The sequence below is a fragment of the Orcinus orca genome, chromosome 1 (genome assembly GCF_937001465.1).
Source record: "Orcinus orca chromosome 1, mOrcOrc1.1, whole genome shotgun sequence".
Taxonomy (NCBI): Eukaryota; Metazoa; Chordata; class Mammalia; order Artiodactyla; family Delphinidae; genus Orcinus; species Orcinus orca.
Genome location: NC_064559.1, coordinates 108,218,839 through 108,290,927, shown reverse-complemented (window position 1 = coordinate 108,290,927; position 72,089 = coordinate 108,218,839). Strand labels below are relative to the sequence as shown.

Here is a 72,089-nt window from a genome sequence, read left to right as displayed (position 1 = left end):
ATGGGAAGGAGATTGGGCTGAGTGAACTTTAAGGTATTTTTGAATTTTTTTATTCCACAAATATAACAGACTTTCTTCATTAGAAGATGAATCGTTGTCGCTTTGAGATCATACAATAGCCTGAATTTGAACAAGCCTATGCACTTAGAAAGAAAGAGCTAGATGTGTTGGTCTCAGATAGGTCTTAAACTTTGAAAATATTTGTTTAACCATTTTCTGTTACCCAGTATACAACAAAAGCAGCCTTCTGTATTTGGCTAGATCTGAGAACACTCTTTGGTGTCTGGTCTGGCCTGACCAATTGATAAAAGGAGGAGGCAGTTTTTACTGCAGTGAAAGTTCCATGTTATTACTCATCTGTTTGATATGATCTGTTTGTGTCTGGGGAGCTCACAGGCGGAGTCATGAGCCTTCTCATAGATCACAGATTTGAGAATGGCTTTGTGATGAGCCTGTTTGTTGCTAAGACAGATGGGGCTATATTTTAAAATAAGATGGTTAACAGCTGCACTCTGAACTTGTTTCTTCTTGCTTATTGAGTTACTTCTTTTGATGGAATTTGGAAAAAGTTGAGGCTCTCTGAGCACAGGGAATACCTTGCCCTAGTCATGAGCAAGAGAAAAAATGTCTAGTTTGCCTCGTGTCTGGGGTTATCAGGCCTGAGTGACGAAACACTGATGTGAACCTGGGTCCAGGTGAACTTCTAAGACCTGCACATAGCCCTGGTGAAGCAAGAAATCTGGACCAGTGCCCCAGGCCTTTTTCTTCTCAAAGGCCTAAGCTCTTTCCTCTAGTGTAAAGCTTAGTATGACAAAAATTCCAGAATTGAAGATAAATTATAATTTCTAATTCATAAATTATATCACCTCTCTACAGATCCAGAGCCCAACATCTCCCATAATATAAATCAAAGGATGTTTTATCATCTCACTCAAAACAAAAGTACAACAAAATAAAAACACAGAGACATTTTATAATAGAATTTTACTTTATTATTCAATAAAATGAAGATCATAGGAGTATTTGGACTAAGACCTTGGGTTGAATCCTGGTTGTAACACTTGCTAGCTTTAAATCCAAGGGAAAGGCCTTAAACTGATTTCCTTTTCTATAAAATGGGTTTAAATGTGCTAACATTTATAATTATCCCCTGAATCATCTTACCCCGAATCACTCTAGCAATTTCATTGTACCTGAATCAGTGTCCTCGATGTACCATGTGTACCTCATTCATGTTTGCTTTCCTAAAGGTTTTTTTTTTTTTTTATGTGTATATTTTGATCCCCAAGCAGAGAGGCAACTCCATGGGATGGAGTACATATCCTCATTTTCCTTATTTCATTTCTTCACCTCCATCATCTCTAGTGTATATTTGCTTTGCACTGAATACTCAGTACATCAGGAGAGTTCTAACCTCAGGCAGTACTTCCATGGCAGAGACAAAATGCCTCAGTATCTCCATTTTTGGAGCATCTTGTTTGCTATGACTTCTTTATTCCATCCAGGTACATATTATGCTGCCTTTTTAAAGAAAATATTTAAAAAATAGGAAGTGGAAATAGAGTGGTGGAAGCAAGTAATTTTAAAATAATGATGGAGAAAGAGAGAGAAAGGTGTTGGGGTGGGGAACAGACCAATACTGAAATGTGTCTGCCAAGCAGAATCTGGCCCGAAAAAATTTTCAGAAAATGTACAAGTACTTTATTTAGGCATGTTAGGTATTTATGTATTTTCACATGAAAACCTCCAGTGTAGAACATAGTTTTTTAATGGAAAAGTTGCTAGTCAGGCCTGAAATATTGATTTATAGGACATTAATGACATACACTAAAAATTGATGATTTGCTTTTTGATGAGAAATCCTGAAAGCATTTCACTGTAAATAAAAGAGACTTGGGATATGATATATTTTAATGGTAATGTAAACCAATTTTTCTGATCATTTATTGGTTCATTCTTTTAACGAGCTTCCTCTACTTCTAAATATGCATACAAACAAAAATAACATGGGCAATGCATATGAGATCCTAATTTAAAGGCTGGAGGTGGATGATGGATACAAGGTAGCTAATGGCAACAGACAAGTGTGTTATATTGGAATGACCACCGGACTTCCCTTCAGGAGACACAGATATGCCCCCTATTCTGTCATTGACTGGCTTGCTAGCTAACTGTCAAATCTACCGTGTATGTCTCACATATAATACATAGGGAAATCAATACATAGGGAAATACATTGTTTTATTAGGCATTTTTATAGCATCCAGTTGTACTCTGTATTTCCCTCCCACATGTTCACATTCTTCTTGTTCACTTGTGAATAAAGTAACTATAGTTGAGTGACTTGTCCAAGTTGAGGTAAGCCAAGGGATAAGTCCATTTCTGGAATTGTTGGAAGACCTTGGTCCTAGTCCTGATTTTACCACTTATCATCTGGTAGGCTTTAGGTTATCTGAATTCATCTTTGTGAGCCTTAGCTTTTACATCTATAATATTACTATTATTAACAGAATAATAATGCATGACAGGTTGTAGATAGAATTGAGTTTATCAATTACCAAATGAGCACTGACTGCAACGATTAAAGAAGACATACATAATTAATTCTGACACAAGGAAGATGGTAAAAATGCTATAAAACCATGTGCTGTAGGATTATAAGAGTGTAAATAAAGAGATATGACTTCCTGCTGAGGTACTTGGGAAGGAATTCATGGAAGAGATGGGATTTCCATTGGGTCTTAAAAGATAAAAGTGCTCTGGTGGCAAGTAATGAATAGTGAATGGGTAAAGAAGGATCCAACAGAAGGAATAGTATCTTGTAGAATGACACAACTAGTGAAAACGTAGGTTTAATTCAGAGAATTGCAAGTATATGATCAGCCCTTTAAGAATTGGCACTATGTGTGTATCTTGTTCATTGTTTATCTCTGGGACCTAGCACAATATCTGACATAGTGATGGCTGAAGTTTACTTATAATTTGACAGTCACTTTACCTGTTTTGTTTTATAATCCTCATAACAATAATGTAAGGCAGAATTCTATTCTCCCCCATTATAGACAGGAAAACTGAAGCTTAGATCAATTAACTAACCCAATGTTGTGTAACCAGTAAGAGATAGAGCAGGGATTGTAATTTGGGCTTTTAACCTTTACACTCTACTGCCTCCTCAGGTAGTAGAGGAAGCTGTCTTTGCTTGCATTAATGCAAAAATGATACGTCTATGTACAGAATAAATGGGAAAGTGTTTTTGGAATATAACTAGAATGGGAAGCAAGCTGTGTAGGACTTTAAAACCTGCCTGCATAGAGCTAAAACCACTCTGAGGAAGAAACACTTCAGCACCGGATGGTAAGTGGACTTATAATGTCCTCTTTTTACTTATTTCTTTTAAAAAAGGCTAGTATAGAGCCATGAGACTTTCATCAGGACTGTGACACTTTACAAGTTATGTGACCTTGAGGAGACAACCTCTCTGGGCCTCAGTTTCCTCACTGGTGAAAATTAGGTGACTGGACTTAGTTATTTGAGGTCCCTTTCAGCTTTCTCATCCTGTGACTTTATGTTAGGACTTTATTCAGTTTCTGCCATGTGACCTGTCTACCCTTGAGGTAGTCCTGGCTGCATAATCCTTGGAGTTGCCTAATCTACCTTTCTGCCCTCTACCTGCCCAAATCTTCAAGTTTCAATATCAGATGTGAATAAGACTGAATTTTCTCACCTTTTTTCGATATACATAAAATATCTTAGAAAATGAATACCCACCAATATGGGAATGTATGTATATGCATATTATGGAATATTATGGAGCAGTTTATAATAATAAACTGGATATATGTATATATATGGGTTTTTAGGAACAAGAATCTGTTTTTTTCTTTATAAATTTCTGTACAGTTTGACTTTCTACCATAAACATTATTTCCTTTGTAATTAAAATAATGTGGAAAGGAAATAATCACCTTAGCTCCCAAGAAAATTTGCTTTTGTACCCTCTCCACAAAATACTGACCACTCTTCATCTTCCTCCTCTGATATTATGCCTCTTCCCCTCTCCTCACACAGTCTCTGTGTCCATATATTCTTCATCAGCTAAGCAGATTTTCATAGCAGTTTACTTAATATTAGCAAAACACAATGCTCCTTCTCCACACATTTTTCCAAATAGCACACTTTTATTGTGCTGTCGAATGTGCTTTTTCAAAAAACCCTCCTAGAGCCTGACTACCACTCCCTGTCCCCACGGAGAGCCCTCGTCAGTAGTGAACTCCCACTCCAGGAGAGCAATTTATGACATTTTATGTTGCTGGCAAGGTACCACTGGGATCATGTGTGTGTTCATATGTTTCAAAAGAAAATGTCTCTTTAACGTTTTTAGAAGAATGTTAAACTATCCGTTTTAATGTTTGACCCACAGAGAAAATCTGGGAATGTTATTGCTAATCCAAATCAAATCCTTTTGTGGCTCATAGAACAAAGGAGAGGGGGAAACATAACAAAAGAAAAGCAGCCCATCATATTTTTTTCAGTACCATTTGATATGTTAAAATCTTCAAGGAAATTAGGAGCAATTTGTTTATCAGAGTGTTAGGATGTCAAAGCTAGACGTGAACTTAGAAACCATTCAATCCAACCCTTAAATTTTACACACAAACTGAAGCCCAGAGAAGTGAGATTATTTGTACAAGATCACACAGCAAGGTGGTAATAGAGTTGGAATTTCACCTCGCAGAATAGAGGTGCAAATATGCAGAGCTCTGGATGCAGGTAGACCTGACTTGGGGTCTTGGATCCTCCGCTTAGTAATTGTGTGACATTTTGGTTCTTCATCTGTAAAAGGGGGAATACATTAACATCCACCTCATGGAGTTGTTGCAAAGATTAAATGAAATAGTGCATATGCAAGGCTTAGTACAATCCTTGGGGCACAGGAAGTGCTCATAAAACGTTAGGCTTAGTATCCATTCAGATGTTCTGTCCACTGTGTGTATTTTCTTTGCATTTCATCAATTACCTCTATTTCCAGAGCATTTTATCTTGTTCTTACATTCATGCGGCAAAACAAGGCCATCCAAAATCATCCTCTTACATCACTGTTCTTGTCTTCCCATGTTTTTCATGGCCCAGATGTTCTCAGACTTCATCTGATTACATCCTAATGTAAAGCTGCCAAGTCACTTCTGTCTTAGAAAAAATAAATATAACAAAGTCTTTGGAGCCTAGGCCATGATAGCAGGCTGTCTAGATAGTTTTCTTATCCAAATTATCTCTGAGCTGACACTTTTTAGCCTAGAAATGACTGTGCAAGGAAGGAAGTTTATAATTGTGTAGAACTTTGCTCTCCAGTGTGGTAGCCACTACCCATATGTGATTAAATTAATTAAAATCAAATAATATTAAAAATTAAGTTTCTCAGTCATACGAGTCACATTTCAAGTGCCCAATAGCTACACGTAGCTAATGGCTGTTATATTGAACAGTGCAGATTATAGAACATGTCCATCATTACAGAAAGTTGTATTGACCGTACAGTTATAGAACATAATTCTTAAATAAATGAATGATTGGAGGAAATGTAGTTATTAACTAGAGCCTGTAGATAAGGGTCACTATGATAAGTATAGAACAAGTCTTAAAGATAGGTGACCTTAGAGGTGCAAAATGATTAAGACCAAATCCATGTGACAGGAAAAGTATGATAAGCTTTGAAATCCAATATAAGGGACAATGAAAGGAATGATGGCTATCAGAAGATAGTGGGCATCAAACTCCTCAGAGCTTCAGTTGCTTCTTGGCCACATGAAGGTGTTTTCTGTAGTCTCTTCCTTGCCCAATATTCTAGGATTGTAATCTTCAAGGGGTATTCTTAGTAGATGACAAAGACTGCCAAGAAATAGAGGGTCTTGAGATGACCATCCTAGAAAACTGAAATGTCAGCATAGGAATTTCCTTTTGGGTGTGAGGGGGAGGGCTGGGAAGTGTTCTCTTGGGTGTGTTCTAAGAGCAGCCTAGAAGAGGGCTCAGTAAGCACTTTGGTATGCATACATTCAAAGCAGCAAATTCTTTTCTAAAATGATCTTAATAATTTTCTTTCTCTTGGAAAAGACTGAGATGGTGGAAAGATAGAAAGCAGACTTATCCCCTTCTACAAATCCAGATGGGAGCCAGTTGGATGTCAGTCAGCTCAGGTCTCCTTCACTGGTGTGGGATCCCTATTGTAACAAATTCCTTCTCCACTCAGCAGAGTATACAATCCAGGTTTTCATTACAGAGCTGCCTCAGAACTACAAACTCAGCATTGTCCATTGCTAATAATAGTTCATGCCTATTAGTCCATGACTGTAGTCTCTCCATCCTTAATTTGTGGAGTGACAGAATGCACTAAGCAACTGAACTAAACTCACTGTGCCCGGTGTTAAGTGTAAAACTGCAAATAGTATGAGATATTTTCCTACCTGAAAGCTAACAAGTCAGCCTGCATACTTATACAAACACACACACACACACACACACACACACACGCACACACACACACACACACACATTTCCAGAAACACCAAATCTGTGAATCAGGGAACTAACCTTTTATTTGCTCAAAGAACATCTTGCATCAGTTTCCCATGCCACAGTGTGTCGCATGGTGATGTATTGAGAGTCACATGTACTTGCATGTGCAGCAGGGTATGCACCACAGAAGAGGAACACAGAAATTATGAAACTTGGAGCTTATACTGGAGCTTCTACTACACATGACCCTCCTCCCCTCCAGAGAGAGACAGAGAGAGAAATTTGCTCTAAGCTCTAGAATATAAACAGATCTCCCCAAGGGAGAGGAAAGGAGGTCTCTACCTTCCCTTCACCACCCTGAGATGAAAATAACTGGCCCTAGGTAAGAAAAGACTTTAAATCCCTCTAAAACAATGTATACTTGCCAACTTCCAAGGGTTGTTTGGCATGCAATAATTCTTTAACCCATGTTTCCAGAAATGTCTTTTCAGTAGTAAGCCCTGACCATGCAGAAAGATGAAAATAATTTATGGAGAATTATTTTCTTTACAATTAAAAAATGGTATGTTTAATACAGGAATCCATGCTCCTTGTTAAAAAAAAAATCGAATAGTACAGAAGTATGTGGAACAAAAAATTAAAATTTTCTTTTTCACCCCCTCCATCCCCATTCCTCTCCTAGAGATAGCAATTATTAATAAATACTTGTTTATTATTTCAGAACTTTTTACTAACCATTGCATATATGTGGGTTTCTCATACACAAATGGAATCATATTAAATACATTTTTCTACAACTTGATTTTTGTAACCAAATGTTAGAATTTAGAATCTATGCCAGTTCATTTCATCTATCCCAATCTTTTCATTAGTACTCAGTAATGCAGTGTGTATATATCATATATTTATAATGTATTATAAGTGTATAATTATATAATAAAATTTATATAAATTTATATTTATAATACAATTTATAAATATATATTTAACCATCCCCCTATTGATTAACATTTAGATTTAGATTATTTCCAACTTGGCATTATTACAAACAATGCTGGCAGGGAACTTTCTTATATGTATAACTTCATGTGTGAGTATATATGCTTGTAAATATTTTCTATAGGACTAATTTCTAATAGTGGGATTTCTGGGTTCAGTGATAAGGAAATTCAACATATTCTGCTAAATTGACCCCTTAAAAGGGCAGTAGACGGAGGGAAAGATTCTGGGAAGATGGCTGAGGAAGCACCAGAAATCTGTCTCCACACCTAGACAATTGTACTGCCAGAATTTGTCTAATGTAACTATTTTGGAACTCTGAAGCCTATTGAAGGTTCCTAGTTTCCAGGGGAAGACTTGGACAGTAAATTGCAGTTAATTTCCATCAGTTTCAGCTCTTACCTCAGAAGAGGCTACCCATTCTGCCCACTCCCACCCTCCATCAGCCTCATGGCAGGCAGCTGTGTATGTGTACCTGTAGCAACTTGCAGGAACCAGGTTAGGTAATAAGGATCCTGTTATCCAAATATTGAAGATCTGTGTTCTGACTGCTGATTGCTGCTTCTGATCATAAAGGTACAGAGACAGACAACTATTTTGCACCCCCCCACCAATTGTTACAAGCCCCTCCCTCATCAGCTGAAGTTACTTACAGAGAATTTAAAGGGCTGGTACCTTTCTTCTGCCCTTCATTTTTTTTTTTTTTTGGAAGCCTAATATTAAAGACTAGGATATTCAAAAGCAACTGCATACACAGGAAAAATTAGAAAGTCACTGAACATGCTTAGGGAATGGTACAGGCTCAGAAAAGGCCTGGGAAAACTTACGTTTACATTTCAGGCTGGTCATCAGCATGGAGATAGTCTATAACAAACAATCATTTATAAATGATTAAATGAAAAAAAAAAACCAACCAGCAAACCATGGGAATGGAAAGAATCTGATTTCCAGAATTGCCATGTCGTTAGATTCAAATGTACAGTTTTCAACAAAAATTACAAGGCATACAAAAGAAACAGAAGAGTATGTCCCATTCAAAAGGAAAAAATAAAACAACAGAAATTGTTCCAGAGAAAGATCAGATGGAGGATCTAGTAGATAAAAGACTTAAAAATAACTGTCTTAAAGAACTCAAAGAACTAAAAGAAGACATCGGAAAAAGTCAGCAAAATGCTGTATGGACAGAATGGAAATATCCATAAAGAATATAAAACCTAAAAAGAAACCAGAAAGAAATTCTAAATCTAAAAAGTAAAATAATTGAAATGAAAAATTCACTAGAGAGATTCCAAGGTAGATTTGAGCAGGCAGAAGAAAGAATCAGTGAACTTGAAGATAGGATAATTGAAATGATCAAGCCTGGGGAATAAAAAGAAAACAGAATGAAGAAAAGTGAACAGAGCCTAAGGAAATTGTAGGATACCATCAACTGAATCAACATTTACACTGGGGAAGTTACAAGAGGAGAAGAGAAAAAGAGGCAGATTATTTGAAGAAATAATGGCCAAAATTTTCCCAAGTTTGATGAAAAACATGAGTATAAATATCCAACAATCTCAATGAACTCCAAAGAGGATGCATTCTAAGATACCCAGACCAGGACACATTATAATCAAACTGTCAATATCTAAAGACAAAGAGAATCTTGAAAGCAGCAAAAGAGAAGTGACTCCTAACATACAAGGGACCCTCAATAAGATTACCAACAAATTTCTCATCGGAAACTTTGGTAGCTAGAAGGCAGCAGGCCAATATATTCAAAGAGCTAAAAGGGAAAAAAAAAAACCAACAACTGTAAACCAGAAGTTATATATATGGCAAAACTGTCCTTCAAAAGTAAGGGACAGATTAAGATATTCCCAGGTAAATAAAAGATAAGATAGTTCGTTACCATTAGACTTGCCCTTCAAATAATGCTAAACAGAGTCCTGCAGGTTGAAGCGAAAGAACATTAGACAGTAACTCAAAGCCATATGAAGAAATAAAGATTTCAGTAAAGGTAAATACATAGGTAATTATAAAAGCTAGTATTATTGTAAAAATAGTTTGTAAATCCACATTCTGTTTTCAATATGATTTAAGAGACTAATACATTAAAAAGTATTAGTCTAAAAGCTACTATTGTAACTTTGGTTAGTAACACCACATTTTGTTACTACATGATTTGAGAGATTTAATGTGTTATAAAAAATGATTAAGCTTAGGTTTTTGGACACACAATGTATAAAGATGTTTTGTTACATCAATAACTGGAAGGGGTGAGGACAGAGTTTTACAGGAGCAGAGTTTATTTTTTAATTTAAGTATAGTTGACTTACAATGTTGCGTTAGTTTCAGCTATACAGCAAAGTGATTCAGTTACATACATTTATTCTTCTACAGAAAATTTTTCATTATAGGTTAATACAAGATATTGAATGTAGTTCCCTGTGCTATACAGTAGGTCCTTGTTGTTAATCTATTTTACACATAGCAGTGTATCTGTTATTCCCAAACTCCTAATTTATCCCTCCCCACCACCAACTTTCCCTTTGGTAACCATAAATTTGTTTTCTATGCCTCTGAGTCTATTTCTGTTTTGTAAATAAGTTCATTTGTGTCATTTTTTTACATTCCACATATAAGTGATGTCCTGTGATATTTGTCTTTCTTTGTCTGACTTATTTTACTTAGTATGATAATCTCTAGGTCCATCTATGCTGCTGCAAGTGGCATTATTTCATTCTTTTTTCTGGCTGAGTTAATATTCCATTGTGTGTGTGTGTGTGTGTGTGTGTGTATACACACACACACACACCCCACATCTTCTTTATCCATTCATCTGTTGATGGACATTTAGGTTGTTTCCATGTCTTGGCGATTTGTAAATAGTGCTGCTATGAACATTGGGGCTGCATGTATCTTTTTGAATTATAGTTTTCTTTGGATATATGCCCAGGAGTGGGAATGCTGGATCATATGGTAACTCCATTTTTAGGTTTTTCAGGAGCCTCCATACTGTTTTCCATAGTTCTGCATCAAATTACATTCCCACCAACAATGTAGGAGGGTTCTCTTTTCTCCACACCCTCTCCAGCATTTATTATTGTATTTGTAGACTTTGATGATGGCCATTCTGACTGGTATGAGGTAATACCTCATTGTAGTTTTGATTTGCATTTCTCTAATAGTTAGCAATATTGAGCATCTTTTCATGTGCCTGCTGGCCATCTATATGCCTTCTTTGGAGAAATGTTTATTTAGATCTTCTGCCCATTTTTTGATTGGGTTGTTTGGGTTTTTTTGATATTGAGCTGTATGAGCTGTTTGTATATTTTGGAAATTAATCCGTTGTCGTTTGCATCATTTGCAAATAGTTTCTCCCGTTCCATAGGTTTTCTTTTCATTATGTTTATGGTTTCTTTTGCCATGCAAAAGTTCTTAAGTTTAATTATGTCCCATGTGTTGATTTTTGCTTTTATTTCCATTACTCTAGGAGATGGATCAAAAAAAAATTGCTGTTATGTTGAATTAGAGTGGCAAGAGTGGGCATCCTTGTCTCGTTCCTGATCTTAGAAGGAATGCTTTGAGCTTTTCACCATTCGGTATGATGTTAGCTGTGTGTTTGTCATATATGGCCTTTATTCTGTTGAGGTGTGTTCTCTCTATGCCCACTTTCTGGAGAGTTTTTATCATAAATGATGTTGGATTTTATCAAAAGCTTTTTCTGGACCTATTGAGATGATCATATGGTTTTTATTCTTCAACTTGTTAATGTGGTGTATCACATTGATTGATTTGTAGATATTGAAAAAAATCGTTGCATTTCTGGGATAACTCCCACTTGAGCATAGTGTATGATCATTTTAATGTATTGTTGGATTCAGTTTGCTAGTATTTTGTTGAGTATCATGGTGTCTGTGTTTATCAGTGATATTGCCCTGTAACTGTCTTTTTTTTGTATCTTTGTCTGGTTTTCTTATCCCGGTAATGGTGGCCTCATAGAATGAGCTTGGGGGTGTTCCTTCCTCTGCAATTTTTTGAAAGAGTTTCAGAAGGATAGCTGTTATCTCTTCTCTAAATGTTTGGTAGAATTCGCCTGTGAAGCCATCTGGTCCTGGACTTTTGTTTGTTGGGAATTTTTAAATTACAGGCTCAATTTCAGTACGGGCAATTGGTCTGTTCGTATTTTCCATTTCTTCCTGGTTCAGTCTTGGGTGATTGTACCTTTCTTAATATTTGTACATTTCTTCTAGGTTGTCTGTTTTATTGGTGTACATTTGCTCACAGTAGTCTCTTATGATCCTTTGTATTTCTGTGGTGTTTGTTGTAACTTCTCCTTTTTCATTTCTAACGTTACTTATTTAGGCCCTTTACTTTTTGTCTTGAGGAGTCTGGCTAAAAGGTTTATTAATTTTGTTTATCTTTTCAAAGAACCAGCTTTTAGTTTCATTGATCTTTTCTATTGTTTTCTTCATGTCCATTTCATTTATTTCTGCTCTCATCTTTATGATTTACTTTCTTCTACTAACTTTGGGTTTTGTTTGTTCTTCTTTCTCTAGTTACTTTAGGTATGATGTTAGGTTTTTTTTGTTTTTTGGGGTTTTTTTGCGGTACGCGGGCCTCTCACTGTTGTGGCCTCTCCCATTGCGGAGCACAGGCTCTGGACGCGCAGGCTCAGCAGCCATGGCTCACAGGCCCAGCCGCTCCGCGGCATGTGGGATCTTCCCAGACCAGGGCATGAACCCGTGTCTCCTGCATTGGCAGGCAGACTCTCAACCACTGGGCCACCAGGGAAGCCCGAGGTTAGGTTTTTATTTGAGATTTCTCTTATTTCCTGAGGTAAGATTTATTGCTATAAACTACCTTCTTAGAACAGCTTTTGTTATGTCCCAAAAGTTTTGGAGCGTTGTGTTTTCATTTTCTTTTGTGTCTAGGTATTTTTTGATTTCCTCTTTGATTTCTTCAGTGATCCATTGGTTGTTTAGTAACATTATTTAGCCTCCATGTGTTTGTGTTTTTTAGAGTTTTTTTGTATTTTTTTGTATTTTTTTTTTTTTTTTTTGATTTCTAATCTCATAGCATTTTGGGCAGAAAAGATGCTTGATATGATTTCAATTTTCTTAAATTTACTGAGGCTTGATTTGTGGCCCAAGATGTGATCTATCCTGGAGAATGTTCCATGTGCACTTGAGAAGAAAGTGTATTCTGCTGCCTCTGGATGGAATGCCCTGTAAATATCAATTAAGTCCATCTGGTCTAATGTGTCATTTAAAGCCTTGGTTTCCTTATTTATTTTCTGTCTGGATGATCTGTCCATTGGTGAAAGTGGGTTGTTAAAGTCCCCCGCTATTATTCTGTTACTGTCGATTTCCCCTTTTATGGTTGTTAGCATTTGCCTTATGTATTGAAGTGCTCCTATTGTGTGCATATATATTTACAAATGTTATATCTTCTTCTTTGATTGATCCTTTTGATCATTTTGTAGTATCCTTCTTTGTCTCTTGTAACAGTCTTTATTTTAAAGTCTCTTTTTTTAATAAATTTATTTATTTATTTTTGGCTGCATTGGGTCTTTGTTGCTGTGCGTAAGCTTTCTCTCATTGTGGTGAGTGGAGGCTACTCTTTGTTGCAGTGCACGGGCTTTTCATTGTGGTGGCTTGTCCTGTTGCAGAGCATGGGCTCTAGGTGTGTGGGCTTCGGTAGTTGTGGCATGTGGGCTCACTAGTTGTGGCTTGTGGGCTCTAGAGCACAGACTCAGTAGTTGTGGCACACAGGCTTAGTTGCTCCATGGCATGTGGGATCTTCCTGACCAGGGCTCGAACCCATGTCCTCTGCATTGGCAGGTGGATTCTTAACCACTGTGCCACCAGGGAAGCCCTAAAGTCTCTTTTATCTGATGTGGGTATTGCTACTCCAGCTTTCTTTTGATTTCAATTTGCATGGAATACCTTTTTCCATCCCCTCACTTTCATTCTGTATGTATCCCTAGGTCTGAAGCGGTTCCCTTGTAGACAGCATATATATGGGCCTTTTTTTGTATCCATTCAGCCAGTTTATGCCTTTTGGTTGGAGCATTGAATCCACTTACATTTAAGGTCATTATTGATATGTATGTTCCTATTGCCATTTTCTTGTTTTGGATTTTTGTTGACCTTCTTTCTTCCTTTCTTCTGTTTTCTATTGTGGTTTGATGACTATCTTTAGTGTGGTGTTTGGGTTGCTTTTTCTTTTGTATGTGTGTGTCTATTGTAGTTTTTTGGTTTGTAGGTCACAGGAGGTTTCGATATAGCAGTCTATATATGTGCAAGGTGGTTTTATGTTGCTGGTCTCTTAGTTTCAAACGCAATTCCCATTTCCTGCATTTGTACTCTCCTCTTCTCATGGTTGCTGGTTTTAATATTATATTTGTGTGTGGATGATTTCCTACTGTTACTTTATGTTTTCCTTTACCAGTGAGATTTTCCACTTGTCATTTTCTTGTTTCTAGTTCTGCCCTCTTCCCCCCATCCCCAGAGAAGTTCCTTTAGCATTTGTTGTAAGGCTAGTTTGGTGGTACTGAATTCTCTTAGCTTTTGCTTGTCTGTAAAGCTTTGATTTCTCTGTCAAATCTGAATGAGAGCTTTGGTGGGTAGAGTATTCTTGGTTGTAGTTTTTCCCTTTCATCACTTTAAGTATATCCTGCCACTCCCTCTGGCCTGAAGAGTTTCTGCTGAAAAATCAGCTGATAACCTTATGGGGATTATCTTGTATGTTATTTGTTGCTTTTCCCTTGTTGCTTTTAATATTTTTTCTTTGTATTTAATTTTTGTCAGTTTGATTAATATGTGTGTTCCTCCTTGGGTTTATCCTATATGGGACTCTGCATTTCCTGGACTTGGGTGACTTTCCTTTTCCATGTTAGGTAAGTTTTGGCTATAATTTCTTAAAATATTTTCTCAGGTTCTTTCCCTTTCTCTTTTTCTTCTGGGACCCCTATAATGCGAATGTTGGTGTGTTTAATGTTGTCCCAGAGGTCTCTGAGACTGTCCTCTTTTCTTTTCATTCTGTTTTCTTTATTCTGTTTTGTGGCAGTGATTTTCACCACTCTGTCTTCAAGCTCACTTATTCATTCTTCTGCCTCAGTTATTCTGTGATTGATTCCTTCTAGTGTGTTTTTCACTTCAGTTATTGTGTTGTTCATCTGGGTGTTTTATAAGTGTTTTACATCTATGTTAAACATTTCTTGTATCTTTTGGGTCTGTGCCTCCATTCTTTTTCCAAGATCTTGAATCACCTTTACTACCATTACTCTGTGAATCCTTTTTCAGGTAGATTGCCTATCTCCTCTTCATTTAGTTGTTCTTGTGTGTTTTTTTCTTGTTCCTTCATCTGCAACATATTTCTCTGTTGTTTCATTTTGTCTTTCTGTGTTTGTGGTATCCTTTCTGCAGGCTGCAGGATCATAGTCCCACTTGCTTCTACTGTCTGTCCCCTGCTGAGTAAGGTTAGTCCAGGGTCTTGTGTAAGGGTCCTGGTGGGAGGGACTGGTGCCTGCCCTCTGGTAGGTGGAGCTTGGCTTTGTCCCTCTGGTTGGCTGGGCTGTGTTTATAGATGACTTTAAGTTCAGTGTGGCTTTCAGCACCCTGTCTGCTAATGGGTGGGTCTGTGCTCCTATCCTGCTGGTTGTTTGACCTAAGGCCTTCCAGCATTGGATCCTGCAGGTTGTTGGGTGGGGCCAGGTCTTGCTGCCAAAGTGCAGAGCTCCAGTAATCAATATTCCCTGGGGCTTCTGCTACCCTTTTCCTTTCCCCCACAGTGATCTACAGCTGACCTTCGCCTCCACAGCGGACCTTCCAAGATCCCTAGCTAGATCTAGCCCAGGTTCCTGTGGAGGTACTGCTTTGTGCTTGGTGCCAGTGCACATGAGGCCTTGTGTGCCCCACCCAAGAGTGGAGTCTCTGTTTCCCCAAGCCCTGTGGAGCTCCTGCACTGAAGCCTAGCTGGACTTCAAGGCTAAATGCTCTGGGAGTTCTTCATCCTGATGCCAGACCCTCAGACTGTCTTGGAGGGCTATTTTTATTTGGGAACATTACTCTGTAGGCTGTGGGGGTTTAATACTTTTGGTGTGAGGGCTGTTCTTAGTATAGATGTATGCCACCTTTTTTTTTTTTTTTTTTTTTGCGGTATGCGGGCCTCTCACCGTTGTGGCCTCTCCCGTTGTGGAGCACAGTCTCCAGACGCGCAGGCTCAGCGGCCGTGGCTCACGGGCCTAGCCGCTCCGCGGCATGTGGGATCTTCCCGGACCGGGGCACAAACCCGCGTCCTCTGCATCAGCAGGCAGATTCTCAACCACTGTGCCACCAGGGAAGCCCTATGCCACCTTTTCCCACAGTATATATGCTGGCTGTTATCCCCTTGATAGGAGGGGTGACTTATGTTGTGGCGTCCAGAGCCTGTGCTGGATATTCAGCAGGGGCTCCCTTTGTCACTGCACTGTAAGGGGTGGGGTCTGCTCCCTAATTGTTGGAATAGATGCGCCCAGGTCTGTTTCTTAGCTGTGTTTTTGATCTTTGGTGTGAGCACTCCCAGGATTGGAGCACTCCCACTGGAGAGAAGCCACAGATTATTCTTCCTCTGGAGCCATTCACCTGTGGGTGTGCTCTGCTGTGTCACCTTTCACCCGTTGTTCAAGCTCTCAGATTACACTGCTGTAGACACTGCTCTCAGAACCACCTTAACCATGGGTATGCTGGCAGTTGGCCTTGGTGCCTCTCAGGTTTTGTTTTTTCCAGACCACCAGCATAGATCCACTGAAGTCTGGTCCCAGGATTGCAATAATCATGGATCTGCACCCACTGTGGTTGCTGCTGGGGCAGCTCAGACTGACCGGGCCCAACCCCCTAGGGTATAGGCCCACAAATTCCACAGTTGCTAAAGCTAGACCCACCTTGGCTGCAGGAGCACTCGTTGTCAGTTCAGATGTTCTGCAGGTGATAAGTTTACAAAGCTGTTCGCAGTGGTGTAAATCTGCGGTTTGTGCAGCTGTGAAGAGAGATTTCAGCTCTTCTTCCTTAGTTGCACAGCCCCTGGGGCTCAGCTGTGGTTTCAGCCCCACCTCTGTGTGTGTTCCAGCCACAAGCGTCTGCTCCCGAGACTGCCCTGGATCACCCTAGCCCACCCCAGCAAGGACAGGGTGGGGAGGAAGAGTGGGCAGCCAGGGATGCGAGGGCCCTCCCTGGCAGGAGCCCTTCCAGTACCTGCAGAGGTAGGGGCCAGCACGTGAAGAGAGAGGCTGCAATGGCAGCCCCACCCTTTACACATCATTCAACAATAGTGCTTCGCTTCTATGGTGGTCTAGGCTTCCTCCATGAGCATTCCCAGTTGTGAAGCTCATCACTCCCATCCCCTCAGGCTGTCTCCTTGCAGCCAACAGCAGTCCCCTCCCCAGGTCTACTCTCCAAACCCCGCGTTCCAAACACTCAGCCTCTGCCCACACTAGTGGACATGTCTCAGGGTGGGGTGTGCAGGGCTGTGGCACAATAATCTGTGTAGGTCTCACTCTGTCCTGCTTGTCACAAACCAGTTGCTGCACTCTCCTCTGAGCCCCTGAAGCTCCCCTTCTGTCCCAGTTAATCTCCCTGCCATTGAGGATCTTCCCCAGGTGTGGGAACCTCTCCTGTCCTTCAGATACCCACAGGGCTGCAGCTCCCATCTTGCTTCCTCTCCTCTTCCTTTTCCTTTCTTCTTTCTTTCATCCTACCCGGTTACACAGGGATCTTTCTTGTCCTTTAAGGGGTTTGAGGTCCTCTGCTAGTGTTCAGCAGGTGCTCTGTGTGTATTGTTCCATCGTAGATATATTCTTTTTTTTTAATATTTATTTTTTTAAGTTGGAGTATAATTGCTTTACAATGTTGTGTTGGTTTCTAAATCAGCCATCTGTATACATATATTTGCTCACTCTTGGACCTCCCACCCATCCCACCCATCTAGGTCATCACAGAGCACCAAGCTGAGCTTCCTGTGCTGTACAGCAGGTCCAACTATCTATTTTACACATTGTAGTGTATTTATGTGAAACCTAATGTCCCAAATCATCCCACCCTCCCCTGCCCTCCAGGTGCTGACACATCCATTCTCTATGTCTGTGTTTTTATTCCTGCCCTACAAACAGGTTCATCTGTACCATTATTCTAGATTCCACATATATGCGTTAATATACGATATTTGTTTTTCTTACTTCACTTTGTATGACAGACTTTAAGTCCATCCACATCTATACAAATGACCCAGTTTAATTTCTTTTTATGGCTGAGTGATATTGCATTATATATATGTACCACATTTTCTTTATTCATCTGTCGATGTAGATTCAGGTTGATTCAGTATCCTGGCTATTCTAAATAGTGCAGCAATGAACATTGGGGTACGTGTGTAATTTTGAATTACGGTTTTCTCAGGGTATATGTTCAGTAGTGGGATTGCTGTGTCATATGCTAGTTCTTTTTAGTTTTTTAATGAACCTCCATACTGTTCTCCACAGTGGCTGTATCAATTTGCATCCCCACCAACAGTGCAATAGGTTTCCCTTTTTCTCCGCACCCTGTCCAATATTTATTGCTTGTAGATTCTTTGATGGTGGCCATTCTGACTGGGGTGAGGTGATAACTCATTGTAGGTTTGATTTGCATTTCTCTAATAATTAGTGACGTTAAGCGTCTTTTCATGTGGCTCTTGGCCAGCTGTATATCTTCTTTGGTGAAATGTCTATTTAGGATTCCCTCCCATTTTTTAATTGGGTTGTTTGTTTTCCTGATATTGAGCTGCATAAGCTCTTTGTATATTTTGGAGATTAATCCTTTGTCCATTGCTTCATTTACAAATATTTTCTCCAATTCTGTGGGTTGTCTTCATCTTGCTTATGGTTTCCTTTGCTGTGCAAAAGCTTTAAACTTTCATTGGGTCCCATTCACTTATTTTTCTTTTTATTTTCATTATGCTAGGAGGTGGATCATAAAAGATCTTGCTGTGTTTTATGTCAAAGAGGGTTTTTCCTATGTTTTCCTCTAAGAGTTTTATAGTATCTGATCTTTTATTTTTAACTTTTTTTAAACATCTTTATTGGAGTATAATTACTTTACAATGGTGTTTTAGTTTCTGGTTTATAACAAAGTGAATCAGTTATACATATGTCCCGATATCTCCTCCCCCTTGCCTCTCCCTCCCTCCCATCCTCCCTATCCCACCCCTCTAGGTGGTCACAAAGCACCGAGCTGATCTCCCTGTGCTATGTGGCTGCTTCCCACTAGCTATCTATTTTACATTTGATAGTGAATATATGTCCATGCCACTCTCTCACTTTGTCCCAGCTTACCCTTCCCCCTACCCGTATCCTCAAGTCCATTCTCTGGTAGATCTGCGCCTTATTCCCATCTTACCCATAGTTTCTTCATGACCTTTTTTTAAAAAAATTCCATATATATGTGTTAGCATATGGTAATTGTTTTTCTCTTTCTGACTTACTTCACTCTGTATGACAGACTCTAGGTCCATCCACCTCACTACAAATAACTCAATTTCATTTCTTTTTATACTGCATTGTATATATGTGCCACATCTTCTTTATTCATTCATCTGTTGATGGACACTTAGGTTGCTTCCATGTCCTGGCTATTGTAAATAGCACTGCAGTGAACATTTTCGTACATCACTCTTGTTGAATTCTGGTTTACTCGGGGTATATGCCCAGTAGTGGGATTGCTGGGTTGTATGGTAGTTCTATTTTCAGTTTTTTAAGGAACCTCCATACTGATCTCCATAATGGCTGTATCAATTTACATTCCCACCAACAGTGCAAGAGGGTTGCCTTTTCTCCACACCCTCTCCAACATTTATTGTTTGTAGATTTTTTGATGATGGCCATTCTGACTGGTATAAGGTGATACCTCATTGTAGTTTTGATTTGCATTTCTCTAATGATTAATGATGTTGAGCATCCTTTCATGTGTTTGTTGGCAATCTGTATATCTTCTTTGGAGAAATGTCTATTTAGGTCTTCTGCCCATTTTTGTTGTTATTTTTTAATTCTTTTTAAATTTATTTTTGGCTGCATTGGGTCTTCATTGCTGCACGTGGGCTTTCTCTGTTTGCAGCAAGCGGGGGCTGCTCTTCGTTGCAGTGTGCAGGCTTCTCATTGCAGTGGCTTCTCTTGTTGCAAAGCACAGGCTCTAGGCGCGCAGGCTTCAGTAGTTGTGGCACGTTGGCTCAGTAGTTGTGACTCACAGGCTCTAGAGCGCAGGCTCAGTAGTCGTGGCACACGGGCTTAGTTGCTCCGTGGCATGTGCGATCTTCCCAGACCAGGGCTCGAACCTGTGTCCCCTGCATTGGCAGGCGAGTTCCTAACTACTGAGCCACCAGGGAAGTCCCTTCTGCCCATTTTTGGATTGGGTTGTTTGTTTTTTTGATATTGAGCTACATGAGCTGCTTATAAATTTTGGAGATTAATCCTTTGTCAGTTGTTTCATTTGCAAATACTTTCTCCCATTCTGAGGGTTGTCTTTTCATCTTGTGTTTGGTTTCCTTTGCTGTGCAAAAGCTTTTAAGTTTCCTTAGGTCCCATTTGTTTATTGTTGTTTTTATTTCCATTTCTCTAAGACGTGGATCAAAAGGGATCGGGCTGTGATTTATGTCATAGAGCATTCTGCCTGTGTTTTCCTCTAAGAGTTTGATAGTGTCTGGCCTTACATTTAGGTTTTTAATCCATTTTGAGTTTATTTTTGTGTATGGTGTTAGGGAGTGTTCTAGTTGCATTCTTTTACATGTAGCCGTCCAGTTTTCCCAGCACAGTTTATTGAAGAGGCTGTCTTGTCTCCATTGTGTATTCTTGCCTCCTTTGTCATAGCTTAGGTGACCATAGGTGTATGGGTTTGTCTCTGGGATTTCTATTGTGTACCATTGACCCATATTTCTGATTTTGTGCCAGTACCATACTGTGTTGATTACTGTAGCTTTGTATTATAGTATGAAGTCGGGAAGCCTGATTCCTCCAGCTTTGATTTTCTTCCTCAAGATTGCTTTGGCTATTCGGGGTCTTCTGTGTTTCCATAAAAATTCTGTAATTTTTTTGTCTAATTCTGTGAAAAATGCCATTGGTAATTTGATAGGGATTGCATTGAACCTGTAGGTTGGTTTGGGTAGTATAGTCATTTTCAAAATATTGATTCTTCCAATCCAGGAGCATGGTATATCTCTCTATCTGTTTGTGTAATCTTTGACTTTTTTTAACGTCTTTATTGGAGTATAATTGCTTTACAGTGTTGTGTTAGTTTCTGCTGTGTAGCAAAGTGAATCAGCTATACATATACATGTAACACCATGTGCCCTCCCTCTTGCATCTCCCTCCCACCCTCCTTATCCCAACCCTCTAGTTTGTCACAAAGCATCAAGCATAACTCCCTGTGCTATGCAGCTGCTTCCCAATAACTATTTTACATTTGGTAGTGTATATATGTCAATGCCACTCTGTCACTTTGTCACAGCTTACCCTTCCCCCTCACCATGTCCTCAAGTCCATTGTCTACATCTGTCTCTTTACTGCTGTCCTGCCCCTAGGTTCTTCAGAACCATTTCCTTTTTTAGACTCCATATATATGTGTTAGTATACAATATCTGTTTTTCTCTTTCTGACTTAACTTCACTCAGTATGACAGACTCTAGGTCCACGCACCTCACTACAAATAACTCAATTTCATTTCTTTTTATGTCTGAGTAATATTCCATTGTATATATGCCACATCTTCTTTATCCATTCATCTGTTGATGGACACTTAGGTTGCTCCCATGTCCTGGCTATTCTAAATAGAGCTGCAATAAACAATTTGGTACATGACTCCTTTTGAATTATGGTTTTCTCAGGGTATATGCCCAGTAGTGGGATTGCTGGGTCATATGATAGTTCTATTTTTAGTTTTTTACAGAACCTCCATACTGTTCTCCGTAGTGGCTGTATCAGTTTACATTCTCACCAACAATGCAAGAAGGTTCCCTTTTCTACACACCCTCTCCAGCAGTTATTGTTTGTAAATTTTTTGATGATAGCCATTCTGACTGGTGTGAGGTGATACCACATTGTAGTTTTGATTTGCATGTCTCTAATGATTAGTGATGTTGAGCATTCTTTCATGTGTTTATTGGCAATCTGTATATCTTCTTTGGAGAAATGTCTATTTAGGTCTTCTGCCCATTTTTGGATTGGGTTGTTTGTTTTTTTGTTATTGAGCTGCATGAGCTGCTTGTATATCTTGGAGATGAATCCTTTGTCAGTTGCTTCATTTGCAAATATTTTCTCCCATTCTGAGGGCTGTCTTTTCATCTTGTTTATGGTTTCCTTTGCTGTGCAAAAGCTTTTAAGTTTCATTACGTCCCATTTGTTTATTTTTGTGTTTATTTCCATTTCTCTAGGAGGTGGGTCAAAAAGGATCTTCCTCTGATTTATGTCATAGAATGTTCTGCCTATGTTTTCCTCTAAGAGTTTTTTAGTGTCTAGCCTTACATTAAGGTCTTTAACCCATTTTGAGTTTTTTTTGTGTGTGGTGTTATGGAGTGTTCTAATTTCATTCTTTTACATGTAGCTATCCAGTTTTCCCAGCACTACTTGTTGAAGAGGCTGTCTTTTCTCCATTGCATATTCTTGCCTCCTTTATGAAGGATAAGGTGACCATATGTGTATGGGTTTATTTCTGGGCTATCTATCCTGTTACATTAATCTATATTTCTGTTTTTGTGCCAGTACGATACTGTCTTGATTACTGTAGTTTTGTAGTATAGTCTGAAGTCTGGGAGCCTGATTCCTTCAGCTCTGTTTTCTTTCTCAGGATTGCTTTGGCTATTTTGGGTGTTTTGTGTTTCCTTACACATTGTGAAATTTTTTGTTCCACTTCTGTGAAAAGTGCCTTTGGTAGTTTGATAGGGATTGCATTGAACCTGTAGATTGCTTTGGGTAGTATAGTCATTTTCACAGCATTGATTCTTGCAATCCAAGAAGGTGGTATATCTCTCCATCTGTTTGTATCATTTTAATTAATTTCATCAGTGTCTTATAGTTTCCTGCGTACAGGTTTTGTCTGCTTAGGTAGGTTTTTGTCTGCTTAGGTAGGTTTATTACTAGGTAGTTTATTCCTTTTGTTATTGTGGTAAATGGGAGTGTTTCCTTAATTTCTCTTTAAGATTTTTCATCATTAGTGTATGGGAATGCAAGAGATTTCTGTGCAGTAATTTTGTATCCTGCTAGTTTACCAAATTCATTGATTAGCTCTAGTACTTTTCTGATAGCAGCTTTAGGATTCTCTATGTATAGTATCATGTCATCTGCAAACAGTGACAGTTTTATTTCTTCTTTTCCGTTTTGGATTCATTTTATTTCTTTTTCTTCTTTGATTGTTGTGGCTAAAACATCCAATACTATGTTGAATAATAGCAGTGAAAGTGGGCAGCCTTGTCTTGCTCCTGACCTTAGTGTTTTAGTTTTTCACCATTGAGGGCGATGTTTGCTGTCAGTTTGTCATATATGGCCTGTATTATGTTGAGGTAGGTCCCCTCTGTGCATACTTTATGGTGGGTTTTTATCATAAATCGGTGTTGAATTTAGTCAGAAGCTTTTTCTGCATCTACTGAGGTTATCATATGGTTTTTATACTTCAGTTTGTTAATATGGTGTATAACATTGATTTGCATATATTGAAGAATCCTTGCATTCCTGGGATAAACCCCACTTGATCATGGTATGATCCCTTTAATGTGCTGTTGGATTCCCTTTGCTAGTATTTCGTTGAGGATTTTTGCATCTATGTTCATCAGTGATATTGGCCTGTAGTTTTCTTTTTCTGTGACATCTTTGTCTTGTTTTGGTATCAGGGTGATGGTTGCCTCGTAGAAAGAGTTTGGGAGTTTTCCTCCTTCTGCTATATATTGGAAGAGTTTGAGAAGGATAGGTGTTAGCTCTTCTCTAAATGTTTGATAGAATTTGCCTGTGAAGCCATCTGGTCCTGGGCTTCTGTTTGTTGGCCTGGGCTTCTGTTTGTTGTGATTTATTTAATCACAGTTACAATTTCAGTGCTTGAATTGGTCTGTTTATATTTTCTATTTCTTACTGGTTCAGTCTCGGAAGGTTGTGCTTTTCTAAGAATTTGTCCATTTCTTCCAGGTTGTCCATTTTATTGGCATATAGTTGCCTGTAGTAATCTCTCATTGTTATTTATATTTCTGCTGTATCAGTTGTTATCTCTTTTTCATTTCTAATTCTGTTGATTTGAGTCTTCTCCCTTTTTTTCTTGATGAGTCTGTCTAATGGTTTATCAATTTTGTTTATCTTCTCAAAGAAGAAGCTTTTAGTTTTATTGATCTTTGCTATCATTTCCTTCTTCTTCATTTATTTCTGATCTGATCTTTATGATTTCTTTCCTTCTCCTAACTTTGGGTTATTTTTGTTCTTCTTTCTTTAATTGCTTTAGGTGTAAGTTTAGGTTTTTTATTTGATATTTGTTCTTTTTTTCTTGAGGTAGGATTGTATTGCTATAAACTTCCCTCTTAGAACTGCTTTTGCTACTTCCCATACGTTTTAGTCATTGTGTTTTCATTGTCATTTGTTTCTAGGTATTTTTTTATTTCCTCTTTGATTTCTTCAGTGATCTCTTGGTTATTTAGTAGTGTATTGTTTAGCCTCCATGTGACTGTATTTTTTACATTTTATTTTTCCTGTAATTGATATCTAGTCTCCTTATGTTGTGGTTGGAAAAGATACTTGATATGATTTCAGTTTTCTTAAATTTACCACAGCTGATTTGTGACCCAAGATATGATCTATCCTGGAGAACGTTCCATGAGCACTTGAGAAGAAAGTGTATTCTGTTGTTTTTAGATGGAATATCCTGTAAATATCAATTAAGTCCATCTTGTTTAATGTGTCATTTAAAGCTTGTGTTTCCTTATTTATTTTCATTTTGAATGATCTGTCCATTGGTGAAAGTGGGGTGTTAAAGTCCCCTACTCTTACTGTGTTACTGTCAACTTCCCCTTTTATGGCTGTTAGTATTTGCCTTATGTATTGAGGTTCTCCTATGTTGGGTGCATAATTATTTACAATTGTTATATCTTCTTCTTGGATTAATCCTTTGATCATTATGTAGTGTCCTCCTTTGTCTCTTGTAAGAGTCTTTATTTTAAAGTCTATTTTGTCTGATATGAGAATTGCTACTCCAGTTTTCTTTTGATTTCCATTTACATGGAATACCTTTTTCCATTGCCTCCCTTTCCAGTTGTATGTGTCCCTAGGTCTGAAATGGGTCTCTTGTAGACAGCATATGTATGCGTCTTTTTTGTATCCATTCAGCCAGTCTGTGTCTTTTGGTTGGAGCATTTAATCCATTTACATTTAAGGTAATTATCGATATGTATGTTCCTATTACCATTTTCTTAATTGATTTTGGTTTGTTTTTGTGGGTCTTTTTTTTCTCTTGTTTTTCCCGCCTAGATAACTTCTAACATTTGTTGTAAAGCTGGTTTGGTGGTGCTGAATTCTCTTAGCTTTTGCTTGTCTGTAAAGCTTTTGATTTCTCTGTTGAATCTCAATGCGGTCCTTGCTAGATACATTAATCTTGGTTGTAAGTTTTTCCTTTCATCACTTTAAATATATCCTGCCACTCCCTTCTGGCTTGCAGTTTCTGCTGAAAAATTAGCTGATAACTTTATGGGGATTCCCTTGTATTTTATTTGTTGCTTTTCTCTTTATGCTTTTAATATTTTTCCTTTGTATTTAATTTTTGTTAGTTTGATTAATATGTGTCTTGGTGTGTTTCTCTTGGTATGCAACTCTCTGCATTTCCTGGACTTGGGTGGCTATTTCCTTTCCCTTGTTAGGGAAGTTTTGACTATAATCTCTTCAAATATTTCTCAGACCGTTTCTCTTTCTCTTCTTCTTCTGGGACCCCTATAATTCGAATGTTGGTGCATTTAATGTTGTCCCAGATGACTCTCAGACTGTCCTCACTTCTTTTCATTCTTTTTTCTTTATTCTGCTCCTCTGCAGTTATTTCCACCATTGTATTTTCCAGCTCGCTTATTCGCTCTTCTGCCTCAGTTATTCTACTATTGATTCCTTCTAGTGTATTTTTCATTTCAGTTATTGCATGGTTCATCACACTTTGCTTGTTCATTAGTTCTTCTGGGTCTTTTTTTTTCTTTCTATTTTTGGCTGCATTGGGTCTTCGTTGCTCTGCGCAGGCTTTCTCTAATTGCAGCGAGTGAGGGCTACTCTTCATTGCAGTGCGTGGACTTCTCATTGTGTTGGCTTCTCTTGTGGAACACGGGCTCTAGGCACATGGGCTTCAGTAGTTGTGGCACGTGGGCTCAGTTGTTGTGGCTCGGAGGCTCTAGAGTGCCAGCTCAATAGTTGTGGCACACGGGCTCAGTTGCCTGGCAGCATGTCGGATCTTCCCAGACCAGGACTTGAACCCATATCCCCTGCATTGGTAGGCAGATTCTTAACCACTGCACCACCAGGGAATTTCCTCTTCTAGGTCTTTGTTAATCATTTCTAGTATTTTTTCAATCTATGCCTTCATTCTGTTTCTGAGGTTTTTGGATCATCTTTACTCTGATTCTTTTTCTGAATTCATTCTGAATTCTTTTTCAGATAGGTTGCCTATTCCCTCTTCATTTATTTTGTCTTGTAGGTTTTTATCTTGCTCCTTTGTAGCATATTTTTCGTTGTCTCTTTTTTTTTGATGGGTGGGGCTGTATTCCTGTGTTACTGGGATTTTTTGGCATGAGGCGTCCAGCATTGGAGTTTGTAGGCTGTTGGGTAGAGCCGGGACTTGGTGCTGAGATGAGGACATCTCGGAGACCTCACTCCGATAAATATTCCCTAGGGTCTGAGGTTCTTTGTTTGTCCAGAAGTTTGGACTTGGTGCTCCCACCACAGGAGGTCAGGCCTGACTCCTGGCCTGGGAACCAAGATCACGCAAACTGTGCAGTGCAGCAAAAGGAAAGAAATTTTTTTTTTTTTTTAAAGAAGCTGTTGGGGTAGGAGTTTATTAATTAATTTATTTATTTTTGCTGTGTTGGGTCTTCGTTTCTGTGCAAGGGCTTTCTCTAGTTGTGGCAAGTGGGGGCCACTTGTCATCGCTGTGCGCAGGCCTCTCACTATCGCGGCCTCTCTTGTGGAGCACAGGCTCCAGACGCACAGGCTCAGTAGTTGTGGCTCATGGGCCTAGTTGCTCCGCGGCATGTGGGATCCTCCCAGACCAGGGCTTGAACCCGCATCCCCTGCACTAGCAGGCAGATTCTCAACCACTGAGCCACCAGGGAAGCCCAAGGAAAGAAATTTAAAGCAGTACAATAAGAAAGAATAAAAAATAAAATAAAATTAGAAAAATAAAAAACATATTAGGAAAAATTAAAATAGAAGTGAAACAACTACCACAAGGTAAAACAGAACCACAACAGAAAAAAGAAGAAAATGGGGTGGGGGGTGGGGGGTGGGAACAAGCCAAAAGGAGCAGAACAATAACAAAGTATAAAGAATAAAATAAAATTAGAAAAATTAAAAATTGAAAATTAAAATATAAATGGGTCAAAAACAACAGAGTAAAATAGAACCACAACCTAAAAGAATAAAAAAGAATCTGGGGGCTTCCCTGGTGGCGCAGTGGTTGAGAGTCCGCCTGCCGATGCAGGGGACACGGGTTCGTGAGAGGCCCGCATACGGCAAAAAAAAAAAAAAAAAAAAGAATCTGGTAAAGGCCTTGCTTGTAGGGGGTGGAGCTTTGGCAGGGATGGAACTTAGATGGGGGCATGGCTTAGGGTAGGGCCAGGGCCTAGGTGGGGATGATGTTTAAGCATGGGGCCAGGCCCAGGTTCAGGACCTGAGGGCGGGGAAAGGCCACACAGCCTGAGGGGGGCCTCAGAATGCAGGAGTTCAGGAGTTTGGAGGTAAGGCCCTGGGTGGGGTTGTGTGGGCGGGGTTTAGGCTCACTGTGGCTGGAGGATTAGCCCTGGGGCCTAAGTGGGCATGGGAAACGCAGGCTGTGCTCCCTTTTGTTCCTCTGCTCTCCCAAGAGTCTCGCCTGTCCCCATTGATCTCCTAACCATGGGTGAGCCCCACCTGGTGTGGGAACGCCTCCCTTCGGGGCACTAGTCCTGTCCAGCTGGCCTTTACTTTTCCTCCCTGCTCCCTCCCTCCCACTCCCTCAGGACCTGCATGGCTGGAGGGGGCCTTGCTGGGCAGAGGATCAGGCCCAGGATCTCAGCAGGCTCCCCAGGGCCCAAGTGGGTACAGGAAACTGTGGCCATATTGCCTTCTGATCCTCTGCCCTCCCAACTGTCTCCCCCTTTCCCTCTCCAGGTGTGGGACCCCTTCCCCTCCCCCAGCTGCCCCTCAGGGGCACCAGTCCCATCCTGCCTCCACTTCTCCTCTTCCCTCCCTCCCTCCCACATTTTGCCTGGTCACCCGGGGGTTCCTCCCATCCCCTTAGGTGTCCATCGTCCCCCAGCAGTGCCCAGTAGGTGCCCTAGTTGTGCAGAGCCACGAACTCCGCATCCTCCTAGTCCATCATCTTGACTCCTGTAGATATATTTTTGATGCCCAGTTAGGGAGAGGTGAATTCCATGTCCTCCTACTCTTCCTCCATCTTGACTCCTCCTCCCCCCACAGCTGCTTTTAATATTCTCTCTGTATCTTTAACTTTTGTAATTTTTATTATAATGTATCTTGGTGAGTTCCTTTTTGGGTTAATCCTATATGAGACTCTGCACCTCCTGGACTTGAGTGACAGTTTCCTTTCACAGATTAGGGAATTTTTCAGCTATTATCTCTTCATATATTTTCTTAGGACCTTTCTCTTTTCTTTCTGGGAGCCCTACAATGTGGATATTAGTGTGTTTGATGTTGTCCCAGAGGTTTCCTCCTCATTTCTTTTCATTCTTTTTTTCTTTTTTCTTTTAGGCAACAGTGACTTCCACTACTCCATCTTCCACGTAACTGATTCATTCTTGTATCATTTAGTCTACTATTTATTCCTTCTAGTGTAATTTTCATTTGTTACTATATTCTTCATCTCTGTTTGTTTGTTCTTTATATTTTCTAACTCTTTTTAAAAAAACTCCTAACTTCTTGCTCTGTGCATTCATTCTCTTCCAAAGTTCTTTGATCATCTTTATAGTCATTTCGTTTCTCAAGTGCCTATCTCCACTTCACTTAGTTCTTCTTCTGAGTTTTCATCTTGTTCCTTCATCTGGAACATATTCGTCTGCTGCTTCATTTTGTCTGAGTTGCTATTTGTATTTTTAGGTATATGGTAGCTTAGTTACATTTCTTGACCTTGGAGAAGTGGCCCTCTATAGGAAGTGTCCTATGCATCTCAGCAGTGGACTCTTCTCTCTTCACCTAAGGTATATGCTGTTGGGGAGTTCCTCCTAAGAGGGCTGTGTGGGTCTTTGTGTTGTGGCGGGCTGACTGTGGGTGATCTGATAGGCTTGGTTGGCCCCTAGTCTGATTGGTTGCCAGGCACCTGTGCCAGTGCTGCTTGGCTGTTGTTTAGGGGGGCCTGGTCATGAAGTGGCTGGTTTCATAATCCTAGGGGGCCCCGGGACTAGTTCTGGCTCACTGGTGGGCAGAGTCAGGGTCCTGAAGACTCTGGGGCTGTGTCCCACTCCCTGGCAGATGAAGCCAGATCCTGGGGTTAATTCTGGACTATTGGCAGGCAGAGCTGGTTCCTGGAGTCTGACTACAGGCCCCAGGGATCCCAGAGCTTGTTTCAGTTATTTTGTGACAGGGGCTGGTTCCAGACACGGTTGGGTATGGAGTCTGGGGTGTCCGAAAGGTTGCATTGGGCTGCTAGTGGACAGGACCAGGGCTCAACTGGTCCCAGGGTAGGGTCTGGTCTGTGTTGTCAGAGTAGTTCTGCAGGCTGCAGGATTGTAATTTTCTTGCTTCTGGTGTCTGTTCCCTAGTGGGTAAGGCTGGTCTAGAGGCTTGTGCAGGCTTCCTGGTGGGAGGGGCCGGTGCCTGCCCACTGGTGGGTGGAGCTGGGTCTTGGCCCTCTGGTGGCAGGGCTGTGTCTAAGGGCATGTCTAGAGGCATCTGTTGGCTCAGGAAGTCTTTAGGCAGCCTGTCTGCTGATGGGTGGGGCTGTGTCCCTGCCCACTTAATAGAATTTGGCAATTATTTCTTGATGGGTAGGGTTCTGTCCCCACCCATTTAGTTGTAAAGTGTCCTAGCACTGGTGCCTACAGGCCGTTGGGTGGTGCCAGGTCTTGGCACTAATGATCCAAGATGTCAGCCTGCAGCAGCAGCAATGTTCATGCAGCCAACTATTCCCAAGTATGTCTGCCACCAGTGTCTAAATCCCCAGGGTGAGCTGCAGCCACCCACCACTTCTCCAGGAGACTCTCCAACACCAGCAGGTAGTTCTGGTCCAGGCTCTTATCTATAATAATTACTGCTTTTGCCTTGGGTTCAGGTGCATGTAAGATTTTGTGTGCACCCTTTAAGAGTGAAGTCTCTATTTCCCCCAGTCCATGGAGCTCCTGCAGTTAGGCCCTCTGGCCTTCAAAATACTCTGGGGGCTCGTCTTCTTGGTGCCAGACCCCCAGGCTGGGGAGCTTGACATGGGGCCCAGAACTCTCACTCCTGTGAGAGAACCTCTGCAATATAATTATTCTTCAATTTGTGGATCACTCACTTAGGGAGTATGGAATTTGATTATATTTCGAGTCCACCCCCCCTACCCATCTCATTGTGGTTCTTTCTTTTTGTCTTTAGTTGTAGAAGATCTTTTCTGGTAGGTTCCAGTCTTTTTCATCAATGGTTGTTGTGCCGATAATTGTGATTTTTGGTGTGCTCGTGAGAGGAGGTGAGCTCAGGGTCTTTGTACTCCACCATCTTGTCCACTCCTCAAGTTTCTATGTTATTAAAATTAAGCTGGTGTAAATTAAATTTAGAGTATGTAAGTTTAGGCTGTTAAATATAATCCCATGGTAACCACAAAGGAAATATTTATAGAATATACACAAAAAGAAATGAGATGGAATAAAAATATTTCACTACAAAAAAATCTGCTAAATACAAAAGAAGACAATAATGCAGGAAATGAGAACAAAAAAGCTATAAGTCATACAGAAAACAAATAGCAAAATGACAGAAGTGAGTTCCACCTTATTAATCATGACTACTTTTCATCAAGCAAAAAAGGGGGCCCAAATAAATCAGAAATGAAAGAGTAGTTAACAGCTGACATCACAGAAATACAAAGGATCATAAGAGATTACTATGAACAATTATAGTAACAGTTATAACCAACAAATTGGACAACCTGGAAGAAATAAATTCCTAGAAACATACAATCTTCCAAGACTGAATCAGGAGGATGCAGAAAATCTGAAGACTGATCACTAGTAATGAAATAGAATCAGTAAAATGAACAAACAAACAAAATTTTTGTTCCAACAAACAAAAATCTAGGACCTGATGGTTTCACAGGTGAATTTTACCAAGCATTAAAGGAAAGTTAATGCCTTTCCTTCTTAAACTATTCCAAAAAATTGAAGAGGAAGAAACACTTAAACTCATTCTATGAGGCCAGTAATACCCTGATACCAAACCCAGATAAAGACATTACAATAAAGAAAATAAAGGCCAATATCCCTGATAAACATATATGTAAATATCCTCAACAGATATTAGCAATCCAAATTCAAGAATGCATTAAAAGGATCATACATCATGATCAAGTGGGATTTAGTCCAAGGATGCAAGGATGTTTCGGTATTCACAAATCAATCAACATGGTATACCACATTAAGAAAAAAAGTATAAAAATCATATGATCATCTCAACAGATGCAAATGTTGAAAAAATTCAACATCTATTTTTGATAAAACTCTCAACAAAGTGGGTGGAGAGGGATCATACCTCAACATAATAAAGGCCATATATGACACACTTACAGCCAACATCCTTCTCAGTGGTGAAAGGCTGAAAGCATTTCCTCTAATATCAGGAACAAAACACAGATGCCCACTATCACCACTTTTATTCAACATAATATTGAAAGTCCTAGCCACAGCAATCACATAAGGAAAAGAGATAAAGCTATCAAAGTTAGAAAAAAAGTAAAATTATCTCCATAACTGTATAGCACAGGGAACTCTACTCAATACTCTGTAAAGACCTATATGGGAAAAGAATCTTAAAAAAGAGTGGATATACGTATGTATAACTGATTCACTTTGCTGTATAGCCAAAACTAACAATACATTGTAAATCAACTATACTCTAATAAAAACTAATTTAAAAAATTATCTCTGTGTGCAGAGGATATGATCTTACATGTAGAAAACCCTAAAGATTCTAAGAAAAAAGTTAGAACTAATAAATTCAGTAGAGTAGCAGGATAAAAAAGTCAACACACAAAAGTCAGTTACATTTCTATATGGTAACAATGAACAGTCTAAAAAGGAAATTAAGAAAACAATTCCATTTGCAACAGCATCAAAAAGAATAAAATACTTAGGAATTAACTTTACCAAGGAGATAAAGTACTTGTACAATATAAACTACAAAGCATTGCTGAAAAAATTAAAGAAGGCATAAATTAATTGATGGGTGTCTATCCATCTTCATGGTTTGGAAGACTTAATATTGTTAAAATTTCAGTATTATCCAAAGCAATCTATAGAGTCAGTGCAATCCCTGTTTAAATTCCCATGACATTCTTTGCAGAAATAGAAAAACACATCCTAAAATTCATTTGGAATTTCAAGGGACATGGGACGTCCTAATTCAAATTAGGGACATCCTAATTTCAAAACGTGAATCAGTTATACATACATATATCCACTCTTTTTTAGATTCTTTTCCCATATAGGTCTTTACAGAGTACTGAGTAGAGTTCCCTGTGCTATACAGTTATGGAGATAATTTTACTTTTTTTCCAACTTTGATAACTTTAGTGAAATAGTGAAAATAATCTTTCAAAAGAAGAACAGTGTTGGAGGACTCAACGTCCTAATTTCAAAACTTACTACAAAGCTACAGTAATCAAAACAGTGTGCTATTGCCATAAAGACAGACATATAGACCAATGGAATAGAATAGAGAGCTCAGATATAACCCTCACGGATATGGTCGAGTGATCTTTGATAAGAGTGCCAAGACTGTTCAATTCAACAAATGGTGCTGAGACATCTAGATATCCTCACATTAAAGAATAAAGTTGGACCTCACACCACATGCAACAGTTAACTCAAAATGGTCAGAGACCTTACTGTGAAAGCTAAAACTCTTAGAAGAAAACATAGGACAAAAGTTTTATAACATTGAATTTGGCAATTATTTCTTATATATAACACCAAAGGCATAGGCAACAAAAGAAAAAATTTTTAAAAATTGGACTTCCTGCAAATTAAAAACTTCTGGGCTCAGAGGACCCTATCAGCATACTGAAAGAGCAATCCACAGAATGGAATAAAATATTTGGAAATCATATATGTGATAAGGGATTCATATCCAGGGTATATAGAGAACTCCTAAAACTTCACAACAGTGAAAACTAAGAAACAACCCAATTCAAAAATGGACAAAGGACTTGAACAGGCATTTCTTCAAAGAATATACATAAATAGCCAGTAAGCACATTGAAAAGATGCTCAACATCACTAACCATTAGGGAGATGCAAATCAAAACCACAGTGAGGGCTTCCCTGGTGGTGCAGTGGTTGAGAGTCTGCCTGCCGATGCAGGGGACACGGGTTTGTGCCCCGGTCCAGGAAGATCCCACATGCTACGGAGCAGCTGGGCCCATGAGCCATGGCCACTGAGCCTGCGTGTCTGGAGCCTGTGCTCTGCAACGGGAGAGGCCACAACAGTGAGAGGCCCGCGTACCGCAAAAAAAAAAAAACTACAGTGAAATATTACCTCACACCCACTAGGATGGTTACTATCACAAAAACAAAATAGCAGGTGTTAGTGAGGATGTGGAGAAAGTAGAACCCTTGAGTACTGTCGGTGGGAATATAAAATGGTATAGGAAAACCATTCTGTGGAACCATGATGGTTCCACAAAACATTAAAAATAGATTTGAAAGATTTATCATATGTGTATGATACAATATCATATGTGTATGATACTCTTCTGTGTATATACCCAAAAGAATTGAAAACAATTGAAACAATGAAACAATTGAAAACAATGTCTTGAAGATACATATGTACACCTATGTTCATAACAGCATTATTCACAGTGGCCCAAATGTGGATGCAATTGAAGTGTCTATCAAACAAAATGAGGCATATACATACATATTATTCAGATTAAAGGAAAGAAAAGAAATTCTGATACATGCTACAATATGGATGAACCTTGAGGACATTATGCTCAGTAAAATAAGTCACAAAAAGACAAATACTATATGATTCCACTGAGGGACCTAGGGTACTCAAATTCAGAAACAGGAAGAATGGTGGTTGCCAGAGCCTGGGGGTGGGGGGAATGAGGTGTTATTGTTTAATGGGTATAGAGTTTCAGTTTTGCAAGATGATGAAAAGACTTCTGGAGATAGATGGTGGCGATGGTTGTACAACACGAATGTACTTAATACCACTGAACTATAAAAAACTTAAAAATTGTTAAGATGGTAAATTTTATTTTATATGTATTTTACCACAGTGATAAAAGGTGAGACAACAGATGGAGTGTACATTTTCCCAATACTTTCACTTATACTCCACCATATTGCTCTGTTTAATTTCATCAATTTGATTGGCCTTTTTAGAATATTCTTTTAATAGGAAAATATCTGCCTATGCCCTTGAAAATACTTAATGTTATTTTCATGGGAATCCTACTTCCCAAGGATCACTCATTTGCTGTGTTGTCCCAGCTCCCAGAACATGTCCAGATGTAGTAGGGACTTCCAGTTAACACCTGCTCTTGTCCTTTCTAAGTGCACTTGCACACAACAGGCCTAAAAGCCGTTGACTTGCGTGGTTATAGGCTGGAGTCCCTTCTACTTTGATGTTCCAGTTCTTCCTTCCATAGCTAATGATTATTGGACATCAGTTGGTCCCCAAATAGTGAATTTAGTCAGGGATGAGGAAAGGCCAACTCAGATGCTTTCGAGGTATATCGAGATGGAAGAAATGGAGGCAGAAACATTTAAGGCATAATTAATAGCATTTAAATTTGCTGAACAACATTGAACACCAATTAGTTGCTTGTTTTCTCCTCAAACCTCTCATATTCTCCTGTTTCACAATCAGAGAAACTAAGACTCCAAATTTTTGGTGAATATCACCAACAGATCAACTCACTTAGAATCCTGTTGTTTGTGGCTTTATCTTAGTTAATTATAAGAAGAAAGTTTCCATCTTATACACCTTTGAATTCTTCTCAGCACTGTGCATAGTGCCTAATACATACTCAGTTTTCAATAAATATTGAAATAAGGGAACAAGTTCCTAGGCAAGACACACATGTCCTGGCTACTTTTCTGATCTGGTTTGATGTGTTTAAGTACAAATTATCTAATTTCCACAATCCACTTGGCAGGACCAAAGATTTCCTGGGCCATCTTCTTATTTTTTCCTTCTACCACAGGTGGGAAAAAAGAAAAGAAACCCTTATAGGTCTTTTCTTTAGGTAACTGAGCATTTGTGGTACTTAAATTGCCATTTCTCCTTTTCTCCAGTTCTGGCTAATTTTTATTCATTTTATAGTAGATTCACATCTGCAAGAGAAAAATGCCGTGTGTTCTTTTTTAAATCTGCTTTTCATTTTGATCACTTTCTCAAACACCTGGAGGACTAATGTGGACCACCCAGAGGAAGCTATCTGAAACCTACCAGCAGCTTATGGTAGTGTAAGATCAATGGGTGACACTGTAGTCCTGAGTTATTATTCCATCTCTGCCATTACCTGGCTGTAATATTGGACAGGTCACTTAACCTCCCTGTACCTTACTTTCCTAGCTAGGGGTATTATCATGCTCAAAAGAAATAATGTATTTTAAAAACTTTGTACTTTGAAAATTATAAAATGTAATAAAAGTATAAAGCATTGTTACAAACAAACTTTTTATAAAGTGGAGTCTTACAAATTAAACAAAATCTTATGGGTCCTTGTGACCACCCACATTGCCATCTGGGAAGGAGAGAAGTTCTTTGTTTTGTTTTATTTTGTTGCTGCGGTCTTTGGCAAAAGAGAAAACTTGTCTACCTTGCTAGAGCCATAATAGAAGCAACAATAGTAGCCGCAGCCTACATTTTGCAATAAACTTTCCATATCTTTAAAATATCTCATACCTCCAGTGACCAAAAGTTAAATTCTCACATTAAAAATATATGTGGGGGGCTTCCCTGGTGGCACAGTGGTTGAGAATTCTCTTGCCAATGCAGGGGACACAGGTTTGATCCCTGGTCCAGGAAGATCCCACATGCTGCAGAGCAACTAAGCCCGTGCGCCACAACTACTGAGCCTGTGCTCTAGAGCCCGCGAGCCACAACTACTGAGCCCACATGCCACAACTACTGAAGCCTGTGTGCCTAGAGCCTGTGCTCCACAACAAGAGAAGCCACCACAATGAGAAGCCCACACACCACAATGAAGAGTAGCCCCCGCTCGCAGCAACTAGAGAAAGCCCATGCACAGCAAGGAAGACCCAACACAGACAAATAAAATAAAATAAAATAAATTTATAAAATCCATGTGATTGGTTCTCCCCTACTTACCTCAGATTTTGTGCTAAGCATATGGGACTGCAGATCTGAGTATTTAAATAAATAATACAGTGAAGCAGAACTTATAGAACAAATGCCACCTTCCTCTCAAATAAAAAGGCCTCATGGTCATTATAATAACCATTGAATTCTTACAGGAATTCTCCCTAGGTTATTAATTTTGTGGATATTGCTATATGATATATTTTCTCACCCTCAGCTTTCCTGGGAATATCTGAAATAACAGGTTTCTTACGCTCTCTTTGGATTACAAATGATGGGAACCTGATTCAAAATAGCTTAGCATAAAAGGGAATTTACTGACTTGGTTGTGAAATCCAGGACTAATTTTGGCATTGGCTTGTTCCTGTGATATAAATAATACTTCATAATCAATTTCAAGCTACCAGTATGACATTACCAAATGTAGAGTTGGGAAGAAAGGTGCACAATTTACTTTTGAGAACCAGTTCGAGCCAACACCAGCACACCTCTGCCTGTACACTAGGCAGGTGATGTGTGCCCGCGCTATAGAGATAAGTATAACATGGTCCCTCTTCTGGCACAGGGAATGAGAAGGGAAGAAGGGGCCACTTAACAGTTACAAAAACATTCATAAAGAGCTTGCCAGATGCCAGGCACTCAATTCCATTCTCTATTTGTTACTGTAGCTTAGTATCTGAATCCAGACTGCTTGAGTTTAAACATCAGTATTATAATTTGTGTAGTGTTTGATTTTTGAGGAAGTTTCTTGACCTTTCCGTATCTCAATTCCCTAATCTATAGAAAGGGGGTAATAATAACATCTGCCTCGTAAAACTGTTTTGGGGATGAAATAAATTGATACATGTAAAGCATTTAGAATAATTTCTTATTCATGGGGAGTGTTCATCAAGGGTTCACTGTTCATAATTATTATTGTCACTTTCTAATCCTAACAAAAGCCCTTTGATAAATGTGTATTATTATCTCCAGTGAAGAAACTGAGCAGTTAAGGGGCTTGCTCAAAGACAAATATAATGCAGTTAAGCTGACATTTGACCCTGAGTCTGTAAATTCCAAGTCTCATACTTGCTCTATATATTGCACTAATAACAACAGCACTGTTTTTCATATGTCCATTCTGAACCAGGAGCTTGAAATATATTTTCTAATATCTCTTCACAATTGTACAATGGATTGGGGTTTTCTATTTCCATTTTACAGATAAGAAACTGAGGGTCAGAAGGGTTAACTAATTTTGGGGGGGTCAACTTTTTAGAACGTTGGGATTTTTAAAATTTTTTTAATTGAAGTATAGTTGATTTACAATGTTGTGTTAGTTTCAGGTTTACAACAAAGTGATTCAGTTATATATATATGTAATCTTTCTTTTTCGGATTCTTTTCCAGAAGCGTTAGTTAATTTTTAAGGCCATACAGTCAGCTGGGATTTGAGGCAGGCCTGCTAGATTCATAGACATGTATTCTTAATTGCTAAATGACCTACAACTATTTTTACCATTACTTGGAGCCATGTTTCTTCATTTTACCTTGAGAGAAGATGTGGATCATGGGTAATCTGGGAAATGCCATATGAGAGATAGGAACCTAATGCATAGTAGCTACAGAAGGAAGGGAGAGAGATTCGTTTTTTGTTTTTCTTATTGCAGGGTCAGAAGGTACTTCATAGAAGAGGTGGCATTTTAACTGCATCTTGTTAGATGAATTTTAATGGACTGATGGGGAAGTTCTGAGCAAAAACATAAAGGTCTGAGAGTTAGTATATTCAGTGAATAGCAAGCTGACTAGAGAGGCACTATGGGAGGAGCGGCTGAAGATGGAAAGGTTAGCCTCCATCACTAGGAGGCCCCTGAAGGTTTCTGAGTAGGGGAATTACGCAAACTGGCCTATATTTAGGAAAACAAGCCTTGTAGCAATATGTAGGATAGACTGGAGAGATAAGCGTCGGGAGCCAGGAAGAAGAGTTATATGTTACTGTTTTAATGCAAGAGATTATGAAAGGCAGAATTAGAGTGGAGTTTGAAAGCAAAGAGTAACTCTGAGAAATACTGAGAAATATCATTAACAAGATTATTCCCACTAATGAAAAAAACAACTATATACATAAGCTACTGGTGGCACATCAGTAACAACATTTTAATTTACCACATCTTAACTGAGCACCTACTAGAAGACAGGTGTTGTATTAATGACAGGAATATAAAGATAAATATGAAGGAGTTTCTAAACAAAATTTTTTCATTACTTACTGTTTGCCATGTACTATTCTAAGCGTTTTACATGCATTATCTAAATTAACCTTCACAACAACCCGATACAGTCATTACTATTATTTTCTCCAATTTACACATGAGGACATGAAAGGTCAGAGAGAAAAAATAACTTGCTAAAGCCCACTATATTCCTACTACCTAGCACGATCCACAAATAACTACGTCAAAATAGGCAAGACATTCCTCTCTGGCCTGGACAGGAACAGTGCTTCTTAGCTGGTCTTCATGCTTCTGTTCCTCCCTTACCCATCACTTCTTTACTCATCAGCCAAAATGATATTTTAAAAAACAAAAATAGGTCACTTCCGTGCTTAAAACCTTACTGTGGTTCCTCACTGCACTTAGAATACGACTCCAAGTCCGTTCCTGGGGCCACTCAGCTCTGCATAATTGGCTCTGACCATTGATCATAGTCCAACAACACCCACTTTCTTGCAGGCTCTGGACTAGTCTAAGCACTTTTCCATCTCAGGGCCTTTGCAAATGCTGTTCCCTCTACTTGGGCTCATCCCCCCATTCTTTACTAGCTAAAATTCTTACGTATTCTTTTTTGGTTTTGTTTTTGTATGTGTTTACTCGTTTGTTATCTGAAGCACCATGCTGAGCCATGCTGGAGCCTAAGACGAAAGGAAAAATAATAACATTTATCCTGAAATTTAATGTTTTGATTTCTTGCTACATGGAATTTTTGCATTAATTCTGTTTAATATTGAATTAAAATTTTATTGATCTTGATGACTGAGTTTTTGGCACCCCCTTAAAACTTGCACCAGAGGCAAGTCCCTCACTCCTCTCACCCTTGTCTTAGCCCTGGGTATCTGTCTCCCACTAAACTGCTTCACAGGGGCAGGGACCATGCTGTTTTGTTTACTACTGCATCCACTATGTGCAGTAGAGTGATTGGCATAGAAACAGCAACAAATGAAATTAGTTGAATGATTGAAATGAATGTTCAAATGTATCATCTTATTTCATCATCATAGTAACACTGTGTTTGGGTATCCTCTCTGGTTTATAGATGAAGAAACTGATGCTTAAAGATGTTAAGTCACCTGGCCAAGGTAGATACACAGTTAATTAGTACTTAGCAAAGCTGAAATTGGAATCCAAGCCTCTGACATTAGATTCAGGGTTCCCAGTTCACCAGACTCTACCCTGAGGTACATTCAAACAAAGGCTAGTAGACATTTATCAAGGCTGTTGAAGGAAAAAGTTCTGAATTATATGGGAAGCTAGATTTCTTGATTTACCACTTCTCTTCAAATACTTAGTTTTCTTTAATCCTAAGATGATCACCTTATAATGCAGCCCATGGGCTTTGACAGTGAATAGAACTTGGTAACCTCAGCATATTCATCTGCAAAGTAGGAATAAAGATACAGATCTAACTGATTTGTTTTGAACATTAAATAAGCTGGTATGTCAGTTGCCTAATAGTGTTGCCATATAGGAGATACTGAATGTTATTAATTTTAATAATAATAAACAACTTGGGTGAAAGAAGAACCCTGGAGTTTGAAAGTGAAATAACTTCTCCTTCCCTCTACTTCCATGGAAAGTGCCAGTTCTCTAGCTGGAAGAAGAGAATTAGACTCATTATGTCACTTCTGTACTTCCCTTCCTGATGGGAGGCAGGTCACTTCACCCGTTTTGAAGTTGAGAGAGTTAGGCTCTGAGAGTGACAGGAATAAAACCAGAAACAAGATGTCCTGGTTTTCACTTAACACTTCTGCCTCCTTACTTTTAAGTGGAACTAATTTCCAGTAGCCTGCAATCAAGCCTTTCCTGGACCTTCTCTTCTAGTCAGCCAGATGACCTGATACTTGAGGGGAACAGGGAGGAGACTCCATCTTACAGAGAAGTTCTCTCTGGTAAAAGCAGCATTCTCTATAAAATATCTCCACATGGAGAGGAGGGAGAAGAATAATGTTTTATCTCCTGATAGTAAAGTCAGACAGAGTGTTTCACAGGAGAGGGTATGGTTTTAATCAGCTGGGGTTGCATGTGGGAGCCTCCTGGCTCCTCTCCTTCACCTTTTCTTATGCCAGAATCTTACTCCAAAAAGGCTGAACTGGGCCAGTAACAGAATTATATCCAGTGTGATATTTGCCCCTGGGGTCAACTTCATAACCTCCAGAATGGTGTGGGTCTCGTAGCAGACACCCAATAAACGCATGTTGAGTGACTGATAAAACCTAAGTGTATAATGGACAACTTTACACACATGCTCACAAATTTACAGTTCTCTGGTACGAGGCATCTGTCTTCAGATACTTTCTCCTTTGAATTCCCTTTCATGCTTTTTCTTTTACTTTCTTGGTTCATTTGTTTTGCCCCCTCCCATCTTCACATATGTATGTGTGCGCACACACACATGCACGTACACCTCAAGATCAAAAAGATATAGATGTATATTAGATCAATTTTATTTATACTAAAAGCAAACTGCAGTCTGACAGTGTAAGGTACCACACCAAAATTTCCTATTCTGCTGCTGGTTCAGTTTTTATAAAAATGTTAGCAAGGCTTGACTGAATTTGCTCCATTATGTAGACAATTTAATATTCTGTATCATTTTAGAAGGAGTTGGTGAGGCATACTAGCTATTCAAACCTAAGTGAAGCACACAGAGGATCAGATTCTGAGACCAGAAAGTAAACAGAGGGGAAAAAGGGCAGAGAATAGCAATTGACAAGGGGTGGCAAGATAGACTGAGGGCAGAATGGGGCAGAAGCAGCATAGAGAGAGGGTAGGAAAGGCAGGGTACTTACCTAGCTGCCATTGCTAAAAACAGTGTAATCTGATAGACAAGGCAAGAAACCCACCATGTATTATATGTCACGGTGAATACACATACCCAGTAGACATGGGGATGTGGTGCAGGGTATTTAAGATAATGTGAAAGGATATATACAACAGGTGGGTAAACACAGGAATGGGGAATCCTATGTGTGTAACATTGAGGAGTCCAGATAAGTAGCAACCTGGAGATCTTCCAGTGGATAAGTAACTGTGCCCTAAGCCACAGACACTGGCACTTGATGTGGGGCTGACTGGTAAGAGCAAGGCATGCCCCAAACTTGGCAGAAAATGTAGTGTAGTTGATTATAAACATGGCCCTTTCACAATGCAAACTTTGCAGCTCATCCCATCAAGATGTCAAATCTATTCTCCATCCATTGATTCTCCACCCATTTGGCTGTTTATCTTATTTTGTTTAACATGTTGCAAATAGATGCTTGAAAATAACTTACTCATTGGGACTTGTCTTCTCTCTTGCTGTTTTTGGAACCCCAGCCATTGCCACCATGTGAAGATTCCTAGGCTAACCCATTGAATGATGGGAGATATATGTCCCTGTCACCCTTATCACCCAAACCAACATACCTCTGCCCACCATCAGTTGCAGAATCATTTAGCTGATCAGCAACTGTCTGCAACACATGAACAGGCCTGGCCAAGACCAGCGGAAGAACCACCCAGCCAAGCCAAGTCCAAATTGCCAACACACAGAATTATATGCTAAATTAACGATCATTGTTTTAAGCCACTAAGTTTGCGAGTGGTTTGTTATACATTAAAAAAATAACTGATATACAAGGGTATCAGATGTCACTAGTCCAGTGACTTGGGAACAAGAATTCAGTAAACAGAAGTCAGTTTGGGGAACAAACCAGGGGGCCAGTAACAAGAACCTGAATAAATAGGAGCACAGGGAGATCAGCTCAGTGCTTTGTGACGACCTAGAAGGGTGGGATAGGAGGGTGGGAGGGAGGCTCAAAAGGAAGGGATATGGGGATATATGTATACATATAGCTGATTCACTTTGTTGTACAACAGAAACTAACACAACATTGTAAAGCAATTTTACTCCAATGAAGATATTTTTAAAAATGTAAATAGAGGAAGGGAGCTATCACCATAGATAACTATAGTATAAACTAGGTGTGGTAGACAGGGAGGAACCTAGCAAAATCTGCTTATTAAAGCAGATTTTGTTCCATTAAAAAATAAATAATAAATAAATAGGAGGACAGGGTCTTAGAAGCAGAAGCAAATTTTTCCAATTTGGGGACCTCACATTTGGGCTGGGCAGCCCTAAAAGTGAGCATGTTTTAACATCATAATGTTGACTAAAATTTGCTAAGTGCCCCCAGGGTCAGGTCAGGATTATTGCTAGGAACCTTGATTTTAAAATTTCCCAACCCATATGTTTTGTGCCTATCATACAGAGGGTGTATTTCAGATCTTTTCCAAGCTCTTCAGATCCCAAACCACACTTTGTTTTTCTTACTGTCTCACCTCATGACCTTGTCTCCCATGTCATGAAGGAAATAGAAACAACCAAATGAGAACTCAATCAATGTTCTGCCACAAAATGTACAGACTTAAGCAACTTCATCCAGATTTGCCTCCATCTCCCCAACATGATGTAAGCAATCTTACCCATGCTCTAGATCCACCTAGAGGATTTCTGTCACTTACCTCCTCTCTTCTATATCTTCACTTCCTTTCCTTTTACTCAGTTTCTCCCATAAGAATGGAAATATTCCAGTAATTTCCATTGAAAAAACCCTCCTTTGTCCCACTTTGTTCTTGTGACCCCTTTACTTTCTTCCCCCTAACTTTCAGACTTTGGGGGAAAATGGTACGTACTTATTGCTCCTATGTCCTCCCCTCATTCACCTTTTAACTTGGTTCGATTTTTTTGCTTCTGCCTTCAACACTCCATGAAATTACTCTCATTCAAAGCTGGGAACCAAACTGTACCTGAAGTATCCAATGACATCCACCTTGTTCTTCCTGATTACACATGGAAGTTTATGATAATCCGTCAGCCATCCTGGTTTCTCTTAATATATTGTCCTAGAAGTGATCCAAGCTACAGGATGTCTGCTCAGTCAATTATTTATTAGGAATTATCATCCTTGGTTTAACAGTTGAAAGGGACAGACTACCTGACTACAGCTGGATTCTGGTTAATGAGGGATCTGTATAATGCTGAAGTTTTTTTATGTCTGAGAAGTCATAGCCAGAGGTAAACTACTTTAAAGAAGGCCATATCAACACCATTAGTCCAAAAATAACCCATGGGCCTAAAGTCCAGGAGACCAGTACAGGTAGGGGGAGAGAGAGAAAGCTGCAGTCTAAGTTTTGTGTCTGGGAGTTAATCACATCTGGAAAGGGTCATGCAATAGGTTTTTTCCACTGGAACGTGGAACCTAGCAGTTGCAAACACTCACGCATGTCCAATTTTACTTGCCACCTTGCTGGTGCCACCCTGTTCTCCTCTTAACTCAAGTTCTTGTCACTGGCCTCCTGGTTTATTCTAGAGAAAACTAACTTGCGATCAAACCTACCAGCAAGAGAGAAATGAAAATGGGGGGGATTGTTTCTAGCTTCTGCAATTCAGGAAAATATGTATGTGGGGAATGGGAATGGCCACAGAATGCTAATAGACTATATCCAGAAACAAATATTCCTAAATATTAAAAGCAGCACTCACAAACAAGCAAATAGGCAAGGTCCTTTAAAAGCTATTATAACAGGGAAGTTTTCAGAAATTAATAGGCAAAACTAAAAGTAAATCTTTAAGGTAAGTGAGTAAATGTAATGCACTGCTGTTACCTAATAAAAGAAAAAGTCTGTCCAATTGAATAACAAAGCAAAACTCACATAATACTAAATACAAGACACACACCTAGAATAAAGTTACTGGAAAAGACTGCAAATATATACTAGTTAGATGCAAGAAAAAAAGATCAAGGTCTAATTTTAACACAAGATTAAATTCAAGTTAAAAAACATTAGAAAACAAAGAGCACTTTATAACATTAAATGTTCTATCAACAATAAATATAAAACAGTTGTAATTATAGCAAATAATTTAACATCAACATCTTAAAGCAAGAACTATAGAAGATAAAAAGAGGAAATTGGTAGAAACAAACGAGTGAAGAGACTTCAGTTAGCCCATCTATATAACTCTCTCACCATGACAGATCAAGGGGCCTGTAAGACATTTCCCAAAATTAAACAAACATTATGCCATAAAGAAAACTTCAAAAATTCCCTAAGTGGATACTTTAGATTACAATCTCTAAACACAATATAATAAAACTGGAAATTAACACAGAATCAGAACACAAAAACATCTTATTACCTGGAAATTAAAACTTACTTAAAGAATTCTTAAAAGGGAAAACCCAAGTGCAAATTACAGAGAATTGAAAAACCCAGAAATTCTTAAAATGTTACATATCAGAACTATGGAATAGCAAATAAAACAGGGCTTATAAGAAAATTCATAATCTTAAATATTTATATTAACAAATAATAAAGAATAAAAATAAGTATTTAACCTAAGAATTTAGGAAAAGAAAAACGAATTTAAATAGTGGGAAGCAGCAGGCAGGAATTAATACAGAAAAGGAAAAACTTATAAGCTAGAGAACAGATGATAAGTAGAAGAGATAAAAGAAAAATAAATTCAAAGCTGACAGTTGGGGAAAAAACACAGTGGGTACCACTGGCTAACAAACTGAAGAAAATATACAGAGAAAACACCAAAATCACAAAATAAGTTATTGTGAGTGAATAATCACAGACTTAGAGGAAAATAAAAATTATGTATTCTTTGCTTAGTGTTATACAGACAAATTTAAAAACTTGATTGAAATGGACAGTTATCTAGAATAATATACATTATAAGATCTAACTCTAGAAGAAATGGAAAATCTAAACAATGTCCATAAAAGAAATAGAAGTTGTCAGTGAGCTACCCTGTCAAAAAATACTCTAGATCCAGATGTTTTTGTAAGGAAATTCTGCCAAGTATTTAAGGGGTTCCTAACTGTTTCTGAATGTAGAAAATGCATGCATTTTATTAAGTATTACGTTGATATCAAAACATGTAAAAGACTGTCCAAGAAAAGGAAACTATAGACCAAACTAATATATTAATATAAGTTCAACAATCCTATATGAAATATTAACAAATATAATTCAGGTGTTAAAGGACTAATAGCTAGATGAGATTTATTCAAGAAAGGCATGGAAGGTTCCATTGGAGTAAATCTAATATTTATTGTATTAATATATCTAATGAGAAAAGCAATAATAACATAATGTTAACACTTCTCTAGTGCTTTCTATGTATGAGGCATTATTCTAAGCATTCTACATATATTAACTAGCATCCATATGAAATAAGAATCACTATTCTCTTCATTTCATAGATAAAGAAACTGCCTTTGAGAGGCACCAAGGAACTTCTCCAGAATTATACACTTAGTGATAGAAGCACTTTCTGGAACCCAAGCAGTAACTGACTTCAGACTCTATCTTCCAAAATATTAGGGTGTTCTGCCTCTCCTTCATCATTATCGAAGTTGCTAAAATACCATTTGACACAATTTAACATCTATCCCTGATTTTTAAAATACACTCATAAAATAGAGATGAATATTTCCTTAATATGAGAAAATATATATCTCTGTTCAAAACACTGGTTACACTTAATGGAGAAACCATTAGAAGCATTCCAACCAGAGTCAAGAAAACATGAAAGATTTTATTCCTTTGATGCTATTGTAAATGAAATTGTTTTCTTAATTTCTTTTTCAAATAGTTCCTTGTTTATAGAAATGCAACTAACTTTTGTTATGTTGATTTTGTGTCTTGCAATGTTACTGAATTATTTATTAGTTCTAACAGTATTTTGATAGATCTTTAGGTTTTTCTACATATAAGATCATGTCATCTACAAACATACAATTTTATTTCTTCCTTTCTGATTTGAATTCCTTTCATTTCTTTTTCTGGCCTAAGTGGTCTGGTGAGCACTTTCAGTATTGTTTTGAATAGAAGTGGCAAGAGTGGACATCCTCGTCCTGTTCCTGATCTTAGAGGAAAAGCTTTAAACTTTTCATCATTGAGTATGATGTTACCTATGGGCTTGTTGTAAATGGTCTTTATTATTCCATCTATACCTAGTTTCTTGAACATTTTTATAATGAAAGGGTACTGAATTTTGCTAAATACTTTTTCTTCATCTATTGAGATTGTGGTCTTTATCCTTTATTTTATTGCTGTGGTGTATCACATTGATTGATTTGCATATATTGAAACATTCTTGTATTCCAGGGATAAATCCTACTTGATCATAATGTATGATCCTATTAATATGTTGTTGAATTAATATGCCATTAATTCTGTTGAGGTTTTTTGCATCTATATTCATCAGCGATATTGATTAGTAGTTTTCCTTTCTTGTAGTATCTTTGTGTGGCTTTGGTATGAGGGTAACTGGCCTCATAAAATGGATTGGGAAGTGTTCTCTCCTCTTCAGTTTTTGGGAAGAATTTGAGAAAGACTGGCATTAATTCTTTTTTAAATGTTTGGTAGAATTCACCAGTGAAGCTATTTGGTCTGTGTTGGGATGCTTTTCATTATTGATTCAATCTCCTTATTCATTATTGGTCTGTTCAGGTTTTCTGTTTCTTCAATATTCAGTCTTGGTAGGTTTTATATTTCTAGGAATTAATTTTTCTAGGTTACACAATTTGTTATATAATTGCTCATAGTACCTTTTATGATCCTTTGTATTGCTGTATTATCAGTTGTAATGTTTTCTCTTTCATTTCTGATTTTATTAAATGGAATCTTCTCTCTTTTTTTTAGTTAGCATAGCTAAAGATTTGTCAAATTTATCTTTTCAAATTACCAACTGTTTCTTTCATTGATTTTTTCCTATTGTTTTTCTAGTCTTAATTTCATTTATTTCTACTCTAATTTTTGTTTCCTTCCGTCTGCTAATTATGGGCTTAATTTTTTTTTCTAGCTCCTTCAGGTGTAATGTTAGGCTGTTTATATGAAATATTTCTTTTTTAATGTAGGTGTTTTTTGATATAAACTTCCCTCTTAGTACTCTTTTTGTGACAGGTAAAATACTTGTACACTGAAAACTACAAAACATGGATGAAAGAACTGAGGAAGAAACAAATAAAAGGAAAGATATCCTGTGTTTGTAGATTGGAATAATTAATATTGTTAAAATGTCCATACTACCCAAAACAACCTATAGATTCAATGCTATACCCACCAAAATTCCCACCAATGGCATTTTTTACAGAAATAGAAAAAACAATCCTAAATTCATCTGGAATCACAGAAGTCCCAGGATAGTTAAAGTGATCTTGAGGAAGAAAAACAAAGCTGGAAACACCACACTTCTTGATTTCAAAGTATTTTGCAAAACTACAGTAATTAGTAATGTACTGGCATAAAAACAGACATATAGACCAATGGAACAGAATACAGAGCGCAGAGATAAACTCATGCGTATACTGTTACTAGTCTTTGACAGGAGTGCCAAGAACACACAATGGGGAAATGTTGTCTCTTCAACAACTGGTGTTAGGAAAACTGGATATCCACATACAAAAGAATCAGATTGGACCCCTACCTTAAACCATACACAAAAATCAATGCAAAATTGATTAAAGAACTGAACATAAAACCTGTAACTGTAAAACTCCTAGAAGAAAGCGTAATAAAAAACCTATTTGAGGGCCTCCCTGGTGGTGCAGTGGTTGAGAGTCTGCCTGCCGATGCAGGGGACACGGGTTCGTGCCCCGGTCTGGGAAGATCCCACATGCCGCGTAACGGCTGGGCCTGTGAGCCATGGCCGCTGAGCCTGTGTGTCCGGAGCCTGTGCTCCACAACGGGAGAGGCCACAACAGTGAGAGGCCCGTGTACCGCAAAAAAAAAAAAAAAAAAAATCTATTTGACATTGGTCTTGGAAATGATTTCTTGGATGTGACACCAAAGCACAGGCAACAAAAGCTAAAATAAACATGTAGGATTACATCAAACTAAAAAGTTTCCACACAGCAAAGGAAACAACACAATGGAAAGCCAAGCTATAGAATGGGAGAAAATATTTGTAAACCATGTTTGATAAGGGGTTAATTTTCAAAATATATAAGGAACTCCTACAAATCAATAGCCAAAAATAAATACCCCGGTTTTTTAAATGGGCAAAGGACTTAAATGGACATTTATCTAAAGAAGACATGCAGATGGCCAACAGGTATATGAAAAGATGCTCAATATCATTAATTGTCAGGGAAATACAAATCAAAACTACAGTGAGATATCACCTCACATCTGTTAGGATAGCAAATAAAGGGTAAGTGTTGACAATGTTGTGGAGAAACAGGAACCCTTGTTCATTGTTGGTTGGGGAATGGCAAAACGGTATGGAGGTTCTTTTAAAAATCAAAAATAGAACTACCATATTATCCAGCAATCCCACTTCTGGGTATGTATCCAAAAGAATTGAATTCAGTATATCAAAGAGATATTTCCAGTCGCATGTTCTTTGTAGCACTATTCATAGTAGCCAAGATATGGAAAAAACCTGAGTGTTCATCAGTAGATGAATTAATTTTAAAAATGTGGTATGTACATAGGATGGAATATTATTCAGCCTTTAAAAAAAGGAAACCCTGCAATATGCAACAATGTGGATGAACCTTGAAGACATTTGCTAAGAGAAATAGTGGTTGTCATGAGCTAGGGGGTGGGGGATTTGGGGAGTTGTTATTCAGTGGGTATAAAGTTTCAGTTATGCTATATTAATAAGTTATAGAGATTTGCTGTACAACATTAATAAGTTATAGAGATCTGTGTGGCTATAGTTAACAATATAGTATTGTGCACTTCAAAATTTAAGAGGATAGATCTCATGTTAAATGTTATCACAAAAACAATGGGACACAAGGAAACTCTGGGAGGTGGTGAATATGTCTTTTACCTGAATTATTGTGATGGTATCATGGGAGTATGCATATGTACAAACTCTTCAAATTATACACATTAAATATGTATAGTTCTTTGTAATCAATTATACCTAAATAAAGCTGTTTTAAAAAAGAACAGAGGAGTACTCACTTCAGTAGCACAATTACTAAAAGTGGAACAATACAGAGAAGATTAGCATGGCTTTTGCACAAGGATGACATTGCAAATTCATGAAGTGTCCCATATTTAAAACAAAAAACAAAAGAAAAAGAACAGAGGAGGATGTCCATTATCACCACCATTATTTAACATTGTTTGGAGGTAGTAGAAAACTCAATGAGACAACAGAAAGAAATTTGAGATGTAAAAATTAGAAAGGAGGAAGAAAATTATCCTTTTATATAGATAGTAAATTCCAAGATAATACATTTTTTAAAATTATAAACAGTAAGATAAATTCAGGAAAATGGTAGAGACCCCCTAGACCAGTGTCCAGTCACATGAGTGACCAGACAGGAGAACAGCAGAACTGCCCAACTCAGCCCAGTCCAAATTGTTGACCCACAGAGATGTGACCAAATAAAGTAATTATTGTTCGAAGCCACTAAAAGTTTGAATGGTTTATTGTGCAGCAGTAGATAACTGACATAGTATATGACAAATATTGTATATCAAATCAGTGAATAAAAGATTCACTCTTTAATAAATCTATTTGGAGAACTGGATAGTCATCTAGAAATAAGTTAATTTAGATACATACCTTATGTTTTAACAGGATTAATTCCAAGTGAAGAACATATTCAAATCAGAAATATGAAACCATCAAGTACTTTAAGAAATCACTGGAATTTTTTTATAGCAGTGGAAGCATGAAGGAGAACATTCTAACTACACACTAAACAGAAATCATAAAACGAAAGATTGATAAATTTAACAACAGAAAAATTAGAACTTGGGACTTCCCTGATGGCACAGTGGTTAACAATCCACCTGCCAATGCAGGGGACACGGGTTCGAGCGCTGATCCAGGAAGATCCCACATGCTGCAGAGCAACTAAGCCCCTGTGCAACAACTACTGAGCCTGCGCTCTAGACTACAGCCCGTGAGCTACTACTGAAACCCGTGCACGTAGAGCCTGTGCTCTGCAACAAGAGAAGCCACGGCAAAGAGAAGCCCGCGCATCACAACGAAGAGTAGCCCCCCACCACCACCACAACTAGAGAAAGCCTGCGTGCAGCAACAAAGACCCAATGCAGCCAAAAATAAATCAATAAATTTATTTATTTTTTTTTAAAAAATGAGAACTTCCTGCATGGCAGAAAATCATGATGCGAAAAAAGGATCAACAGACAAATTATAAACTGGAGGGGGGGGGAATATTTTCTATACCTATCACAGACAGATTACTAATTTCATTACTAAATTTAAAAATCTCCTATAAAATTATTAAAAATGAATAGATCCAATAGAAAAATGGACAAAGATTTTAATATACAGGCCACAGAAAAGGAAATACAAATAGCTCTTTTTTTTATTGGAGTATAATTGCTTTACAATGGTGTGTTAGTTTCTGCTTTATAACAAAGTGAATCAGGTATACATATACATATGTTCCCATATCTCTTCCCTCTTGCGACTCCCTCCCTCCCACCCTCCCTATCCCACCCCTCCAGACGGTCACAAAGCACCAAGCTGATCTCCCTGTGCTATGTGGCTGCTTCCCACTAGCTATCTACCTTACGTTTGGTAGTGTATATATGTCCATCGCACTCTCTCGCTTTCTCACAGCTTACCCTTCCCCCTCCCCAAAACCTCAAGTCTGTTCTCTAGTAGGACTGTGTCTTTATTCCTGTCTTACTACTAGGTTCTTCATGACACTTTTTTTCCTTAAATTGCATATATATGTGTTAGCATACGGAATTTGTCTTTCTCTTTCTGACTTACTTCACTCTGTATGACAGACTCTAGGTCTATCCACCTCATTACAAATAGCTCAATTTCGTTTCTTTTTATGGCTGAGTAATATTCCATTATATGTATGTGCCACATCTTCTTTATCCATTCATCTGATGATGGACACTTAGGTTGTTTCCATCTCCGGGCTATTGTAAATAGTGCTGCAATGAACATTTTGGTACATGAATCTTTTTGAATTATGGTTTTCTCAGGGTATATGCCCAGTAGTGGGATTGCTGGGTCATATGGTAGTTCTATTTGTAGTTTTTTAAGGAACCTCCATACTGTTCTCCATAGTGGCTGTACCAATTCACATTCCCACCAGCAGTGCAAGAATGTTCCCTTTTCTCCACACCCTCTCCAGCACTTACTGTTTCTAGATTTTTTGATGATGGCCATTCTGACTGGTGTGAGATGATATCTCATTGTAGTTTTGATTTGCATATCTCTAATGATTAATGATGTTGAGCATTCTTTCATGTGTTTGTTGGCAGTCTGTATATCTTCTTTGGAGAAATGTCTATTTAGGTCTTCTGCCCATTATTGGATTGGGTTGTTTGTTTTTTTGTTATTGAGCTGCATGAGCTGCTTGTAAATTTTGGAGATTAATCCTTTCTCAGTTGCTTCATTTGCAAATATTTTCTCCCATTCTGAGAGTGGTCTTTTGGTCTTGTTTATGGCTTCCTTTGCTGTGCAAAAGCTTTGAAGTTTCATTAGGTCCCATTTGTTTATTTTTGTTTTTATTTCCATTTCTCTAGGAGGCGGGTCAAAAAGGATCTTGCTGTGATTTATGTCATAGAGTGTTCTGCCTGTGTTTTCCTCTAAGAGTTTGATAGTTTCTGGTCTTACATTTAGGTCTTTAATCCATTTTGAGCTTATTTTTGTGTATGGTGTCAGGGAGTGATCTAATCTCATACGTTTCCATGTACCAGTACAGTTTTACCAGCACCACTTATTGAAGAGGCTGTCCTTTCTCCACTGTCTATTCCTGCCTCCTTTATCAAAGATAAGGTGACCATATGTGCGTGGGTTTATCTCTGGGCTATCTGTCCTGTTCCATTGATCTGTCTTTCTGTTTTTGTGCCAGTACCATACTGTCTTGATTACTGTAGCTTTGTAGTGTAATCTGAAGTCAGGGAGCCTGATTCCTCCAGCTCCGTTTTTCGTTCTCAAGATTGCTTTGGCTATTCGGGGTCTTTTGTGTTTCCATACAAATTGTGAAATTTTTTGTTCTAGTTCTGTGAAAAATGCCATTGGTAGTTTGATAGGGATTGCATTGAATCTGTAGATTGCTTTGGGTAGTACAGTCATTTTCACAATGTTGATTCTTCGAATCCAAGAACATGGTATATCTCTCCATCTTTTTGTATCATCTTTAATTTCTTTCATCAGTCTTATAATTTTCTGCATACAGGTCTTTTGTCTCCTTAGGTAGGTTTATTCCTAGATATTTTATTCTTTTTGTTGCAGTGGTAAATGGGAGTGTTTTCCTGATTTCACTTTCAGATTTTTCATCATTAGTGTATAGGAATGCCAGAGATTTCTGTGCATTAATTTTGTATCCTGCTGCTTTACCAAATTCATTGATTAGCTCTAGTAGTTTTCTGGTAGCATCTTTAGGATTCTCTATGTATACTATCATATCATCTGCAAACAGTGACAGCTTTACTTATTCTTTTCTGATTTGGATTCCTTTTATTTCCTTTTCTTCTCTGATTGCTGTGGCTAAAACTTCCAAAAATATGTTGAATAAGAGTGGTGAGAGTGGGCAACCTTGCCTTGTTCCTGATCTTAGTGGAAGTGCTTTCAGTTTTTAACCATTGACGAAGATGTTGGTTGTGGGTTTGTCATACATGGCCTTTATTATGTTGAGGAAAGTTCCCTCTATGCCTACTTTCTGCAGGGTTTTTATCATAAATGGGTGTTGAATTTTGTCGAAAGCTTTCTCTGCATCTATTGAGATGATCATATGGTTTTTCTCCTTCAGTTTGTTAGTATGGTTTATCACATTGATTGATTTGCGTATATTGAAGAATCCTTGCATTCCTGGAATAAACCCCACTTGATCATGGTGTATGATCCTTTTAATGTGCTGTTGGATTCTGTTTGCTAGTATTTTGTTGAGGATTTTTGCATATATGTTCATCAGTGATATTGGCCTGTAGTATTCTTTCTTTGTGACATCCTTGTCTGGTTTTGGTATCAAGGTGATGGTGGCACTGTAGAATGAATTTGGGAGTGTTCCTCCCTCTGCTATATTTTGGAAGAGTTTGAGAAGGTTAGGTGTTAGCTCTTCTCTAAATGTTTGATAGAATTCGCCTGTGAAGCCATCCGGTCCTAGGCTTTCGTTTGTTGGAAGATTTTTAATCACAGTTTCAATTTCAGTGCTTGTGATTGGTCTGTTCATCTTTTCTATTTCTTCCTGATTCAGTCTTGGCAGGTTGTACATTTCTAAGAATTTGTCAATTTCTTCCAGGTTGTCCATTTTATTGGCATAGTGTTGCTTGTAGTAATCTCTCATGATCTTTTGTATTTCTGCAGTGTCAGTTGTTACTTCTCCTTTTTCATTTCTAATTCTGTTGATTTGAGTCTTCTCCCTTTTTTTTTCTGATGAGTCTGGCTAATGGTTTATCACTTTTGTTTATCTTCTCTAAGAACCTGCTTTTAGTTTTATTGATATTTGCTATCGTTTCCTTCATTTCTTTTTCATTTATTTCTGATCTGATTTTTATGATTTCTTTCCTTCTGCTAACTTTGGGGTTGTGTTGTTCTTCTTTCTCTAATTGCTTTAGGTGCAAGGTTAGGTTGTTTATTCGAGATGTTTCCTGTTTCTTAAGGTGGGCTTGTATTGCTATAAACTTCCCTCTTAGAACTGCTTTTGCTGCATCCCATAGGTTTGGGGTCGTCGTGTCTCCATTGTCATTTGTTTCTAGGTATTTTTTAATTTCCTCTTTGATTTCTTCAGTGATCACTTCGTTATTAAGTAGTGTAGTGTTTAGCCTCCATGTGTTTGTATTTTTTACAGATCTTTTCCTGTAATTGATATCTAGCCTTATAGCGTTGTGGTCGGAATAGATACTTGATACAATTTCAGTTTTCTTAAATTTACCAAGGCTTGATTTGTGACCCAAGATATGATCTATCCTGGAGAATGTTCCATGAGCACTTGAGAAAAATGTGTGTTCTGTTGTTTTTGGATGGAGTGTCCTATAAATATCAATTAAGTCCATCTTGTTTAATGTATCATTTAAAGCTTGTGTTTCCTTATTTATTTTCATTTTGGATGATCTGTCCATTAGCGAAAGTGGGGTGTTAAAGTCCCCTACTATGAATGTGTTACTGTCGATTTCCGCTTTTATGGCTGTTAGTATTTGCCTTATGTATTGAGGTTCTCCTATGTTGGTTGCATAAATATTTACAATTGTTATATCTTCTTCTTATATCGATCCCTTGATCATTATGTAGTGTCCTTCTTTGTCTCTTCTAATAGTCTTTATTTTAAAGTCTATTTTGTCTGATATGAGAATTACCAGTCCAGCTTTCTTTCTGTTTCCATTTGCATGGAATATCTTTTTCCATCCCCTTACTTTCAGTCTGTATGTGTCTCTAGGTCTGAAATGGTCTTAGCATATATATGGGTCTTGTTTTTGTATCCATTCAGCCAATCTGTGTCTTTTGGTGGGAGCATTTAGTCCATTTACATTTAAGGTAATTATCGATACGTATGTTCCTATTCCCATTTTCTAAATTGTTTTGGGTTCGTTATTGTAGGTCTTTTCCTTCTCTTGTGTTTCTTGCCTAGAGAAGTTCCTTTAGCATTTGTTGTAAAGCTGGTTTGGTGGTGCTGAACTCCCTCAGCTTTTGCTTGTCTGTAAAGGTTTTAATTTCCACATCAAATATGAATGAGATCCTTGCTGGGTAGAGTAATCTTGGTTGCAGGTTTTTCTCCTTCATCACTTATTTAAATATGTCCTGCCACTGCCTTCTGGCTTGCAAAGTTTTTGCTGAAAGATCAGCTGTTAACCTTATGGGAATTCCCTTGTGTGTTATTTGTTGTTTTTCCCTTGCTGCTTTTAATATGGTTTCTTTGTATTTAATTTTTGACAGTTTGATTAATATGTGTCTTGGCGTATTTCTCCTTGGATGTATCCTGTATGGGACTCTTTGTGCTTCCTGGACTTGATTATTTCCATTCCCATATTAGGGAAGATTTCAACTATAATCTCTTCAAATATTTTCTCAGTTCCTTTCTTTTTCTCTTCTTCTTCTGGAGCCCCTATAATTCGAATGTTGGTGCGTTTAATGTTGTCACAGAGGTCTCTGAGACTTTCCTCAGTTCTTTTCATTCTTTTTTCTTTATTCTGCTCTGCAGTAGTTATTTCCACTATTTTATCTTCCAGGTCACTTATCCGTTCTTCTCCCTCAGTTATTCTGCTATTGATCCCATCTAGAGTATTTTTCATTTCATTTATTGTGTTGTTCATCGTTGCTTGTTTCATCTTTAGTTCTTCTAGGTTCTTGTTAAATGTTTCTTGCATTTTGTCTATTCTATTTCCAAGATTTTTGATCATCTTTACTATCATTATTCTGAATTGTTTTTCGGGTAGACTGCCTATTTTCTCTTCATTTGTTAGGTCTGGTGGGTTTTTATCTTGCTCCTTCAACTGCTGTGTGTTTTTCTGTCTTCTCATTTTGCTTATCTTACTGTGTTTGGGGTCTCCTTTTTGCAGGCTGCAGGTTCGTAGTTCCCGTTGTTTTTGGTGTCTGTCCCCAGTGGCTAAGGTTGGTTCAGTGGGTTGTGTAGGCTTCCTGGTGCAGGGGACTAGTGCCTGTGTTCTGGTGGATGAAGCTGGATCTTGTCTTTCTGGTGGGCAGGTACATATCTGGTGGTGTTTTTTGGGGTGTCTGTGGACTTAATATGATTTTTGACAGCCTCTCTGCTAATGGGTGGGATTGTGTTCCTGTTTTGCTAGTTGTTTGGCATAGGGTGTCCAGCACTGTAGCTTGCTGCTCGTTGAGTGGAGCTGGGTGCTGGCGTTGAGATGGAGATCTCTGGGAGATTTTCGCCATTTGATATTATGTGGAGCTGGGAGGTCTCTTGTTGACCAGTGTCCTGAAATTGGCTCTCTCACCTCAGAGGCACAGCACTGACTGCTGGCTGCAGCACCAAGAGCCTTTCATCCACGCAGCTCAGAGTAAAAGGGAGAAAAAGTAAAAAGAAAGAATTAGTAGAAGTAGAAAGGAAGGAATGAAGGTAGGAAGGAAGGAAGGAAGAAAGGAAGAAAGAAGGAAAGAAAGAAAGGAGGGAGGGAGGGAAAGAGGAGGAAGGAAGGAAGGAGGGAAGGAAGGAACAAAGAAAGAAAGAAGGTAAAGTAAAATAAAATAAAGTAAAATATAATAAAGTTATTAAAATAAAAGTATAATTATTACGAAAAGAAAAAATATTTTTAAAAAAACAAATGGACGGATAGAACCCTAGGACAAATGGTGGAAGCAAAGCTATACGACAAAATCTCATACAGAAGCATACACATACACACTCACAAAAAGAGGAAAAGGGGAAAAAATAATAAGTCTTGCTCTCAAAGTCCACCTCCTCAATTTGGGATGATTCATTGTCTATTCAGGTATTCCACAGATGCAGGGTACATCAAGTTGATTGTGGAGCTTTAATCCGCTGCTTCTGAGGCTGCTGGGAGAGATTTCTCTTTCTCTTCTTTGTTCTCACAGCTCCCGGGGCTCAGCTTTGGATGTGGCCCCACCTCTGCATGTAGGTCGCCGGAGGGCGTCTGTTTTTCTGCTCAGACAGGACAGGGTTAAAGGAGCCGCTGATTCCGGGGCTCTGGCTCACTCAGGCCGGGGGGAGGGAGGGGCATGGAGTGCGGGGCGAGCCTGCGGCAGCAGAGGCCAGCATGATGTTGAACCAGCGTGAGTCGTGCCGTGTGGTCTCCCGGGGAAGTTGTCCCTGGATCCCGGGACCCTGGCAGTGGCGGGCTGCACAGGCTCCCCGGAAAGGAGGTGTGGATAGTGACCTGTGCTTGCACACAGGCTTCTTGGTGGCGGCAGCAGCAGCCTTAGCGTCTCATGCCCGTCTCTGGGGTCCGCGCTTTTAGCCGCGGCTCGCGCCCGTCTCTGGAGCTCCTTTAAGCAGCGCTCTTAATCCCCTCTCCTCGCGCACCAGGAAACAAAGAGGGAAGAAAAAGTCTCTTGCCTCTTCAGCAGGTCTAGACCTTTTCCCAGGCTCCCTCCCGGCTAGCCATGGTGTACTAACCCCTTCAGGCTGTGTTCACACCACCAACCCCAGTCCTCTCCCTGCGCTTCGGACCGAAGCCCAAGCCTCAACTCCCAGACCCGCCCGCCCCGGCGGGTTCGCAGACAAGCCTGTCGGGCTGGTGAGTGCCGGTCGGCCCTGATCCTCTGTGCAGGAATCTCCCCGCTTTGCCCTCCGCACCTGTTGCTGTGCACTCCTCCGCGGCTCGGAAGCTTTCCCCCTGCACCACCCGCAGTGTCCGCCTGCGAAGGAGCTTCCTAGTGTGTGGAAACCTTTCCTCCTTCACGGCTCCCTCCCACTGGTGCAGGTCCCGTCCCTATTCTTTTGTCTCTGTTTTTCCTTTTTTCTTTTGCCCTACCCGGGTACGTGGGGAGTTTCTTGCCTTTTGGGAGGTCTGAGGTCTTCTGCCAGCGTTCAGTAGGTGTTCTGTAGGAGTTGGTCCAGGTGTAGAGATCTGTGGGGAGGAAGGTGATCTCCGCGTCTTACTCTTCCGCCATCTTTCCCTCCAACCACGAATAGCTCTTAAACATACGAATATACATAAATTTTTAATACTGCTAAGGAAGATGTTAAAGATTCACTACTATTCTATAATTTACTTGTTATGCAAAGGGCAAGTTTGATAGTACAGCGTGCTGGTAACTGGAAAAATAGGCATTTTCTTATATTGCTTTAGGACTATAAATTGATAGGAATATCCATCAAAATTATAAATGCATACAGAATTTTATTTCTTGAGATTTATCCTATATAGAATGATTTGCATTGTATGAAATGTATGTTAAAAATTAGTAATTTCAGCATTTTTCTAATTGAAAAATATTGGAAAAGACATGAAACTTCATCACTAGGAGCCTAACAAAATAAATTATGGTATGGCCTTAAAATTGAATATTTTTTAGCCATAGAAAAGAAAAGGGAAGCTCCTTATGTACTAATTAGAAAGATAAACAAATCTATTTTTAGAGATAAAGCAAAATAAGGAACATTCCAGAATGGTACTTATGGTCATGACAAAAGAGAGATTTTATTCACATATATGCTTGATTTATATATATATAAATACATATTAAATATTTATATATCTATATTATATATAATGTCCTGGGTATCCTTGGGAGGCTACTGAAGAAACTAGTAATAACTATTTACAGGGATGGAACCGCCTAGCTGGGGACCAGGGACAGGAGGATGAATTTTCGCAGTGTACTACCTTATGTTTCTTGATTTTTTTTAACCACGTGAGTGTATTACCTATATAAATTCTTATTTAAAGAAAATTATATACATAATATGTAATAAATATGTATATATTTGTAAAATGGAGAGAAAAATATGAAAACAAAAGTAAGATGCTCTTGGGTAAGAATGATAGGTTGGGTGGGAGGATTTATCTTTCTCTGTGTCAAGAGTTTTAGAAAGATAGAATTATTAAGGTAGCATTGTATTGCTTCAGAAATTAACAAATGGATCAATAGGCCAGAATAAAGAGTCCAGAAAAAGATCCACACAGATGGTAATGCTTAAACTATAACAGAACTAGCATTGCAGATAAGTGGTGCCCATATAGAAAAAAAGAAAAACCTTGAAATTGGATTCCCTATCTCCCATTATATAAAAAAGTCAATTCCAGATAGACTAAAAGGATTTTCATGATGTTGGGATAAAAGACTTTTTTTAGGAGAACAAAAATATGCAAGTGAAAAGGGAGAAAAATGATACATTTGGCTACAATAAAATTAAGAACTTTTGTTCATCAAAATTCAAAACATAAAAGTAAAAAACCAAGCCACAAATACACACGCACACACACACATACAATGTATGAATCAATAAGTAAAAGACAAATCAAAAATGGCCAATGTCATGAACAAACATTTCACAGAAGAGGAAATACAAATCGCATAAATGACCAATAAACATGTGAGACAATGTATTTTTACTAATCAAGAAAATACACATTAAAACCACAATGATATACCACTTATGCTGAACAGATTGTCAGAAATTAAGTTGACACTGACTTTGACAAATCTTTGGAAAACTGAGAACTCATACACTGTGGTAGCAGTGTAGTTTGGTACAAACACCATAGGACAAAATTCAGCATTATCCAGCAAAGTTAAAGGAGTTCATACCCTACAACATAGCTATTCCACTCCTGGGTACACATCCTTGGCAAACTTGCCTATATGGTAACAGGGCACGTGGATAAGAATGTTTGTGGCAGAATTATTCTTAACAGCAAAAAACAAAATGAAACACACCAAACAAAAACTAGCAACCAACTACATATCCATTTACTGAAGAATTTAAAAACAAATTGTAGAATAGTGTATAGCAGTGAAAATGAGTGAACTATCCAACAGCTGATAATGTAGATGAACTGCACGATGTTGAGCCAAGAAAGTTTCAGATTAGTTTGGATTTCTAAAAATAGTCCCCAACTTACGACAGTTTGACTTACAATTCTTCAGCTTCACAATGGTGCAAAAGGAATGCACATTCAGTAGAAACCATACTTTGAATTTTGATCTTTTCCCGGGCTAGCAATATGTCATACAATAACTCTCTCGTGGTGCTGGACAGAAGCGGTAAGCCCTCAGTTCACTGTCAGTCTAGCAATCATGAGCGTAAACAACCAACACACAACCATTCTGTACCCATTACAGCCATTCTGTTTTTCACATTCAGTACAGTATTCAATAAATTACATGAGATATTCAACATCTTATTATAAAATAGGCTCTGTGTTCAAAGATTTTGCACAATATAGGCTAAGGTAAGTGTTCTGAGCACATTTAAGGTAGGCTAGGCTAAGCTATGATGTTCACAGGTTATGTGTATTAAATGCTTTTTTGTCTTAGGATATTTTCGATTTATGATGGGTTTTTGGAATGTAACTCCATCGTAAGTTGAGGAAGACCTGTAGCAGGGAAGGAAACTTTATGTGATTTGGGAAGGGACCAGAAGCTTTAAAGGAATTGTTGACGTATTTTTTTCTGAAAGTTTATACTCTTCTATTTCCCCCACCCTGCCAGCCCCTGGTAACCACCCTTCTACTTTGTTTCTGTGAGTTCACCTTTTTTTTTTTTTTTTTAAGATTCCACATATAAGTGATACCATGTGACATTTTTATCTCTGTCTAGCTTATTTCATTTCATTTCAAAATATGGTCACATTTTCTTTTTCCATTCTTCCATTGATGGACCCTTGATCGGTTTCCATATCTTGGCTAATGTAATAATGTTCCAGTGAACATGGGAGTGCAGATATCTCTTCAAGATCCTGTTTTCATTTCTTTTGGATGTATACCCAGAAGTGGCATTGCTGGATCTTATGGGAGTTCTATTTTTAATTTCTTGAGAAATCTTCATACCATTTTCCATAGTGTCTGTACCAGTTTACTTTCCTAAAACAGTGCAAGAGGGTTCCCTTTATTCCACATCCTTGCTAGCATTTGTTATCTCTTGTCTTTTCGATAATAGACATTCCAACAGATATGAGGTGATATCTCATTATGGTTTTGATTTACAGTTCCCTGATGAAGAGTGATGCTGAACACTTTTTCTTATACCCGTTGGTCATTTGTATATCTTTAGTGGAAAAATGTCTATTTAGGTCATTTGCCCTTATTTATTTATTTTTTTTTTTGCGGTACGCGGGCCTCTCACCGTTGTGGCCTCTCCCATTGCGGAGCACAGGCTCCGGACGCACAGGCTCAGCGGCCATGGCTCACGGGCCTAGCCGCTTCGCAGCATGTGGGATCTTCCTGGACCGGGGCACGAACCCATGTCCCCTGCATCGGCAGGCAGACTCTCAACCACTGCACCACCAGGGAAGCCCCATTTGCCCATTTTTAAATTAGGTTATTTGGGTATTTTGTTTTTGTTTGTTTGTTTGCTATTGAGTTGTAAGAGTTCCTTGTATATTTTTGATATTAACACCATATTGGATATGTGCTATGCATATATTTTCTCCCATTCCATAAGCTGTGTTTTCATTTATTATTATTTAATGTTATTTTTGCTAAACAGAATATTTATATGTGCCATCAGTAGGGAATAGAGCTGTCATCCTTAGGTACCAGATGATAATATGTGAATTTTATTCTATGGGAAATGAGGGAGTGATTGGAACTTTTGGAAGCATGTTATAATTGGGGAAATTGACCCTCACAGCAAATATCTTCTCCCATTCAGTAGGTTGCCTTTTCATTTTGCTGATGGTTTCCTTTGCTGTGTAGCTTTTTAGTATGATTTAGTCCCAGTTTATTTTGGCTTTTGTTGTGAAATATATTTATTTTTAAGTTGAGTGATGGATACATGGTTTTTTTAAATTATTATTCTTTAAATAACATATATATATACATATATATATATAAATGGTCACAAACTGTTTTTTAACATTTAATGGCAGAATAAAATTCCCAGGAATTTATTAACTGTTAAAGTTATGCAATGGTCCTATATAGGATTTAGACAAACCAAGAAAGCCAGATGGTAAATATTTGTAACTAGGATTGTATGTAATAAAGTAATTAGATAGCAAATTTTATTATCAGTACACAGCTCAAATCCTGACATATAATAAACATTCTATATATGTTTGTTGGATGAATAGATGAATGAAAAGTAGGGATTGAAAATTCTTGAGCTGCGTCTTTAAAACTATAGGCTTCATTTTATTACTAATGGGAGATAAGGCTTTAAGAAAAGATGATGGAATGCTTTGAAAATGTGCCCTGTGGTATATAGGCCACTAAAACTACAGAATAATAAAATGTTTCTAATTGGAGGAAGTTATGGACATAATGAAAACAACTCGTCAATTAACTTAATCTGGCAGCCTTGTAGCCTCCACACAGATATACAGCTTAATAACTTAATTCATAGAGCAGATTAATTTTAGGAGTATCCTGTGAGAAAATTCAATCTTCATAAGAAAATGCTTAATCATATTCCTAGAAATACAGCTCTCTTATGTAGCATTTAGTATTTTATATGTATAAAATGCTGTCAGGTACTTTGATACTTTGTATCAATTACTTATAAAATTTCTGTGATCATATTCATATTTAATAATTGAGGAAACAAAGACAGTATATCACTTTGTCTACAACTAATTATGTAACTATTTCAGCTGAGACCACAGACTGCACTAAAATAACAGAGTTAAGTACTCACAATTAAGTGATCTGTGGTTCAGGATATACCATATGTGATCTGCTTAAATTAACGTGAAGCTTTAATGCCCAAGTGATTCATTTAACAAAGGGAGTAAACTAGAGGAAATGTGTCATTGGGCTCTGTTATGATGTTGTTCCTACAGCCATCTCCCATGTTTTTTTTTCTCCCCAGGCTCTTCGTGTTCCTTTGTTGTTTTGGTAGCTGTCCACCATATATTGTACCCTCCTAGAACCAGGCTTTCCTGGCAACACCCCAGGCAAACAAACCTACTATTCCTTTTCCTCCCATCTTTAACAGAACTCTCCCATTTCATACCTAATCCCTCAGTAATCTGATAGATGGCTAATTTTTATCTTCATTGTTGATAAAGTCATATTTTCTTTTTGGACTTATGGTGATTTAGCATGTCATCTCCCCCAGGAACATTACCATCTTAACAGATGATGGTCAATGATTAGATACATTATAATGTGGATTAGTAAACTTTCTTCCTTCCCTATCACTGCTAAAATCCGGTATCGTTCCTCAGCTTTCCTGAGATGCACATTTCCTACCTATCACAAATACGATTCACATTCTAGATAATCACTTTCAAACTCTACAATTCCTAGTATGTGCTAGAAGCAGCTATACTTCTGTAGGGGAAACACTTAATAGTTGACAAAATGTTTGTACTAACTCTTGGGATTCTGGCAACTCTCATATTTGTATGATATTATTTTCCTGTGGTGTCAAGGCATGAATGCTCATTTTCAGGGCTAGTCTTTCTTATGGCAGAGGAGTTATGATTCAAGGATGCAGGAATGTCCTCCCTGCTACACATACAATTCCCTGTTTGCCCTTACCCCGTAACACCTAAAATGTCACACTATTAGAAATTCTTTCCTTTAGGCTGAAAGAGAAACACACTTAAAGTATGTATTCACTTATAAAGTATTCATTATTTGATTGTTTTCCCACAGGGCAGTAGCAAAGTCTCCCAAGGAAATATGTTACAATTGAGGGACATTCACCTGGGAATGGCTGAAGCTAAGTTTCAAGTATGGAGCTCTGCCCAAGGAGGCCACTCTAGTAAAAGCATTGAGCAGGGAGATTCAAGACTAGCAGAGGAGGAGGCAGGAGACAGTCTGCCATCTTGAAAGGCTACCAAAGGAAGGGATGTACCGTTGAATAGCCTTACATAATGGCCCCAAAGGCTGATGTTTATCTGCTCTACTATTAGACCCAGTGTCTTCCTGTTCACCTGCTCAATACTTCCTAGGAGTTTAGGAAAAAGGAGAGTATCCACAGTTTCAAGGGGCCAAATGACAGCCCAAAGAAGGTTAAAAATTACTTTAAAAAAGAGTAAAGGGATGCAGAGACAAGTTTTAAAACCAGGAGACAGGACAAAGAATAAGGTGTGAAAGGTGTCCCTGGTATAGTTCATTTCAGAATTCTTCATTCTGGCAATTACCTGTGTATTGAGGAAGCTCTGGTAGAAGTTATGGTGCCAGGTAGTGAGGAGAATAAAGAGAAGTATAAGAACACATGACTATCTGATAATGCATGAATATCAGTGAATGGTGGAGACAGTGGATACTACAGTAATTGAGGAAAGAGAATTCTTTGGGGGCACATGTGTTTAATGGAGGAGTAGACATTTGAGTAGAACTTCAAAACTGCTTGAAATTGTGTTAAGAGGAGGCAAGAAATCAGTCTGGAAAAGGGAAGTAATAAAGCCAAGGCAGGGAGGTAGTAGAGCACAAGCTTTCTTCAGGAGGCAGAGTAAGCTGTTGTAAAGTGGTAACGGTACAGGTTCTAAGACCATGTGGGGTCAGAATCTACTGCATAGGTCAAATTCCAGCTCTCCCATTGGTGACCTTGAGCAAGGTATATAAAACTTCTTTGTGCTTCAATATTATCATCTGAAGAGATAATAACAGTACCTATCTCATAGGAATACTGTAGGAATAGAAAGAAAAAATATACATGTGAAATGCTCAGTACAGTGACAGACACATCAATTTAATTTTACTTATTATTTAATGTTATTTTCGCTAATATAAATACAATATGTTATAAATAATTAAATACAAATACAATATGTTATCAGTAGAAAATGGAGCTAGAAGGGCAAGATTGATCCTTAAACAACACATGACAATATGTAAATTTTATTATATGGGATAGCCAAAGCAACCTTGAGAAAGAAAAATGGAGCTGGAGGAATCGGGCTCCCAGACTTCAAACTATACTACAAAGCTACAGTAATCAAGACAGTATGATACTGGTACAAAAACAGAAATATAGATCAATGGCAAAGGATAGAAAGCCCAGAGTTAAACCCACACACGTATGGTCACCTAATCTGTAACAAAGGAGGCAAGAACATACAATGGAGAAAAGGCAGTCTCTTCAATAAGTGGTGCTGGCAAAACGGGACAGCTACATGTAAAAGAATGAAATTAGAACACTTAACACCATACACAAAAATAAACTCAAAATGGATTAAAGACCTAAATGTAAAACCGGACACTATAAAATTCTTAGAGGAAAACATAGGAAAAACAGTCTTTGACATAAAACATAGCAAGATCTTTTTTGACCCACCTCCCAGAGTAATGAAAATAAAAACAAAAATAAGTGAATGGGACCTAATGAAACTTAAAAGCTTTTGCACAGCAAAGGAAACCATAAACAAGACAAAAAGACAACCCTCAGAATGGGAGAAAACATTTGCAAACAAAGCAACTGACAAAGGATTAATCTCTAAAATATACAACAGCTCATGGAGCTCAATATCAAAAAAACAACCCAAATAAAAAATGGGCGGAAGACCTAAACAGACATTTCACCAGAGAAGACACACAGGTGGCCAAGAGGCACATGAAAAGATGCTCGACATCACTAATTATTAGAGAAATGCAAATCAGAACTACCCTCAAACTGGTCAGAATGGCCATCATCAAAAATCTACAAGCAATAAATGCTGGAGAGGGTGTGGAGAAAAGGGAACACTTTTACACTGTTGGTGGGAATTGATACAGCCACTATGGAGACCAGTATGGAGGTTCCTTAAACAATCAAAAATAGAACTACCATATGACCCAGCAATCCCACTACTGGGCATATACCCTGAGAAAACCATAATTCAAAAGGACACATGTACCCCAATGTTCATTGCAGTACTATTTACAATAGCCAGGACATGGAAACAACCTAAATGTCCAATGACAGATGAATGGATAAAAAAGACATGGTACATATATACAATGGAATATTACCCAGCCATAAAAAGGAACGAAATTGGGTCATTTGTATAGGTGTGGGTGGACCTAGAGTCTGTCATACAGAGTGAAGTAAGTCAGAAAGAGAAAAATAAATATCGTATATTAACGCATATATGTGGAATCTAGAATAATGGTACAAAAGAACCTATTTGCAGGGCAGGAATAGAGACGTAGATGTAGAGGATGGACATGTAGACATGGGCGTGTGGAAGGGGAGGGTGGGATGAATTGGGAGATTAGGTTTGACATAAATACGCTACCATGTGTAAGACAGATAGCTAGTGGGAACCTGCCATATAGCACAGGGAGCTCAGCTCAGCTCGGTGCTCTATGATGACCTAGATGGGTGGGAGGGAGGTCCAAGAGGGAGGGGAAATAGGTATACACATAGCTGATTCACTTCATAGTACAGCAGAAACTAACACAACATTGTAAAGCAATTATACTCCAATAAAAATAAATTTATTCTATGGGAAATGAAGGAGTGATTGGAGCTTTTGGAAGCATGTCATAATTGGAGACATTTACCCTGGCAGCAAGGTGCTCGGTGTGTTGTAACTGCTGGATGGAAAGGGAACTTAGAGACTAAAGGAAAAGAGATTGAATGGGAACAATGGCTGCAGCTGACACATGAGTTACTATGGGACTGAACTAGGAAATGACAGCAGAAGTGAGAAAGCAGTTATAGACTTGAGAGACGTTGTGAAAGAAGGAAGGAGAGTGTGTGGTGTCTATTTGGATCTAGAAAGGAAACCAAAGTTATATCTGATATTTTGAGCTTCAATGGCTAAGACTAATATGGTACCATAATAAAAAAGCTGAAAACCAAGATAAAAAATTATTTAGGGAAGAAGAAGAAGAATAGTTCAAAAACTGTGGAATCTAAGTGAAATGTACTAAAGGCAGCTGGAGATGCAGAATGAGAGTTCAGGAGAGAGCTTGGACTGGAGATGTGTTGACTTCCAAGTAATGGTAGAGAGAAGATTGACAAATGACTTCTCTGCAAACAAAAATGTCAAAGTAAGAGCCTTCACTAATGTCTGAACCTTGGGGATTGTGCCGATTTGGGCTTTGGAAGAACAGCATTATTCTTTTTGCTGTGATTGTGCTGTTACAGAACTATTAGTAATGAGGCATAAAATCATATTTTTCATTCACTTATTCTTTCATTTGTTCATTTATGAATATTCATCATACCATTTTTAAGGTTTCTAATGCTCAGTAACTACTTGCTAAGTGAATGAAATCCATGATACTATAAAATCTTACATAAGAGCTTATCTGACAGTCCTACAGACTATCGTCACCTTTGGGGTGAGTGTTGAGTGGAGATTTATCTGACATCAGGGCCCACAGCACCTTGGCCTTGCACATTCAGGCTGTAACTTTGGAGAAATCTCAAAGCCCTTTTAAAAAGCTTCTCTTTTCTTTATGACCAAGCACTTTCATTCAGCATTTACCAAAAGTATTTTGACTCCATTCCATTTTGTGTACTCAGCAACCAGATTTGGAGTGTGAGGCAGACAGACTGCCTCTAAGAGCCTTACTTTGGCAGCACATGTGCCACAACTCACCCTTACTCACTTTGGATGGGGTAGCTCCCTAGTGAGACAGTGCTTTCCATTTTAACACTATGAATAGAGGTTGTCGGTAGCATAAAATCACCAACTAAACACTGCAAGGTAGCTCACTTCTTTAAAACAAAACCTTACGCTAATTGTTCTTAAGTGCCTAAGCCACACAGAGTCAAAGAACACTTTGTACCCTTTCCTACCTCCCAAGACCTACCCCCATCCTTTCTCCACCATCTCCATGACGACCTCTAAAACAAGCCGTTACAATCCTGACATGGCACCAGGCTGACACCTTGGGCTGGGATTTAATTTTGAGTTATAACCGTGTTAGGAAAACATATGATGTGGCCGTTTGCTTACAGAAAGAGGGGGGAAATCATAAAACCCTCTTTTTTTATGAGCTGTCGCTTGATTCGTTCCTGGAGCCCCAAGTAGCAAGCTTCTAAATCAATGTGTGCAGCTGTTTTGGCTTCTTGGAGCCCAGCAGGTGTATTGCTCAGCTCGACTGCCATCTCCCTACACTCACATAACAAATAATAACGTCTTACACACACAAGCCATCCATCAGAGTTACTGCTGGTCCCTGAGAGGCTTCCTTCCCTCTTCCCTACAATCCTTTATCCTCCTCCTTTCATTCTTCTCTTCTTTTTTTTTTTTCCTTTAACAGTAGATACACTCCATCGATGGATTTCTTTGTCACACTTTCTAGATGCCTTTAATTGAATAACTTTTGGCAAGAGGAGAAAGAAGGAAGAGCAAATCCACCACAGTGTTTATTTGTGTTTAAAAAATAAAACAATAGAAGTATTGTGACTAGTGAAATCAATTAGTCTTCTTAAGCAGTAAAGGCCCACATCTGGTGTGACTTAAGTTAATGTAAGGGAAAGGGCTGCAGAGGCCCAGAGACCTTGCATTCTCATTTCAACAGGTGACAGAGAAGGCATAAAAGGCTAATAATATACTACAAGTGCAGAGACAGTGCGATAAATACTGGAGGGCTTGCCTAGAAGGTAAAATCCTTGCTTGCCCATGACAACCAAACAAATGTTCCCTCTTAAGACTGACCATCAGCTTCAGGGAACTGAAGGGCTGACTGCCAACTTGGGAGTATTCCAAAGGGTTAGCAAGCCCATTTTCCAGGGAAACACAGAGATAAGAGCTGGTACTCCTGAGATTTGGTGGTGGGGCAGGTGAAGACAGATTTGACTTGTGGACTCTCTGATCAGTGTGGGTCAATTGAAAGAGGGTGGTGGCAATGCCAGGCATGGTGATTATTCCATAGTGGAGGCTGCTGGGTGATTCAAACGTATGACTCAAGTCTTGACCTTCTAGTTGGGTTGTGAGATTTAACAAAATTTCAGAGCACCCAGTTAAATTTTAATTTTAACTAAAGAATGAAAAATTTTATAGTATAAGTATATTCTATGCAATTTTTAGACATGCTAAAAATTTGTTAGCTGAAATTCAAATTTTACTGCATGCACTGTACTTTATCTGGCAATCCTACCTTTCAGGAACTTGTATTTTTTAATCTGATGCCTTCCCCAGTGTTCTCTATATTGTGTTATGAATCAAAGTAAGAAATGGCCATAATAAAAGCAAGACTGCCTTTTCTACAAAATCACTCCTCATGACAACACCCATCAAATTATCTAGTACCCTTTGAATAAGAATACATGGGATAAATCCCTTTTGAAATTTATTTAGAAAAATAAGTGTCACTCTCATCTAAAGAGCAAGTCTATATTCCTTTATCATAAATGTCCTTTTTGCCTTGACTCCTAAGGAGCTTGGAACTTAAATTACTGCTTCATTCCAGACATCATTTTGGCATAGGTCCATTTTTCACAAAGTGTGTTGTACAGAACACCATGAAAAAAACATGTAATGGTGTCACTGTCTTGGAATTTTATACTACTTTTTAGCAAATAAAAGAATCTGGGGAATTTTGCAGTAAAAAGAAATATGTCTAGCTTTTCTTCACCCAAAGTTTGCTTAATTTCTTTGATTACAGAACAACCTTTCAAGAAACACCTATTTACACCCAACAAAACTAATTGAGTAACTTAGTTTGACAAATGCTGGCTTAAGGTTTTGATATATTTATTTTCTCCTCAGTCTACATGATTTCACCTTCTACTTGAATATCAACTGTTTTGTCCTACATGTATTATAAGCTATCTCAAGTCTTTCTTCAAAGTATGCAACAAATAAATTATAAACAAGTAAATAAATACCCTGAGGTGGTTGACGTATATCACGTATACAGTACACAAAATACTTATGAAGGACCTATGACTCAGAACACTCAGAGGATTTTTGTCTTTAAAGAGACCTCTTTCCCTACTCACGAATGTGAGGGAGCCACTCTCCCAAAACAACTTTCCTTTTTCTTTCTGCCATTGGCTCCTGCCCCATGATAACCCCTCACCTGAGTGGGGAGATTCATAGGGTGCTGGCACTCCCTGTGTCTAGTCTTTCCCAGGTGTTACCTTTTACCCCACACACAGCTAAGTTTAGTAGGACCCCAGGCTTGGGAGTACATTGCATATGTAGTACTTGGGGACCCTTCAGAGATAAAGGGGGTGGGGACTATGTGAGTTATTGTTCTAACAGTCTCAATTATTAGCTCTCAAGCAAGACCCCCTTGGTACCTACCAATCATTCCAGCACAATATAAATCTGTTTGTCATAGAGAAACCTCATTCCAAGGGGGAAAGACCCTCATTTATTCCAAGGCTGATGGCAGGTACCAAGGACCTGGACTGACAGGATAGTCCATGAGTATTTTTATTTTTATTATTTTCTTAGACCAGTTTCCAACAGCTGGTTGCCAGTTGCCCCCTGACGTGGACACATAAAAGCAAAGACTCCAGCACTGTGCCAGCCAGGATCAGGGAAGAAACACAGCTCTCATAAATCAAGGCTACACTGTTCTACAGCTTTAGCTCAGTGAAGTGCATGTGTATGGGATAAAGGGGATGAGCTTTGACTGGGGGAAAAAAGAGTGCTCCTCCCCCACGGATAAGCCAGCACCAGTTTGGATAAAACTTTTGTCATCTGCTTAGTCTCTCTGCACCAGTCAAATCATTCAGTCAAGACCACATGTTCCCGTGGGTAAAACGTCCTAGACCCTAGTCCTGGTTCTGTTTTAAGTGGAGCCTGATCCCTATTTCAGCTTCAGAGAGGGTAATCTCTCAAGAAAGCAGAGTAGAGGATATTTGAGCATGGTTCATTCCTGACCTGCTGGATGGCAGTTCACTAGAGACAGTGAAGCAGATTTGGGACTGGGCTCTGGAAGGAAGTATCTAAGGAGAGGGAAGACAGGAATAAAAGGGGGAAAGTGGAAGGAAAAATGAAAAAGATACAAGCACCTCCCAAAGGCTGACCTTCCATTTAACACAGAGGAATAACTGTTCAGGAACCAACTCATGTGACAAACAGAAGACATCATAAGCTAAGTCCAAGTCTCAAGATAAACTATGAGAATTCAAGAGACCAGAACAAATGCCACAGAGACATAGGAGATTTCAAAAATGTTCAGTATCTGCAAAGCAATCAGTGTGATATATCACATTAACAAAATAAAGAATAAAAATCACATGATCATCTCAATAGATGTAGAAAAAGCTTTTGACAAAATTCAACATCCATTCATGATAGAAACTCAAAAAGGTGGTATAGAAGGAACATACCTCAACAAAATAGAGGCCATTTATGACCAAGCATCATATTCAGTGGTGAAAAGCTGAAAGCTTTTCTTCTAACATAAGGAACAAGACAAGTGTGCCCACTCTCACTTCTATTTAACAAAGTGATGGAAGTCTTATCCACAGCAATCAGACAAGAAAAAGAAAAACATCCAAATTGGAAGGGAAGAAGTAAAACCATCACTATTTGCAGATGACATGATACTATATATAGAAAACCCTGAAGAGTCCACCAAAAAAAACTATTAGAACTAATAAATGAATTCAGTAAAGTTGCAGGATACAAAATTAATATGCAGAAATCTGTTGCATTTCTGTACACTAATAATAAGCTATCAGAAAGAGGAATCAAGAAAACAATCTCATTTATTGTACAAGCAAATCAAAAAGAATTAAAATACCTAGGAATAAATTTAACCAGGGAGGTGAAAGACCTGTACTCTTAAAGCTATAAGACATTGATGAAGGAAATTGAAGACAATACAAATAAGTGGAAAGATATCCATGTTCATGGATTGGAAAATTAATATTATTTAAATGTCCATATTACCCAAAGCAATCTGCAGATTTAATGCAATCCCTATTAAACTACCCATGACATTTTTCACAGAACTGGAACAAATAATCCTAAAATTTGCATCAAACCACAAAAGACTCTGAATAGCCAAAGCAATCTTGAGGAAAAAGAACAGAGTTGAAGGTATCATACTCCCTGACTTCAGACAATATTACAAGGCTATAGTAATCAAAACAATATGGTTCTAGCACAAAAACACACAGATCAATGGAACAGAATAGGGAGC

The 72,089-nt window shown here is 38.5% G+C and overlaps 1 non-coding gene across 1 annotated transcript; it reads left to right on the top strand.

Moving 5' to 3' along the window:
- Positions 1 to 49,458: 49,458 nt before the first annotated feature.
- LOC117203209 (U6 spliceosomal RNA) lies at positions 49,459 to 49,566 on the top strand. Its single transcript, XR_004485888.1, has one exon. It is a non-coding gene; the product is annotated as a U6 spliceosomal RNA (small nuclear RNA).
- Positions 49,567 to 72,089: the final 22,523 nt, after the last annotated feature.